Source organism: Saimiri boliviensis, chromosome 2, assembly GCF_048565385.1.
Source record: "Saimiri boliviensis isolate mSaiBol1 chromosome 2, mSaiBol1.pri, whole genome shotgun sequence".
NCBI lineage: Eukaryota > Metazoa > Chordata > Mammalia > Primates > Cebidae > Saimiri > Saimiri boliviensis.
In genome coordinates, this window is record NC_133450.1 from 59,159,682 (window position 1) to 59,231,770 (window position 72,089).

The window sequence follows — 72,089 nt, forward strand, 5'->3', positions numbered from 1 at the left end:
CAAAAGTATTCTTTTTTTCTTTTCCCATTTCTGGTAGCAATGTCTTTTCAGAACTTTACAAATGCTGTTTGTTTGGACTCTGGGTTTTCTTCTTGCTAAAAAAAAAAAAAAAGCCTCACATCTAAAACTAATCAATTCAGCCTGCACTCCCACTTGGAAGTCCCTATACAGATGGAGTCTCATTAACTGTTTGAATATCTGTATCAGTAACTGTTCAAGAGAAACAATTCCAGCCCACATGGATAATTAATGGAACCATTCATAGGAAAAGACATCTTTTTTTTTTTTTTTTTTTTTTTTTTCTTTTGAGATGGAGTCTTACTCTATTGCCCAGGCTGGAGTGCAGTGGTGCAATCTCGGCTCACTGCAACCTCTGCCTCCCTGGTTCAAGTGATTCTCCTGCCTCAGCCTCTCAAGTAGGTGGGATTACAGGCATGAACCACCATGCCTGGCTAATTTTTGTATTTTTAGTAGAGACGGGTTTTCACCATGTGGCCAGGCTGGTCTCAAACTCCTATCCTCAAAGATCCTCCCACCTTGGCCTCCCAAAGTGCTGGGATTGCAGGTGCTAGCCAGTGCACCCAGCCAAGACCATCTCTTATAGTAACTACCTGGCCTTGCTTAGCAAACCAGTCAGGTTAAACCTCCTCCTGCCTGGGCTAGCCCTTCCTAAAATCAGCCAGAAAGCTCCTCTTCATATGTAACCAGTGACTGTATGTAACTGCCTCCCTACAACTGCTGCAAGCCACCAGGTCTTGCCTAAATTTCTGGTACGTTCAACCTGAATCTTGAGTGGACACAAGACAAGAATGAAACTACCCTGTGGCTGCTACCCTCAATAATGCCTTTTTCTTCACCGCAAGGACATGCCTCTCTTTGATAATGATGTTCTTATCCATCATGTGTTGTAAGACAAGATTTAATCCTGAGTCTTTGGATCAAATTCCCATGTGCGATTATTCCATTCCAGCTTTAAAAATTGCCCCCTGCAAATTCAGGTAGAGAAAATCTTTTCATTTACTTTTTAAGCAGGTGTGCAGTGTTAGCAGCACTATGTTTTCACACAGCGGTTGCTTTTTATCCACGAAGTGGCTGCATTTCAGAGGTGGGTGCTTCCAGAATGGAGTTCTGGCTCTTCTAATTAACTTGGCATTCTATTGCACGGTTATAGAAGATGTTCGCTAACAGGTGACAAACAAATGAAGGATTTTTAATCTCTTAAAGACAGACACATTAAATGAATACAATTTTAAAATCGAGTTTTTAAAAAGTTAAAACAATAATAATTGTATCAGAGAAGCAAAAATGGATAAACAATTTCAGTGAAAGTGTGAGGACCCTAAATCAGTGTGCCGTAATTGTGCACTCCGGGAGGAAAGATGCTAAACCAGGAAATATTATCAAATACAGCCAGGACCCTAGCAAGATTCTTCACAGAAACTGATGTTTATGTCTTCTTTTTAAAATCAAGTGTTGAATTTTAAAGAATAGATGAAGGAGTAATTATAAGTAATTTAAAATATCTATTGGTACACAGAAGGTTTTAGGATTCTGTCCTCAACTAGTGTCAATCTATTTTAGATGCTAGCCCAGAGAATTAGTAAATTGAAAAGAAAGATATGCAGAATTTTCTAGATACAGAATATGTACTTTTAAATTTATATTCATTAGGTATTTGTATGTGCACACACATATAGTGTATATTCACATGAATTTGAAGTAAAGATTTGCAAAAGTTTTCCCCCAAAATAGTTTTCTATTGTAATTAAGAAAAAATATAAAAGGAAGAAAATTAATTTCGAAATATAAAGTGCTTTTGTTAAATGGCAAGTTTAATAAGAACGCATGTCAGCTTTTATTTATTTTATTTTTATTTTTTATTTTTTGCAAAGTCAGCTTTTAGATAGTGGCTCTTAGCAAACCTGATTGGATTCATGCTCATAAGTTCTGACTGTGAATTCCGCACAAGTTGAAGGATGTGCAAAAACTGCAACATCAACAGTTCATTCAAAAAGATTCCAGAAAAAAACCAACTCCAAACCAAAAAGCAACCCTGTGGTAACATTTCAGCATTAAAAGCTGGGGTTGCCATGGGCACCAGAGAGACGCTCAGTATAAGGACTGCCTCCTGAGGTTATTTGTGGGGGATGGGCATGCCTAGGATGCACAATATGTCTTCATTCTATGGGACTCCAACAGATGCCCCACACTATTGTATTATTGCTGGTCAGTGGAAGACAATGAGTCTATAGGCGTGTTATCCTGTGAAGTGAGAAATAACCAATGCCTTAGAATTTAGAGAGAGAGAAACTCAATTTCCTTGGCCAGGTGATATGAGCAGGGTTGGAGTCAGTTGGTGAGTCCACGTAGCTGCCCATGTCCTAGTCCTTTTTCTGTATGCTATACCTTAGGGAAGTTATTGGCCACACATCCTTTGAGAATACAGCTTAGCTTGGGTCAAAATTAACCACAAGATGCAAATACAACCCAAAATTTGGTAAGCTCAAAACCAGCAAAAAAGGGAAGGACTCCTTCCAGAGTTAAATCTCAAATTTGGGTTTATTCAGGTAAAGCTTTAGGGTTGCTTTCATATTCCCAAATAGGGCCGGGCGCGGTGGCTCACGCCTGTAATCCCAGCACTTTGGGAGGCCGAGGCGGGTGGATCACGAGGTCAAGAGATCGAGACCATCCTGGTCTACATGGTGAAACCCCGTCTCTACTAAAAATACAAAAAATTAGCTGGGCGTGGTGGCGCGTGCCTGTAATCCCAGCTACTCAGGAGGCTGAGGCAGGAGAATTGCCTGAACCCAGGAGGCGGAGGTTGCAGTGAGCCGAGATTGTGCCATTGCACTCCAGCCTGGGTAATAAGAGCGAAACTCTGTATAAAAAAAAAAAAAAAAAAAAAAAAAATTCCCAAATAAATCACCCCTCCTGATGGAGGTCCAACCTTCCCAGCAACATCAACAGACTTTTGGGCCAGAAATAACAGGTATCCTCAGTCTAGAAACACAACCTTGCAGTTAATAAGAACAATCCAGCTTATGACTTCTTATATTCTTTTCCATGAACATTAAAGGTTCTATTCCATAATCATTAAAGAAAAAGCTTTAATGATTAATGGTAAATTCAGAGTATAAAGTCTGCTAGTCTATTAGTGTCACAAGGAGAGTGTCTTAAAGACAATGAAAATGGTGCTTCTTAAACTGGTACAGCAGAGAAAATGAGCAAATACCCAAGTGCCGAAGAATAAGACATTCCCATCTTTCCTAAGCTTGGGACAAAAGAGACGGACCAAAGATCTGATTTTTATTTCCTTTAGCCAATAGGAGAATTTTAAAGAAAAAGAAATCCATGGAATAAACTCGAAGTGTGCCTCAAGACAGACAAAGGGAATGCAAAATTAAATGCTTGATGTGAAAGGGAAGGCACAATGAAGCCTTCGGGATGAGTTACCTTTGGAGAAAATTTCAATTTCACTGTTTCTTTTCTTTCATGCTTGGTTTATTTTTTTCACAGATATGCTCTGTGGAAATCCTGAAAGCCTTTTTATTATTTCTTATTTTCTTTTCCTTTTTACTACACGGTATACATTCATTTTTTTTTTTTTTCACTTTCTTCCCAATGTTGAAGCAGTTCCCATTTTCTAGTTTTGTTTCTGACACCTGGCTGTGACCAACAATACCTTCCATTGAATCCTTTCTTTCATCTGCTTAGTTTCTCTTATTTCCTCCATCTCTCCTTTCCTTCACCTCCTCCTTACCTCTTATTAACTCTCACAGTTCCTGGTATATTGTGATTCTCATAAAGATGTATTTCTTTCTTTTCCCAAGCTTAACCTACTTTTTTACATTAACTCAAGTTTCTATCCATGACTCCGTCTAACTAAATTCACAATCTCAGTCTTTTTGGCAAACAGGAAAGTCTTATTAATTTATTATGTAGCATATACATTTGCCTTTGTTTTGAGGGTGTTTGTAAGAAGCTATTTTCTTTAGGAGAATGGAGTGTATTTTAGTCTAAACGTAGAACAGCACCACCAAAACAGCTTTCTAATATATTAACTTGCTAAGTCACTGACTTCTCAGGGTCTCTAACACAAAAATAGGACAAGATTTAAAAATGACATGATGTTCTTTGTCATTTTTTCATATGGCTTTTCTTGTGGAAGAGTGGTGCGTAGTCCACTGAATGGCATTTATGTAAGGAAAACAGATCTTTAGGGAGTTAAAGATATGAGAAAGGAATTAAAATTTAAAGTTGCCTGATAAGTTCAGTATCTTAAGCTTCCAGGCACTTGGCAAGGACATTTGAGTGTATTCATAATTTTTCACAGTGAAAATCCCAAATTTATGAATGCGAGTTATTTATAATACCCTCCCTATTTCATCTTTTGCTCTATTTTTCCTCATGTTTATATTTTGAGATTATATTTCTCTGTATTAGGCACTGAAACACCTGGGGAAAATAGTCTTCTTGAAAATCAGGAATTGGGCCGGGCGTGGTGGCTTATGCCTGTAATTCCAGCACTTTGGGAGGCCAAGGTGGGTGGATCACCTGAGGCTGGGAGTTGGAGACCAGCCTGACCAACATGGAGAAACCCCGTCTCTACTAAAAATGCAAAATTAGCTGGGCGTGGTGGTGCATGCCTGTAATCCCAGCTACTCTGGAGGCTGAGGCAGGAGAATCACTCGAACCTGGGAGGCAGAGGTTGAGGTGAGCTGAGATCACGCCACTGTACTCTAGCCTGGGCAACAATAGTGAAACTGTCTCTCAAACAAACAACAACAACAAAAAGAACAAGAAAACCAGGAATCATATTTGCCTGTGGATGTGGAAGAGATAAGCTTTTCTTTAGGTAACAAAGTCCACTGTGCTTATTTATCAGGAAAAAAAAAGTCTTCCTTTATATCTACTGAGAAAGGAATTTTCAAAAACTCATACTTTGACTAAACATTCAGAGTTTATAATATACAGGAGTCTCCATAAGTTAAGGAACTTATCAGAAAATTAATAAATGGAGCAAAGTATTTTGTATGAATCAACAGTAGAATTTTTTACAAACATAACCAATTTGGAAATTTCTTTTTTTGGTGATCTTTTCCACTTTGGAAATAAGGCTTAGGGAAAGCACTTTTAATTTTTTTCTCTTTAAAGAAACACTTCACTTTTTTTTTTCCTGAGGCCGGGTCTTGCTCTGTCGCGCAGGCCGGAGTGCAGTACTGTCATCTCACAATTCAGTGTAGGCTCATTTACCAGGCTCAAGCAATCCTCCCATCTTTCAGCCTCCCAAGTAGCTGGGACTAGAGGTGCACGCCACCACACCTGGCTAATTTTTGTACTTTTTGTAGAGATAGGTTTTCACCATGTTGCCTGGGCTTACAATTCACTTTTAATGCAACAAAATCTTTACTGTTTTAAAAATGTACAGAAGTGATGCCATGAGTGAGTGTAAAGTTTGAAAAACTTAGAAAAAACTTATGGATGTTTGTGGCAATATAATAATTCATGCCACATAATATACTTTAGGTCATTACATGAAGCAAATTTAAAATAAATGAAATTATATTGAGGAAAAGACTATACTCAGGATTAAACTGAAATGTATTTAACAATCTTTAGAAACTATTTGATGTAATTTTTAAAAGTATTTTAAAAGTTATTATGTTTTTCAAATTCAGAACATGCATTGATTCTACAGGCCTGTGTAATGGTAAAAATCATGGAATACAGCATTGTTCTTCTTCTCATTATTCTAAAGTAGTCACAAAACTGAAAATAGAATCAAGTTTCCAAAACGTGTTTATGCAGCAAAGATGATTTTTGATACAAGTGTCATTTTCCGCGTCAAAATACATGCTCTTAAAACATTTATTGGATAGTTATAACAAATGATCTTTTTAGGAACAGTTTCCCTTTTGAGTTTTCTTTTATTTTCTTAGTTGTCATTTGCGGCATAAACTAGCATTTTCCATAAGTTGGACTTAAACAATGATGTTTTTGTTTACACTGTGCTCTAGGAGAGATTTTTTAGCATAAATGAATCACAAAGCCTGTGAATTTGGGACATGGTTTTTCTTTTATTCATGAAAGTGGAAGTATTATACCAGTAAAATATGCTCTCAGAATTGCAGAGGATATCACATTCTTTTAATAGACAACAGTAATTTTCTCCAGCTACATTATGTCTCCGTGTCAGTCTAATAATTACATGCTATCAGTTTTGTGTCATTTCCTCTGGGATTCCCTGTCTGCTATCCACCACTTTTAACTGTTTCACTTTATTCAACATACTCTCTAATTGCCGTATCAAAGATTTACTTGATCTCATTTTTGAGTATGATGCATTTATTTCACCATAAAATCATGCATTTGCCGTTGAGTATGCATTTCCATCAAACTTATAGCTTTAAATTTCACTTAGGAGAAAAGCCTCATATTTTAATGCAGGTTTTGAATGCAGATTTACTACAAAATAAGTGAATAATAATGCCAGGTTATTTTGGAAAGTGTTCTTTTATGCAATCACTGCATTCAATACAATCACAAAATGGCTGCCCAACAGGTGGTCTTTTCAGAGTGTTAAGCCACAACAATCAGAACAAAAAGGACACCAGAATCTAATGTTCTCAGAATTTAAAAAGCTGTTCACTTTCTTTTGTTAATTTTCAGATTTAGCCATGTTCATTATTGTTGAGCCCAAATGCAGGACATTCTTTTTTGACATTTTGCCCTAAATAGACACTGACCGAGGCTGACTCTCCAACTAGCTGTTTTGTCACAGGCGAGCGGAAACTGGTCATGAACAATGAGTGTGCATTCTTGGTTCTTAAATGGCTAAGGAACGAACCAGTTTAGACATGCTGCAAATCTGGCAAAGTCTGGGTTAACAAAAGTGTGTTTGACAAAAGATGAAGTTTCTCTTCCTATATTTTCCCCAAAAGTAAGTATTTAATTATGTCCTAACACATTTTCTTCTTTTTTGCCAAGAGGATTAGATGCCTTAGTGACAAGCTCATTCACTCTCTGAGGTTATCATGTGGCATTATGGACCATACCATTCAAATGCCACCTTTGGAAGAAACTATTCTTTAAGCAATAATTATTCATTTAAGGGGAAAAGGTTTAAAAAATATATAACTTTTTGTAATGTTACCATTACGTTATAGTACTAGCATTTTATAAGCTAACATTGTTTAAGGAGCTATTAGAAAATTGACAAATGTAGCAATGTATTTTTCTAAGCAAAGATCAGGCTACATTAAGTATGAGAGGAAAAACATTTCAAAGACCTTGAATTTATAAATAGATGAATAAAAGAAGAAGACAAAGAAAGGAACTTTTATGCAGTACTTAAATGTAGGACTTAAAGTATACTTTAGAGTAAGTTGTTAAATATCCTATCCATCATTGTAAAATCTGTTACCTTTTAAATTGAGGTTTTAAAAATATCAGTGTGTATAAGCATGGCATCATTTATATTTCTGTAAGTTAAATAGTTCTTTACTATGGAAAGAGTCTATTAATTGGCCTTTGTGAGAAGACTGTAAATACAGATTTTATGATAAGAATACTTTGAAGTAATATATATAAAATAAATTCCTATTCATCTGCAATAAATAAGCAGGAAAGTTAAAATAACTGAAGTGGTTTTGTCTGGGTAGCATCACAGAAAGAGAGAAACATAAAAATTTGCATTTGAGAGTTTTATTAAAAATGCAATTTAGGGAATGGCATGGGCTGTTCTAAATTCAGCTGTCACCTCTGCCTTCTGCATCAAAAGTACTGTCAAAGAACACTGATGTTCAGAATGGTGAATCTGAGGCATTTGGAATTCTGACTTGTCTTTACAATAATCAGAAGCAAAATTGCACTATATGTGGAAGTTTTTAAAAACCTTCCTATATGACTGTGTCTTAAGCCTTGTTACTCAGTTACGTGTGTTTTTTAAGTGGAACTTTCAGTTTCCAAGACATACAGTCTTTGAAAAACAGAGTTTATTGTGATGCTCATAGCCTCTATTAGACTGGCCTAGACAACTTTCATTCTTCAAGTATTCTAAAGCCTTTTTGTTTAGAGAGTTTCAGCCTAATCATCTAAAATTCTATCTGATTTTTAAAGTAGACCTAAGTTTCCCCCTGTAACTTTGGATTGGCCTCAAAGAAAATCTAGTAAGAAAGAGACCAGGAGGGTAATGGCCAGACCAGGAAATAGCATATGCCATGCTATTCACTTCCCTGCACATTCCATTCGCAGAACTCAGGTGCATGTTTCCTCTCAAAGTGCAAGGGTGTCTGGGAAGTGTAGTCTTTCCTTGTGCCCAGAGGGAAAAAAATAGTATCGGTGAGAGCCTAATAGATCCAACCACAGTGAGGTCAAATATTAAAGGTCATTTGCTTTTCCTCTCACTTAGGCATACCCATTTCCAAGCCTGGCTTACTTGGACACACATCTTAAGTGTCTTTGTGACATTTCTGGTCTATGTCATAGGCTGAGTTGATCCATAGCCGTTGGGGGAAAAAAATTAAAGTAATTTTCCAGTAAGTCCTTCCACAGCATTTCAACTGATCAAGATTTTAGGGAAACAGTTTTAATTAGTTTCTGGTGGCATAAAGAAAACAATGTATCTCTATTTGCCTATTAAGCAATGGCACTTAAATTTGTTTTGATTTATACAATTGTCAAATATAAACATAGAACAAAATATAATTTTGTGTGGTAAATTATAATCACCATATATTCATTGAAAAAAAAAACAGAATCAATGCTATCAGTGTACCATCTGAGTAGACGATGGCTCTCTCTGGGTTATCAAATGTGTATCTATTTACCGATTTTTAGAAGATGATTGTTTTTTAATGCTCTAATTCAAAAGTGTGAGGAGAGATATGTCTTCAATGTAAATGTTAACATCAAGTAGCATTGGAGATGACTGTCTTTTTATTATGCTCTTGGAGAGTTTGCATTATGTTGTAGAACTGGAAAACGGTGCCATAATTAGTTTGGGTAGCTAGTCCAGACACATGGACAGAAGCGATTCACCTGCACTTATGAAACTGATGTGTAGAGAGTATCTATTTTTGCTGTTGAGACCAAATATATTTTTCATGACATTGTTATGCTAAGTTGAACATCACACCTTTTATGTTCTCCCTATTTGGCCTTGAATAAACATCAGTACAATAACAATCTAAATGGGTTGCAAGTGTCATGAGCAGTTGCCCATCTGCTTTGGGCAGAATTATACAAATCAATTACATGGACATAAAAGCCAAACAAATGCGGGCAAATCAACCACAGAAATGAAATGGATGAACTCTTAAGTTTTGTTCATCCTATGTAACCCCTTCAGTAACCAAAGATGGGTAAATTATACCATTAACCTTGAAAAATTAGATGATTTGTACATAATACATTTGAAACAACACCTATCTATTCCTAGCTATGATGAGCATTTTGTCCATGCAGTATTTTTTAATTTAAGATGTACAAAGGGGATTGTTTTGATATGGTTTGTTTCTTACTAGAGAGATTATTCCATGAAATTAGCTTGTGTTTGTTTTCCACTCTATAACCCACCTGAAAACTCCAATTGCTGAGTTATGCTTGGGTAAAAGTGAACATTCATTGTCAGGAATAAAGTGTGTACACATTTAGTTTTAAGATGATTTCTTAGAACTAACAACCTGTGGACAGGGGCTTACCCTGAGAGAGAGCAAAGGAAACACTTTTGGTTTTCCATTGGGCGTGTTTGTCAATAAAGTCTTATCAAATTATGTATTATTGTGAAGAAAAAAATCATCAATGAAGAAAACTTGCATGTTGTGGAAAAGGTAAGCAAAATCAGAAGCATCTAGCTTTTTAGGGATGGTCTTATTCCATAAAAGCATGACTTAATGAGATTACTGTTTTAACCATGAGGCTGTTAGGGAGATCATTGCTAGGAAGCCTTGAAGGGTTTTCCATCCTGGTTCTATGTTTCTGTGAAGTGAAGATACTTTAGTATCACTATGTGTTGGTTGTCTCCTTCCTTGTTAAGGAAGCCTCTGATTTATAGGACCTAGGCTGAAAATCCCAGTGGCCATCCTCTCAGAGTTGCTTTCGAGAAAACAAAAAAGAATTGCTTTGGAGGAAACCATTTTTCTGCTACCAGTTCTTCAAACTGAGATTATGCATGGAGAAACAGGCTTGTATGACAGAGTATTATCTTGGCATATGAAGAATGATTTGAATGCTTGATTGGTTAAACTGAAGTAGGCCGTGTACATTGATAACCATGTCTAGGATACTTCATCAGATGTCACCAGCTTGGACAAAAGGTTCTTTGAGCCTCCCAACCTCCCACCCGCCCCATTTTGTGCTGTAAATCTACCTATCTTTTCATCTCTATCTTTTGTCATTGTTTTTCTTTGTTTCATACTAATTTTTATTGAGTACTTCCTCTGTGCTAGACCCTCTGCTAAGAGGTTTGCTTTTTCATAGTTTTCCTGGCCATCCTCTCACGCTTTTTTATAAAGTGAGATGTAATATAAATCAAGCATATTTCAAGTCTTAAATTTTTAGCTTGTTCTGACAGTATGTCCAGGCAATTTTTCCAATTTCCATTTTCTCTCTCTCTGTGTGTGTGTGTGTGTGTGTGTGTGTGTGTGTGTGTGTGTATTTTACCAGCACCTGCACACATGTTGATTTCTTAATCACTCAGGGTTGTTGCTTACCATTGTTATGTTTTCAAAGCTCTTCATGCATCAGGATTAATCCAGAGGACTTAAGCTTGGCACTGGGGGAGTTAAAACACTTGGAGAGTAGTGTAAGTTCTTAATTAATACAGAAAGAAGAATCACTTATAATTTATTAAAAATATCCAATGCTGATCCAAATAATATTTTGGAGTAAATGGGTATGCAGTGAACAGTCTTCCATGGTTCCTCATTCACTGATTCTTCCTGCTGGTGTGAGGGCTGTTCAAAATAGCACTTCACTTTTTGGTTTATTTATTAAGATCCTGCACTCAACTATAAAAAATTAGCCTCCTAGAGGTGAATCACTTCCTACACTGCAAAGAAGAAATCTGTTCCTATAGCAAAGAAGAAAATCCTGCATACATTCCTGAAGCAGACAATAAAGAAAAGATCAAATAGGTTTATTGCAGAGCCCATTCCAAGTGTGAAATAGGGCAGATGAATGTTTAAGTAATGTGGACTGAGTGTCTGAAAGAGTGATCTTGTTGCTACCCATTAGACAAGGGTAATGTCCGAGATGGGGTGTGATGGGTTTTTCAGTGAACTTTTAAACTCAAAGCTCTTTAGTAATTGAGAAATGGAATAGCTTGAAGAAACGTGTTTTCCCTTATGTAGGATATTATGAAAGCTAATAGCATAACTGCACTGGAAGAGACATTGAGAGAGCTTGAGTCACGCCCTGTGTCAGGTATGCTAAAATTGCCCTGCTGTGAGTCAAAGTCTCTACTTTAATTATCTGCAAAATGCTCTAGCAGAGGGAATGTTTCTCTCCCCTCCTTCTGTCTCATCCAGTGTACTGGCTGCTGGCTAGTTATTAAATCGAAATTTTCAAAGACTTCCCCCTTCCATCTCTAGGTAGCTGATGCCAGTTAGATTTTAAGTCTCTCAGCAAAAATATATTCTTCAATAAACATTGCCTCTGGGATAAAGGTATACACAACCCTCAGAGCCCAGGAAGGAGCTAAGAGTATTACTGCGTTTTGGTTTTGCCTTTCTCCCTCTCTTTCTCTTCCATCTTTTTCTTTGGTACCTTGTTAATAATAAGTAGAGAGGCACAAAAATATCCATTCATACTTGGAAGACAAAAGCTCACACACAGCTCATACCATGTCCCATGGGAAGGGGATATATAACCTTCACCACCGCATTGCTCAACTAAGCAATCATTTTGCCCGTTCAGATACAGCCAGTGAAAAATTTGTTAAATAAGCAGTAGTTTGGGGGCGGATACCTAATCCCTACTTCTCATAATACCTCAACAATTATATAAGAAACATCGATTGTACACTCTATGCACACAGCACTTTGTGGTACATGGGATATGCAGCCCCTGTCCTCTTTATTTAAATAGATTCACTTGCTTCCTGCCTAGCTGGCCTTCTTGTTGAGGCTGACTACCCTGGGCCAGTGCTTTCCCTAACACACTCTCCCCATCAGAGCTCAGCACTTCAGTGTTCCATTCCCCGGAGTTTTTGGTAGCTGAGTACCCAGTGAATGAAGTGAGTGGGGTAGTGACTCAACCTCACATAGTAATCCAAGATCCTGACCAGGCGAGAGGGAGGCTGCTGTAAAGAGGGAGACAGTTCCCATGCTCTTCAGATATCAATATACAGGTGACCATTGCCTGCCCAGCTGACCCTGGATTAGCCTGTGTCTTTTAAAGAGCATGCAGTCAGGGTGACAGTATCTCCCTCCAAAGAGTTTGGGGGCATAAGCCTGAGTGCAAGTTTCTTTTGGGAATGGGATACGTTCTGTTTCCTACAGCAAGGAGTGTTATTCTGCCAGGCAGCCATATTTACTAAAGGCATCTGGCTTTTAGAGGATTTGGTGCTGATTAAGCCTCACCTGCAAATGTCAACTGCCAGGGCATGTGAGAGGGGTTGTGTAAAGTAAGTTAATAAGTAGGCCCCTTTTCTGTAGCAGTTCATCTTTAATATTAGTACCTCAACAAGAAGACTATCTCTTGAATTCTGGAGTTCAATGGAAATTCTGTCATGGTTGTACTTGTGACTTGCTGAAAAATTCAAAGCTGATAATCTCTACGTCTCTTCATTCAAGAAGCCAGTTGCCTTTATGCTCTTTTCAAGAGGGCAATTTCTCATATTTTTATTTTGCCAATTAATTTTCCCTTTTGTCTGGCTTATGCTTTTTCTCCTTTATTCTGTTTTTACTCAAGGTTATCTCAGTCTTTCTCCTACTCATCTGCTGCATACCTTAGCCGATCTGTAAATATATCTGCCATTTGTTACAGAGACAAGAACATGGACTTTGGAGAGGGTGAAGGCAGGCTACCCAGCCCTGTCTTTTACAGAGGACTTCTCACCTTTCTGAGTCTCAAATTCCTTGTCTGCAAATAGGGATAATAGTACAGTAACCCCTTTGCTTATTGTAAGGATTAAATGAGATAATGCATGAGAAGTCCTCATACACTACTCATAATTGGTAGTTTCTGCCAGTTCTTTCTTCCTTTTTCTCCATTTTTGCCTCTTATCCATTCGTAAAAATTCACAGAATTGAATAAAATTACAGATGTTTGCTATACAGATAATTACCTTAAAAACTACACTTAAACAGACCATAATAAGGTATTTAAAAACAGGTCTGTGGGTTCTTCAAAGGTTCCCTTTTCTGAAATTTTTGCCTTGAGGCCTAGTGGTTAAGACCCTGTTTATAATAATAACTTATTAACCAAATGTAACGTACCCGAGCATAGTAATCCATTCTGCACACTGTAGCCAGAAGCCAGAGTGATTTTTTTTTTTTTTTTTTGAGACGGAGTTTCGCTCTTGTCACCCAGGCTGGAGTGCAATGGCGTGATCTCGGCTCACGACAACCTCCGCCTCCTGGGTTCAGGCAATTCTCCTGCCTCAGCCTCCTGAGTAGCTGGGATTACAGGCACGCACCACCATGCCCAGCTAAGTTTTTGTATTTTTAGTAGAGTGATTTTTCTAATGTGCACCTCTGATCGTGCCATCCACCTGTTCCTCCCACCGGCTCCTTAAGCCAGTGATTTGCAAGGCTTTTCAGATCTGGACCCTTCTTTCCTCTCAAGGGTCCCTCTCACACTCTTCCTGCCCCATCGTATGACAGTGCTCCATGCATGACAGCTCAACAATGACAATAAGTTAATGAATAAACGAAGAACAAGGTGGTTACATTTTCAACAGCTTTTACTGAATGACAAGAGTTCAATGGATGGCCTTTCTGCTGCAGAAAAAAAGTTTATTAATTTTAAATATAATTGTCTGTATTTGGCTGCTATCAAAGAAAGGACATTACTGGGCAATTCAATAAAAATGTTTTGGATTCTTTTAAGGCAACTGTTTCCTCCCTGCCCCACCGTTGGAATTCTCTCTTTTGTCAACCATGTGTATGGTATGTTTTTTGGAAGACATATTTCTTTACTACAGTTCACATAACACATGGTTAGCTTTGAATGGAAATCAATTATATTAACCTATGTGCCTATGCATTAGATGTGTACCAATATTAAGAGTGGAGAGATAGAAACACCTATGTTTTCTCAAGGGTTTTCTTAAAAAAACTTCCAACTCCAACACAGTGGGGAAAAAAATATGCTGAAAAATAAAATTCTTTAACCACAAATTAGATCTTGCTTTTCTGCTGAAACTGGTTACATGGAGATGATTTTCCAGAAGAGGGAGACAGACAATACACATGATATGTAAGTAAATTATGCAATTTGTCGGAAGAAGCTGAGTGTCACGAGGAAAAAAAATAAGAGCAGGTGAGAGGAGTCTGGAGTTGGGGTGGAGGGGAGGCAGGATGTGCCTGGATCAGGGTAGAAACCATCGTAAGGCTGCCACATGGGAAAAAAAACAAGTCAAAAACAACAGGACACCCAGTTAAATGTGAATTTCAGATACACAGCCAATACTTTTTCTGTATATCTGTGTCCCATGCTATATTTGGGGATTTGAAGCATGTGTTAAGATGCTGTTCAATGTTTATCTGAAATTCACATTTAATGAGTGCCCAGTATTTTATCTGGCAATCCTATCCCATTGAAAATAAGATTTGGGCTAAGATATGAGGGGATATGGAACAGTAACCCAGGAGAGCGGCCGGATGGTGAGAAGATGAGTGTGGTGGGGCTCGGGAGTCAAAGGGAGCCTGTCAGATGAGGAAGGGGGACGGAGGGTGGGGCAGGCAGATCATGTAGGGCCCTACAGGCCTTTGGAAAGACTTTGTTTTTCACTCTTGAGTGAACTGAGAATCCATTGTAGAGTTTTCAGCAAAGAAGTGACGTGAACTGACTTCTGATTATGAAGGATCACTCTGGCTGTTGTGTTAAAAATAGCCGAATGGCAAGGTCAGAGCAGGGGGACCACAGGGGGCTTTTGCAGTGATCCAAGGGATTAGTATGATGGTGGCTCAAACTGGCATGGGAGCAGCAAAGCCATAAGAGAAAGGGTTAGATTTTGAATATATATTGAATATACAGACCATGGCATTTTCTGACAAAATGAAAGACAGGAGTTAAAGACGGCCTCAAGGTTTTTTGACCCAGAGGCCTGCAAAGAAGGGAGTTGCCACGTACTGAGATGGGAAAGATGTGACTGGAGCAGGTCAGAGGAAAAGATCAGAAGTTTGGTCTTCAAAGTGCAGAGCTGACATGACTCCAGACACCCAAGGGGAGGTTTTGAGTGAGCCACTGGATACTGGAGTCTGGTTCAAGCAGGAGATATACATTTTATGTTCTCTATAATCTCCACTGAAATCAGCGTTCCCAAATGGAAGAGACATGTCACCATTCTCTTAAGGAAATGTTTGCTCCTTCCTTCTAATTTTACTTTAAAAATATCTTTCTTTGAACCTGTTTCTTTGTTTAGCTTCCTATCAACCATCCATCACTTTTGAAAGACAGGGGCTGTTTGATGCTTTATGACATTTACTTGCTTTTCTGCTCCTTGAAATCCAGGAAAGTGGGAGAGTTGTTTTTCCTACACTAGACTCCTCCTTCTAGTGAGATTTTCCTCAAATTTGCCTTTCCAGTCCAATTTTAGGCACTGTTGTACTTTCTGACTTTGACTTTTGGCTCTTTCCAAATATTTTCAGAACTTTTAAAGTAGGATTTAATTAAAGTCGTACAAGTGTCCAGGCTGAGACTTGCTGAATTCTGAGTTAATATGGAATATGTATCTAATAGGGAAAAGGGATAGGAGCATTTGGAAAAAGAACATTTGAATCTAAAAAATCTAAGGTCCCTAAATTTCAAGGACCTAATAGCTGGGGCTAGATTGGAGAAGGTAAAATCTGAAAGAAGATATTATATCTGAATTTATTCAGAAGTGAGATTCTGATTATTTTTAGTTTTTAAAATAGCCTTACATAGTGTCAAATAGTTTTAAATTACACAAGATCTTGCTAAATTCCTCCAAAAACATTGGATTAGGAATAAAGTAATTTAGTTTTAATCCTGATCCTTTAACTACTTAGCCATGAAGCTTGGGTAATCTTTTAACTCTTGACATGTCCCAGTTCTCCCATCTAAAAGATGAGAAATCAGTGCTGTTATATTACTCCTTCCCTGAGTAAGAATGAGATGTAACTAAGATTATTGTACGAGAAACCACTTTGAAAACATAAAATATGCTACAAATTCCATGGATTATTGCTGTATTATCAGCAGTATCATTTAATCCTAGAAGAATTTCTTCTTTAATAATTAACATAAAACACGAAATTTGACTCATTGGCAAGTATAAAACTTATTGCCAAATAAAAGTCAGGAACATACTTTTATTTCTTGAGGGAGAAGAGTGTTCCTTTGGTAATGGTGTTTTCTTGATGAAATGAATAAGAGTTTAACTACTGAGTGATGCTAATTTCTATTATATTTCCCGTTTGAAATTTCAGATTTGTAATTATTGCTGAGAGCAAGAACACATCAAAAAAATTTGTGGTTTATGGAGGAATAGGCACCTACCAACACTAATCTTGTCTCCCTATTGCAGGTAACTAGTATATGCAGCTGGAAATGGCAAATACAAATCTGTTAATTGATTAGTTTAACACAGAGATTTTAATTTCCCATTCATATCGATGTCTGTATACTCCTGAGTTTTACACAATGCTTGTTCTCCATTGGTTGGTTTGTACAGCATTGTTTTTTCCAGTTATAAAAAGAGAGCATTGGGCATGTGGGTTACTGTTTTTAATTGAGCTAAATTAAGCTAATCATAAAAAATTATTCTTCTTGCCAGTGATTGGTTTTGAAACAAACATGTGATACAATTCTGGCCAATGAGACATAAGAGGTCTGTTTCTTCTGTTGTCCTATATTGTTTTATCTGGATGTGATACTTGGGAGTGTGGCAGCCATCTTGCCACCATGAAGTGGCCTAGAGGCTTCAGAGCAGAAACGTGAGAACTTAGGTCCTCAGTGACAATGTTACAGAGCTTGTGAATTAACCAACTTGGACTTCTCTTTACATGTAATAATAAGCCCTCCCCTAGTTTAAGCCAGTTGAATAGAAGTTTTCTGTAACTTGCATATAAAAGCTGCATAATGGATACAGGTTAAATATCACAAATCCCAAAATCAGAAATCTAAAATGTTCCAAAATCTGAAACTTGAGTGCCAACATGACACCTCAAATAGAAAATTCCACATCTGACCTCACGTGAGGAATCTTCAGTCAAAATGCAAAACTTCATTTTGTGTACAAAATCATTAAAAATATTGTACAAAATTACCTCCAGGCTATGTGTATAAGGGGCATATGAAATGGAAATGAATTTTGTGTTTAGACTTGGGTCACATCCCCAAGCTATCTTTTTAGGTATATGCAAATATTCCAAAATCTGAAAAATTCTGAAGTAGTAAAGTCTTCTGGTTCCAAGCATTTTAGATAGGGGATACTTCAATTGTACATAAACCCTAATAATATTTAACTCTCCTGCTTATTTTCATTCATGCCTTCTCTTGGTCATGTAAATTATGCCTCTTGGGTGTTTCCAGAACCCCCTAACTTTCTTAAAAAGAAGCAACTGGGGCTGTTGTTAGTGCTATGGGGGTGGACACATACTAGTTAAAGCTTAGGAGGGCAGAAATTCCATCGGTGTATTCCCAGCCCCAGTACAGTGCTTGTTATTCCATATGTTGAATGAATAAATGGACTTTCTATAATTCCTTTTTCTAATCACAATAATACATTGGTTTGGTAGTCTCAGCCAAGAGATGAAGGTTAACAGAATGCTCTTTTAATTTCCTTGTTTTGGATTTTACCTTATAAAGGTAAATAAAGGTTAGAGGCCATGACCTTTCAGGCATCAGTCATATATTTATTCTCTAGATTTGTTAATTGGCATGAGAGTTCATCTACCCCTTGTCTTTTTATTGAGACAGAAAAATGAGATCAGGATTCTGAGAGCAGGGGAAAAAAGGCCATGAATAGCTGCTATTTAATAGGCAGCCACAAGAAGGCTGGCGTTCTTTAGCAATGCAGTGAATTTCAAGGCATAATTCCCAGGCTATTAAAGCCTAGATATTTAAATTAACTGAGATGATATAGGAAATAAACAGAATTGTCATAGTTAAGCATTTTATGATTGTTTATGTTTTCCTGTCTACTGCTAGATATACGTATGGTCTTATCAGTAATACATAAAGAACTTGTTAATTTTCATTCCTCTTTTCAAATGACATTCTAGTAAATCTTTTAGTTAGCTTGTTTTCCATCGTTGGAAGCTATATGCTGGGATAGCTACTCACTCCAGAGCTACCACGTACAGGTCAGGATCCTGTACAAGAAATACAAGGAGTAGAAACAACTTGGGTAACTTAAGAGGAAATGGATAAATGAACAAACTCTGGTTTATTCATAATTTGAGATATTTAGCAATTAAAATTGGTAAAGTAGAGCTACATCAATCGATCTGGTTAAGACTCAAAACCAAAATGTTTAGTGAAATGTAGCAAGTTAAAATATGATATAATTAATAGAATGCGTTAAAAACAAAAAAATACTAAAAATGCCTGAGAATGATGCTTATAAACTTCAGGATTGTGATACTCACTGGAGTGAGAGAAAGAGAAAGAGAGAGAGAGTTTAATTAATAGAATGTATTAAAAACAAAACAATACTAAAAATTCCTGAGAATGATGCATATAAACTTCAGGATTGTGATTCTCACTAGGGGGCAGGTGGGGGGAGAGAGAGAGAGAAAGGATAGATTTTATCTATGTCTGTACTTGGCCTAGTTCTTTAAAAATAAAAATTTGAAGCAAATATTAACATCTATTAAGTCTAGGTGGCAGGACACAGTTGCTTAATAAATGATTTTCTGTACTTTTTTGCATGTTTGAAAGTTTATAGTTTTTTAATGGACTCCTAATTTCACAATTCTAGAATGGCAAAAAAAAATTATATTAACTTGATAATAATATAAAATTATATAAATATTCAAACTTTTAATTTTAAGATAACTTGGAAGAAAATTCTATTTCTTAGTAATTTAAAGCAGTGTAGACAAAGACCATCCTACAAAAGTCATTTAAAGACAAGAAAGTAATACTTGTAATAAATTGGATTTCTCAGACAGTGCTGTGGTTACCACAAACTACAAGTCATAAGAATAAGAGCATTTGAAGCATTTTGTCATACGAGGATGGGTTATTTTTTGAAAGTGTTCCTATTTTTTTTTTTTAAAAGAGACTTTTTTTTAGAACAGTTTTAGGTTCACAGAAAAATTGAGAAGGTACAGAGACTTCTCATATACTCCCTGCCCCCACACAGGCATGGGCTCCCCCATTATCAACATCTCTCATCGGAGTGGTACATACGTTATAATTGATGGACTTATACTGACATGTCATTTTCACACAAAGTCTGTACTTCACATTGATTAACTCTTGGTGGTGTACATTCTATGGGTCTTAACAAATGTATAATGGCATGCATCTATTATTATAGTTACAGTGAGTATTTTCACTGCCCCTAAAAACTTCTGTGCTCTGCCTATTCATCGCCACTCCTCACCTTTCCCCACCCAACCCTTAGCAACCATTGATCTTTTGATAGTCTTTGTAGTTTTGCCTTTTTCAGAATGTGGTATAGTTGGAATCATATAGTATGTAGCCCTTTCAGTTTGGCTTCTGTCACTTAGTAATATGCATTTAAATTTCTTCCATGTCTCTTCATGGTTTGATATATTATATATATATATATAATATATATATTATTTTATATGTATATTTATATACCTTATATATATTTTATATATAGTAATAGATTTTATATAATATATAATAGATTATATTCTATTATCTATATTATATTCTATAATCTATCATATATATAATATATATTATATATAATATATATCTCTCTACATATAAAATATATATATTTATATATTTATTTTGAGATAGAATCTCACTCTGTTGCCCAGGCTGAAGTACAGTGGTGTGATCTTGGCTCACTGCAGCCTTCAACTCCTGGGCTTAAGCAATCCTCCCATCTCGGCCTCCCAAATAGCTGGGACTACAGGCTTGAGCCACCATGCTTGGTTCAAAGTTTTAAGAGGTGTTGCACTTTGGCAATACAAGTACAAGAAGAAATGGAAGTAATGAGGAATTGGAACCTAAAAGGAATATATCTGAGACATGGATTTATTATTTACAAGGTGGGTATCCTCCAGGTTCATTCAAGGCAGACATTGAGCAATTACTTTTACATTCAACCAATATTGCCCATTTTTACCTTCAACACTAAGAAAATATGAAATAAAAATTGTGTTTACTGTGGTTAAATTCTTACTAAAATTTCTAGTAAAGTAGATTTTTTTTTTTTTTTTTTTACTTTTTATTTTTTTTTAGACAGAGTCTCATTCTGTTGCCCAGGCTGTAGTGAAGTGACATGATTTTGGCTTACTGCAACTTCTGCCTTCCAGGTTCAAGCTATTTTCCTGCCTCAGCCTCCTGAGCAGTTGGGATTACAGGCATGGGCCACCATGTCCAGCTAATTTTTGTATTTTTAGTAGAGAGGGGGTTTCACCATGTTAGCCAGGCTGGTCTTGAACTCCTGACCTCAGGCGATCTACCCACCTCAGCCTCCCAAAGTGCTGAGATTATAAGCTTGAGCCACCATGCCCAGCCATAAAGTTGATTTTTTAAACTATCTCTTTATAATTCAGTAAATTATTCATGAAATGACTTAAAATATATTTTTTGAAAGTTTTAAGATACATTGGAACTAGATGGTAAATGCCAATGACTATTTTTCCTGGCATATGGAGAATTAAGATACATTTTTTTAGATCTAAAGATCTTTGCAAAGTCCAAATGTCTAACATCAAATTTTTTAAGTAGTACCAAAGTTTTAAAAAAATATATATTTAGGCAACATAAAATCACTTTCAAAGGGATTATTTTAAAAAAGTAGCTCCAAAGAATTTGAATATATGTGACATTGCTTTCTACCACCCCCAACCCCAGACACTTCATCCAGGAAACCTTGGCCACGAGGAATGTAAAAAAGTGTTAGAAAATTTGGAAATTGTGAAATTTTCACGCTTCTGCTTTTTAAAAAAGTAAATATGCAAGTCTGGCAAACTGCTTTCCCTGTGTAAAAGGTAGGGACGTTGATTCAGTGCTGAGAAGAAACGAGCTATCAGGCCGGGTACAATGATTCATGCCTGTAATCCCAGCAGTTTGAGAGGCTGAGGCAGGTGGATCACCTGAGGTTGGGAGTTCGAGACCAGCCTGGCCAACATGGTGAAAGTTTGTCTCTACTAAAAATACAAAAATTAGCCTGGATGACAGAGTGAGACCCCATCTCTTAAAAAAAAAAAATCAAAAACAAAGTCTAAAGCTTTAATGACATAGTTGTGTTGAAGGATGGCAATTATTGTAAAACATCTTCAGTTTTAGATTTATAAGTACCAATTAGAATTTTTTTTCATTTCTACAGCTTTTGATTTTTTAAATCACCTTTGTGCACATAGCTATCTTTAGCATTTTCCAACTTAGGAACTATATCAAGTAAATACTAGTGGATAAACATCATAAAATATTAAATTGTCACAAAATATTGATTAAGCTCTTCCCATTGAGTACCTGGCTGGAAATACTACTTCCTTGTTGTCCTTGGAAATATATGGTTCACTCATTTATTCTTGAGTATGAGAAAACTCATCTAGAACATACATCTTTAGACTCATGGTCTGGGATTTTGCTTACATGATCAATTTCACCAATGTCATCTAGGGTCTAGAGTACTACCCTCTGTCTCTCTGTATTCACTTTCTGATTCCTTTCATAACTGGAAATTCTTCTGTTTTCCTATACTTGCTATTATGGGCAAAAAATGAAAAATTCTGAACTCTTAACTGTATTCATTGAAAGCTTAAACAAAAAGGACTCTAAAGATGGTGTTTCTCCAAACTTTCATACCTTCTTGAAAGATGATGCAATACGTTTGGCAATGCTATATGAAAACTGAAGAATGATGTAATAATGATCATTTATTTTCCTATCACATTATCCTTTTAGGTAATTCCATCATTGCTCCATTTCCTTTTTATTTTAGTCTTTATTTTTATAGCATAGTTGGGAATAATTGATTAGTAATGATTAAATAATTCCTAGGATAATGAATAGTAAGTTTTGAAAGATACAGAAAAAATAACATCTCTAAATCACGTCTTAAGATTTATGAGTGCAAAAAACCCATATGAGATTTACAAGATAGGAGCTTTATTCTATTTTTAAAAAGTAAATTTTCTCTTTGCATTTGGAGAATACCTAAGAGTAAAAGTTATGAAATATTAATTTTTGCAGTTAGAACTGCTCAAAAAAGAGACCCTAAACTAAAAATTTTCACAATGAACCTGGATGCTATCTCCAGGATCATAAAATATTTCCCATTAATGTCACTGAAAAAGAGTATTTCTTATGGAACTGAAAGTTTTATAAAGGCCAACTATATTTTCATCAGTCTAGATAACAGAGTCAGAGGTCTCGGTTAATGCTTTCTTTGTTGGAAGTGCCCTTCATTCCCCAAAGGTCTGGGTAAATGTGGCTATTTTGTTCTTGGAGATTCTACCACTCAAGCCACAGGTCATTGTTCTGGGGTGGACAGTTGACCCAAGTTGAGAATATGAACTCCTCTTCCAGATTTTGATTCATAAGGAACAAACAGGGTAAACTGAAAGCAAAGAGCTAGGTCAGAAATAGCTCCACAGAGCCCAAAGCCCTGAGCAACCCTAAATTGCAAGGAAGCAGGAAGAAGTCTTCAGAGAAGCCAAGGTACAAAGGGAAAGAAGCAGGTGTGCAGAATCCAGACAATCTGGCCCAGGGAGGGATAAAGGGTAACAAAACCTGCCTAAACTTCCTGCAGTTTGGATTCTTCACATTCTTTAAACCGTTACCCCTTTATTTTAGAATTGGGCTCCTGTTTCTTGAAAACAGCAAATCTCTAAAACAGAAACTAGTGCCAGGAATACGATTGCTCAATTAACAGATCCTCAGTGAAAATGTAAAACTAACCATGGAGTTAAGGCAAAGAGGAGAGATATGGCTTGGACAGAGAGGATTCCCTAGTCTATGGAAAATTGGTGCTTTGTAAGTGATGACAAAATAGCTGAACAATGACCTATTATCTCTTGGGACCCAAATCACATGTGCAGGTTGTCTGGCTAAAAGCAGATAAGGCAAGGCAGGGAAAATTACCTATGTTTCAAAGGGAAATCTTTTCTGCTGAGATTGCTAGAGACCAGGTCCAGATATTATTCATAAGTTTGAAACCGCTCAAGAGGCCAGCAATTGAAAGGAGAATATCTAGCATTACCCAGACTAGTGTGGGAATCCTAAGCCTTTCCAACAGGGTAACATGTTGATGCCCAACCCCAGCCCCCACCAACCCCTTGTAAAACACTTTTATAGACTGGAATGTAACCTGTGGAAGGGAGAGGTCTATAGGGCAGCCTAGGGAAGAGATGATTTCCAGTCCCTGCAAGCAAGCCTCTTTCCAATCACTTGTGCTCCTTTATTCTCTTGAGGACAAGGCCATTAGAAACAATGGGGATAGAGAGCTGAATAACAAAAATCCTGGAGGAAAGGTCATTAGGCAGCCTTGTGATGAAGGGAGCAAATTTACCCCACAGAAATTCCTGGCATCAGCCGGGCGCGGTGGCTCAAGCCTGTAATCCCAGCACTTTGGGAGGCCGAGGCGGTTGGACCACGAGGTCAAGAGATCGAGACCATCCTGGTCAACATGGTGAAACCTTGTCTCTACTAAAAATACAAAAAAATTAGCTGGGCATGGTGGCACGTGCCTGTAATCCCAGCTACTCAGGAGGCTGAGGCAGGAGAATTGCCTGAACCCAGGAGGCGGAGGTTGCGGTGAGCCGAGATCGTGCCATTGCACTCCAGCCTGGTTAACAAGAGCGAAACTCCATCTCAAAAAAAAAAACAAAAAACAAAAAAACCAGAAATTCCTGGCATCACGTTTCAGTCAAAGATGTACTCAATGACAATGATTGACAGCCCACTAATGTTCTGGGGTAGTTATCACCAGAAGAACCTTAGTCTTGAACTAGTACCTATGCCAACTCCTATCAAGATGGTGTTGAATCTTGAGTCGCCTTCTGCAGGCTCCAGACTCAAGTAAAAAAGGCTGCTAGCACCAGACAATAATTACTCAAGTGGAGAGAGAACTCCTCTCTTAGGTCCCCCAGAAGGGTAGGCCTGAGGACAATGGAAAGAGGGAATCCTAGTGGGCAGATCCTAGGACCCCCAAGCATGACTTAGGAAGTTATTTTATTTTATTTTTATTTATTTATTTATTTTTTTTGAGACGGAGTTTCACCCTTGTTACCCAGGCTGGAGTGCAATGGTGCGATCTCGGCTCACCGCAACCTCCGCCTCCTGGGTTCAAGCAATTCTCCTGCCTCAGCCTCCTGAGTAGCTGGGATTACAGGCATGTGCCACCATGCCCAGCTAATTTTTTGTATTTTTAGTAGAGACGGGGTTTCACCATGTTGACCAGGATGGTCTTGATCTGTTGACCTTGTGATCCACCCGCCTCAGCCTTCCAAAGTGCTGGGATTACAGGCTTGAGCCACCGCGCCCGGCCGGAAGTTATTTTATTACCCAGGCAAGAAACAGACTCATGACATTTATTGGTCTGGACCAGTGATCAGTATATGATCCTGTTTTCTAAGTTCCTTCCCTACCACCAACTCAACCTCCTTTTCTGATTGATCATTTTTAATTTTAATTTTCCCTACAGAATGGCTGGTGTGCTGACAGTAAAATGTGTCACTTAATCTGGAGGATGTCATTCTGACAGGATGCTGATCACATGGACCAGATGGAGAGTGGGGAATAGGTATTTGTAGCTGTACTTAAGGAATCATGTTAGAAAAGATTACCTTGAGGGATAAGTCTGCTCTGCAGAAATAAATTATAGTGGTAAGTCACTGGTGGACTCCACCTAGCCCGCATCTTCTTGGGAATGATTCCAAAGCCTACAGTTTCTATGAGGTGACCACGATTTCGAGGCTGCCACAAATGGTTGTACAAGATTCTATGTACATTGCAAACTCTTCCAAAGAGGTTCGGCCCCATCATCCTGGCCACAGCTGACTGAGATGCCTGGTCACACTGAGTCTGATTTAATCTCTGGAGAATATGAACAAAGAAACACAAAACATGAGGTAAGCAGCAGTCACTGAAGTTGTGAAGTTGTACAGCTGAGTTCAGAGTTTGCACCATAGCAGCTCAAATGCATTAACAAGCTGAGGCTATGAAGACAGGACTAACATGTCACTCCATGTCTTCAGAGAAACCAGTCCACAGAAAGATAATATAGTAGGTACATACATGATTATGTATAAGATTAAAAAAACAAGAAAGGCAGAGTGACAGAGACAAAGGGAGAGGGAGAGCAGAAAGCAAGGTGAGTAGAGGATGGAGACAGAGTGAGGGGCGGTCAGAGACGCAGAAGAGATTAATTGCTGGTGACTTTCTAGATCCTATCATGTTTCACTGTACTTCCTGCAATGAAGTTCCAGGTATCTGCTCCTTTTTAACAACTCCTCTTTTCCAAGCTATTTGGTAGATTTCTGATTCTTGTAACCAAATCTTTTTTTTTTTTTAAGACAGGGTCTCACTCTGTCACCCAGGCTGGAATGCAGTGGGTCACTGCAGCCTCATCCTCCTGGGCTCAAGCAATCCTGTCTCAGCCTTCCAAAGTGCTGAGATTATAGGTGTCAGCCACTAAACAATTCTTGACCTGAACAACTCCTCCATGAAAGAATTTTTACCTAACTGCAGCTCATCTTTCAAATGTTTAATTTGTAACTGTGGCAATATGTGTACTGCCTAATATACCAGGGTATTGTAAAGGTGAGGCTCTCAAAGGAGAAGTACTATAATTTCTTCGTAACATCCTAACAGCTATCCAAAGACAGACCTGGTTTTATAATAATAGCTAACATTTACTGAGCAATTCCCTTGGGACAGACAGTTTCAAACATGCATGAAGTTATCTCTTCTTCATAACAATCAATAAGGTAGTTTCTATTATTGTCATTCTCAATTCACAGACTGGGAAATAAGGACAAAGACAGATTAAGTAAATTGTTCAGTCACACAATCAATAAAGAGATAAATATGGATCTATTATTTATTTACATTAATACTGACATCCGAAAAATTAAGAAAAACCAGTTTATCCATGCATTTAAAATTCATTTCAGTGAAAAAATTTTGGTTGAATGCCAATTATATGCAAAGTACTAATTTAAACTAATAAATTGGTTAACACCAATGTTACAAATATAAAGTCCTTTTAAAATATCAGTATCAAAATAAATCTTCCTTTCTGGGGTCCACAAAAGAAAAAAGAAGTACCAGAACTTTTAAATTAAGTTTTTCAATTTCCAAAATACCTCCTTTAAAACAGAAGGGAATAAATTCCAACAATGCTGTTTTCAATGCATTCATTATTCCAAAACTTACCGGAATATTTGAAGATTACTTGCTGCAAACTGGACTCATGTGAAAATAAACCTTGACTTCACAGAGAAGCCTACATTGATAAATACATATCCATTGAATTAATAACAGTGTAAGTTACACATATCTATATAAAAAAGTAAAATGACAAGGATGAGAGGAGTTTTTCATGGAAGGTGGTGGGTTGCCATGGATTCTGCTTCTCTTGATTTTCTGAGGAGGGCTTGTTTGAGGGCACTAATTTTCTCATCAAGTTCAGCCAGTGAATAGTTCTGCTGTAAACAATAAGGACACAAATTGCTGAGTAAGATTCTGAAGTATCTTAATGCAGATAAAGTGCCAAATGAACTATAAATATTTAAAATATTCAGAAGCATGATCAAATGGTTTTTTTTCTCTCATGAGAATAATCTTAGAACTGGGGAACTATATATGTTGACTATATCATAAATTTAAAGGCATAAAATAACAAGGCTTAAATCTTTTTCTTTTTTCTAATGACTAAGCACTCCTGAACCTCTTATACTTTGAAAGAATAATAAGTTAAAAAAAAAAAAACAACCCTGATTAATATTAGACAGTGGGGCCTATTTGAGAATGGGAGGAGGGGGAGAACTGAAAAAGAGACTATCAGGTATTATGCTGATTACCTGGGTGACAAAATTATCTGTACACCAAACCCATGACATGCAATTTACTCATGTAACAAACCTGAAAACTCCTTGAGCCTAAAATAAAAGTTGGAAAGAAGAAAAATGCTAATTATAGTACTACCAGGAGAAAAAAATCATTTGAGACATCAGCTATCCCTTTTAATGGAAAACTTTATATGTCGATTACTGAAGTTATCCTAAAGTGGAAAACAATGAAGAAAACACTTCTATCTTTCAATAAAAACTGTATTTGTTCAAGTCTATGTGAACATATTCTCACTTATATTAATATTTCTAATTTAGACACAAGTATTATGTAGTGGCTATTGGGGGTAAAGAGGGGGAAATTCGGACTGAGCACTAACAGGTACAGGGTTTTTGGGGGTGGTGACGAAAATGTTCTAGACTTAGTGGTGATGGTTGCACAACACAGTGAATATACTAGTAGCTACTTTAAAATGACAAATTTTATGTTACGTGAATTGCATTTTTAAAGCAGCAACAAAGTGTTACAGTTTACTACATAAAAGAATAACTTTTAAAAACCTGCTTATCCTCATATCAATAGTAAAAACAGTTAACTTTAAGATTCGCTTAGCTGCTTAAAATACCTAGAAATTCTCTTCTGGGGGATCATCTACAATAACTTCTGAAAAAAAAGTTGCTATCAAAAACCTTACTCAGAATTTCACAAGAAAAAAATATGCTACTCTTAAAAATCAGAAAGTTTTCTCCAACTTTCTTAAATTCACATTTCCACTTTGAAGTCTAGCAAAGCCTATAAGATTCAACTAATTAGTAAAGTAGCACTTTAGACAGGGCCGGCTGAAGTCAAACTCTGCTAAATACCCTTTTTGATCTAGGTGCTGCTAATTTTAAGTGTTTGCAAAAGGCGGGAATGGGAGGAGACTGAAATTACTTGAGCACTTACTATTTTTAAGCGCTATGAATGACACATCCTTGTACTACTAAAAGCAGGACGAAGGTTTTATTTATTTAACCTATTTGAGTCATTCCATGCCCCTAAAATAATTTTTCTATTCAAGTATATTAGTTTATACTGCCCTTTTCTTCAGTCCTAAATTTTACCAGGGTATGACCTAAAAGTAACAATAGTTGAAACTTTTATTAATAAGCAAGGTATAAAACTAATCAAACTATTTCAGAAGCCAAAATGAAAATGCAGTAACTTACTTGAGGTGGTTGAACTTTTCTTCTTTTTCCAGAAAAGCTCTAGATTGAAAAAAAAAAAAAAGTAATTGATGTCTAGAGAAATCTGAGCATCATTTTTTTCTTTATAAAATACTGTACAAATTATGTATAGCCCTGGGAACTCTGATGGAAAAAAAGCCAACCAATTTATCAAGTATTATCTGTAACCAACATCTACCTTCTTATATTCTGCTAGTTACCCTCTGAAGAGGATGACATCAAGAATACATAATAGTAATATTGTAGCAACACGCTCATCCTTGGCAATACATATTTTCCCGTCAATTACCAGCTTCTAATGAGCCTGAGTGATTGCAGAAAGAGGTGCTCTGGGAATCTTCTGCTTAGTTTTTTTTTTTTTTTTTTAAATAATCTTTCCATCCCAGAATATTGAACAAGTGAAGTGACAATAGACAAAGGAAAAATAGAATTTGGTATATGAGGCCAAAGGGTGAACACACACACACACACACACCCGACTGACTATAATGGATTGTTTCTGCAAGCAATCCACTGCTTCTCGTGTGGCCCAAGCCAATGGCTCCCTGGTTTTGTCAGTGACTGAAATGAGCATGGGTCCAATTCCGGCCAATGAGTAAAGGAGAGGTCTGCTGGAGATTAAGAGGAGAGCTTCTGTAAAAAGCTTCCCCACATCTTTTGAGAGAAAGCACTCAAAGGCAGTTCCTCTGGATACTGCTGTATCTGGGTAAGACATCTGAAAGTGATGTAACCATCTTGCCATCTGTCTGGGAAAGAAGTTAACACCAAGCAAAGTTAAAAGGGGAAAGAAACCTATTTTCTTACAATTATGATTTAGCCACTAAATCAACCAAATCTGAAGCCTGTGCTACCATGGACTTCCTGTTTTATAATTTCCATAATGTGTAAGCCAGTTTGAGTACAAATTTCTTACAGTTGAAGCTGACAACATTCTCACTAATGAGTCTATTATAAACCTTGACTTAATGAATTCTTTCTAGACTTTTTCTTAGTTTCACACCACCACTAGCTTTTGAATGGCAAATTAGTAAATGACTATATTTGACAAAGAAACTGAATGTAGGAGGCAAAATGTTCTCATGAGCATTTCTGACTATTGAGATTTTGAAGACAGCATTAAAACTAACATTTTCCTTTGTGTCAAAAGTTGACTCAAAGAACATCTAGGAATGCTTATCAACAGTTACAATAAATGAAAAATCGTTAAGTATTAGAATTAGTAATTATGAAATAACAGAGCTCAGATAATTATGCTCCTTCCTTTGCCAAACCAAGATGGTTACCTGTGGTAGGGCCTATGGGCAAATAAGGAATCAATATTTAATTTGGCAATGGATCAGTCCTAATTTCTTAAGAGGTGGCTTGTTACACACTTGATGCAAATTTAATTCTCCCTGTTCTCCTAAGAGTTTAACATGTAGTATATTGATAGTTTCTATGCTATTAAGCAATTGGATTATTACTGTAACATGGAACCAAAACAAGAAATATCAAAATGAGGAAAATATGGTCATCAGTGGCTCAGTGACTTAAAAACAGTAAAATGTGGCCTTTTGGGGGTTATTTTAGGCCTAAGCAGAATGTAGAACACTTAGAAATACTACATCTATTGTGGATACACTACATTAACTTTACTATTTGTTTTAGGTACAAGGAAATCTCAATACAGATGCTGGGCAGTGGCAGTGAGCACAGCTCCCAGTCAGCCATGTGGTTATGAGGGTCAACACCCGATACTCCACAGTGTACTGTGCTGCAAAGTGACTTTCTTCAACTGTAACATTCTGAACGTGTTTAGGGTAGGGTAGGCTAAGCTATGATGTTTGGTAGGTTAGAGGTACTGAAAGCATTTTAGACTTAATGATATTTTCAATTTTCAATGCATTTATTGGGTTATAACCCCATCTGTATAGAGGTATAAAAGGTGGATGTTTTAACAGGCTTTGGTACTTGAGAGAAAATATTTGAGAGCACAGCACACTAAGCAAAGAGCTGGAGAAAGGAAATGCAAAATTGTCTCTCCTTACCCATTATTTTATCTCAGCAGGTTCCTAGTCATGCATCACTTAATGATGGGGATATATTCTGAGAAATGCATTAGATGATTTTGTCATTGTGTGAACATCATAGAATATACTTACAGAAACCTAGGTGGTACACACCTAGGCTATATGTATAGTCTATTACTCCTAGTGTACAAACATGTTACTGTACAGAATACTGTAGGCAACTGTAACACAATGGTATTTGTGTATCTAAACACATCTCAACATAGAAAAGATACAGGAAAAATACCATATTATAATTTTATGGGGCAACTGTAATATTTGCAGTTGAATGAAACACCTTTATGCAGAGCATGACTATCATACACACATGCACAAACACACATATCCTCACACATAGACAAATCCAGGAAACCAGTGCTCTAAGGAAACTCAAGGGTAAGGAGGCCTCTTCCATGACTAGCTACTTTCTTTTGGTTGTAAAAGGCAATTGATTCTACATGTACAGTATCTAAAATGTTTTTCTTCCCTTCCAGTCCCAGAGCCCTGATTCTTACCTTCATTTCTCTCTGGCTTGGATAATGACATGTTTCCTAAACTGGTTTCCTTGACTCCAATTTCTCTCCAACTCAAACTTTATAATGCTACCAGACAGGGACCTACATTACAGGTTTCTCTCTTTCTCAAAAACTTAATTGTGCTCCAATGACACTGGAAGTGCAAACTGGTTAGTGTGACCTTAAAGGCCCTCTGAAATGTGTTTACCATCTGATTTTTCAGCTGAATCCAACTGTTCACTCACGCTCATACACGTTCACATGTGGCCTGTATACATGATTTTGACCTGGCTTTCAGCATTCCCCTCCCCTGATACTTCCCTTAAGAACCAGGAGTTACTGTTATAGACTAAAAATTACACCCAGTCAGTGCTTTGAACAAAGTTAATACACCTTCAAAAGTCCAATAATTAGCTATCAGCCAAGCCCTATCCATCCATTTGTACATCTACTCAATAGCTACTACATTCTGGGTCTCAAAGATGAACAAGACACAGTTCTTGCCCTTGAGAGGTTCAAAATTTAAAGTGAAACACAGATGTATAAACATATAAGTGATAAATGCTATAAAATGAACAATATACTTTTAAAAGCATGTTCGTACTTACTGTTTTCAAGTATCATAATTTAAAATCAGTAAGTCTTTGGAAATACTTAAAGATCTTATCTTTTAAATAGATTGTTAAGGCCATGCCCTTAAACTTTTGAAAACATTACATTTAAAGCTTTCCATAGTTAATGTGAAAGATAAAGATCTTTAGAAGTCTTACATCAAACGGTCCGACAAGTATTATTAATGTTTGTCATAAATCCTGCTTTATAAACATAACTTATTTTGGAGTTTTATGTCTGGCTCATAAAATGAAAAGAATTTTAATCTGATTACATTTTATAAAACAAATACAAATGACATCTTTTTCACCATGTTTGTTTTTCTATGCTATGCTTCAATGTTACCCATGATAATCAATCTCTATCCAACTGTAAGAAGCTCTGCCCATTTAGAATACATCTACATGTGAATCTGAATAAACACCTTTATGAAAATCTTTTCAGAGTCTAGAAGTTCCAATAAAAGTTCACTCCTTAATAAAGTTAATGGGCTCAACTTTCCTCTTCTATCTTTAGAAGGTATTAAGACTGTACTACATATATAGTTTCTTCTGTATACTTTTGAGGAATAATATGTAAAATTATGCAATTACCATGCATGTACTCCCAGCATGAGGATGGTAAGGGTGATGAATAATGTACTATGTCCTCTGTAGGGTATGTGCTCAACTCCTCCTATTTGCAAGGACAATCTTAGAGCTGGTTTTATTCCAAGCGAGGTTCCTAAAGATGGCTAATTCATCCTATTATAGAAGGATGATGAGTATGAAATCTTCTTTCCCATAGGGCTTGTGCCATATATGTTCACAGGCCTGAAGGGCAGAATGAGTCTGTATGTTTAAACCTTTCCAGTGTTTTGTTCTCCCTTGTAGCTCACTACTAATTTGATATGTCACTTCCAATACTAATCCAGAAGCAGTTTCTCTAAAAGATACATAATTTTTAAATAAATTTGGGAATACTTTTAAAAAAGCACATGTTTCATCACAGGTTGCCACCATCCATCCTTTTATGAATGCTTAATACATATATGCCAATCCTCTGTTTATATTTACAAATGCTTCCTGCCCCTGAAATTAGGCAGTAACCAAGCTGCAGACTTCAGGCCTCAATCTCAGTGCTCCTATCCACAGATGAACTCTCAACACTACAGAGACTCTCCCTATTGTCCCTAGTATAAGTGCTACATTTCAAAAAGCTTACCTGATATTTTATCTTCATATCCTCCTGACTTCAAATTCACATTTCCCACAAAAGTATCTCTAGATTTTCTGATTTCTATCAATGATGGTATCATTTTTCCAACCAGAAACTGTACTCTATCCTCTGTACTCTATCCTTGCTCTATGTCTCTTTCCACATCCAATCATCAGTATGTGTCCATTTTTCTTTCCTACTTGCATTAATCTTTTCCATTCTCACTCACATCCCTATTTCAGGATCTAGCTTCACATCTAAGCTAGCATAATATTGTCTCCTTGTCCTTAGTTTCTCTCTTTTCATTTGTCTCCCACAACTGTATTAGATAAATCTTTCTAAATATCATGTTCACGAATCAATTCTCTGCTCAAATGCTTTCAATAGATTCCCCCTGCTCCCTGCCCGGAAAATAGACTTAAAACTTCTGGGCATGGCACTTAAGGTCCTATATAATCTGGCTACTTCTACCTCCTTACCCACTCTATCCGATGTGTAACAGATCAAAACAAAACAAAAAGATTATGCTATGAAGGGCTTGTTCTTCTGTTAAACAAATCTGTATGTTAAGTTTTTATAAATCAGAATCAGAGAGAAGAGATAAATGATGCTACAGCAAGGTCTCATTGGAGGCATCTGATACTACCTTACTCTACTGTAAGATCAGTTCTATTGTTAATAAGAATTATATTAACATGGTATTAAATTGAACTAGAAAAATAACCTTCCTAGGTCATTGCCTTCTTTAATGAAGGCAGTTTGAATGAGAAAAACTTATGGTAGACTACTGTAAGAAGTCATAAAAATCTTTATTAAGTTTCCTAGGAAGACATTCAAAGAATAATCCTAAAAATGAAAAGATCTTTGTAATTATGTAGTACAACTGACATTTTCTTAAATTAGACATCTGAAGGCCAGAGGAATAGAGTGACTTTTCAACATTTATACAACTACTTCATAGTTCTTTATGCTAAGTGTTTGATGGCATTCTCTCATTTGATCTTTGCTCCAGCCCTTAGTATTTTTATACACCTTGTTTTACATTTGAGAGCAGTCAATCACTAAAGCTCTTCCTCTGAAATGCTGTCATTTAGGACTTGCTGCTCCCTTTTTTTATGTGACCTGCCTTCTTCCTCTGGAAATATTTCTTTTCTACAACTCAGTCTAATACCCAATCTAGAACTTTTGAAGATTGCTGTCATACCTAAAATAAATGTTAAATATATTTTCGCCAGTAACTTACATGATCCATGCTAAAATGGGTTATTTTACATAATTTTTCAGAAATAGTTGTGGTATAATCTCACTTTGATATTATTTTAGTTCTAATATGGCACTGCTTTAAAAAAAAAAAAACAAAACGTAGAGAGGGCAGGTATTATATATAATCACCTCAGAAGACCGAGGAAAACACATGGCTCAGGATAATTTTTCTGAAAAATGCTGATGTGCCAAAGATACTTACCGGCACAACACTGCTTCTTAATGTTCTCAGAAAAAGGGGTAAGAATTAATAAATGCTAGAATTAGAGAATTACAAAAACATAGATAGTCTGGTGGTTAAGGTAAAGAACAAGAGTGGCAGTCTGAGGTGTGTGTTTGTTTAGTATTAACTGTGTATGAGCTGAGGGAAGGAGCCTGTGGAGGAAGAGATATTAAAGAGACAGAGGGATCACTGACAGAGGAAGGTTCCAGAGGAAGTCTCTGTTTTTTACAAGGTAGCAAGTTCAGAGTGACAGGCCCAACCACCATCCAGGCTGACTTATTATGCCATGAAAATGACCTAAGTTGATGAGTGTTAAACCACAAAGAATCTGGATAAAACAACATTTTTATTTATTTTTAAAAGACACTTATACTCACTACAGACTGAAAATATTCAGGAGAGATGCCTTCCAATTCAAGGATTTTGTCTTCAAGTTTTTTAATTCTCTGATAAATGTCTCTTGGCACTGGACCACCTAAATACATTAAAAAAAATTCTGAGATACTATTGAATAATTCTTTCTTACAATTTCTATTCTTAAAATACCATGCAAAGACACTTATGCAAATGAATGGAAAATACTTAGGAAAATAAAAAACAAAAGTAAAACAGAATGAAGTCCTTAGGTCATATTTTCATACAGTATTATCAGACATATTATACTACACATCCTCTCTCTAAACCCCATTGATGTTTCCTATATTGCTAGGAGTTTTATGTTAAATTTTACAATATATTGAATAGTTTTCATATAGAACAATTTGTATTTCTGATATGCTTTGATAGCTACATGATAGGCTAAAAATGCATAGTGACAAACGATGATAATCCAATGCAGTGGTTGCAGTATGTCATATCATTATTTTCTTCAAATTATATTTCTCTCTACATGCTGTATTTTTTCCTTTGACTTAAAAGAATGTCAAAAAGGGGCTTTATGACAGTTCTAAACTAACAAATCTTCTGGGGAGGGGAAAAGTAAATTATGGCCACTCGCATTTTATTTTATTTTATTTTATTTATTTTTTGAGATGGAGTTTCGCTCTGTTACCCAGGCTGGAGTACAACGGCGCAATCTCAGCTCACTGCAACCTCTGCCTCCTGGTTTCAGGCAATTCTCCTGCCTCAGCCTCCCAAGCAGCTGGGACTACAGGTGTGCACCACCATGCCCAACTAATTTTTGTATTTTTAGTAGAGATGAGGTTTGACCATGTTGACCAGAATGGTCTCGATCTCTTGACCTTGTGATCCACCCGTCTCAGCCATATTTTGGTTCTCCTGAACCATATTTTCTGTTTCTGTCCTTTTTTGCAAATGCTATTCCCTCTTTTTGGAATGCTTTGCTCTGGGAAAATTCCTACTAATCTTTCAAGGCCTCAAATGTCACTTCATTAGGATGCTATCATCCCTTGACCTACCCTGTGAGAGTCAAACACTAACTTTCTGTCCTTCTGTACATATATCTGCAAAGGTGAAATGAGCTACTGTTCATTCAATCAACACTTGAGCATTTGCTTTGTGCCAGGCATTGTAACAGATACAAAGTAATGAATATGACAGACACAGTTGCACTCTCACAGACCTTACTATCTAGCAGGAGACAAACATTAAACAAACAGAACCATGATAACTGCTTTAAAAGAGAATGGGGAATACCAGGTACTATGAGATTATACAAAAGGTGAACCGGCACTGGTCTAGGATTAGAAGAAAAAGCATGGACAGAAGGGAATGAAAAGCAGCAAAACAAGTGGGAGATGGAAAGCCCAGAGGTGTAGCTGGAACTACAGACGTGGACCATACTATTTAAAATAACAACCCCATCGAATCCCAAACTCCAAATTTTTAGCTGGGAAGAGACAAGATCAAATTTGAGCTTTAGAAAAAGCAATCTGGGCTGGGTGCGGTGGCTCACGCCTATAATCCCAGCACTTTGGGAGGCCGAGGCAGGTGGATCATGAGGTCAAGAGATCGAGATCATTCTGGTCAACATGGTGAAACCCCTCCTCTACTAAAAATACAAAAATTAGCTGGGCATGATGGCACACGCCTGTAGTCCCAGCTACTTGGGAGGCCGAGGCAGGAGAATTGCTTGAACCCAGGAGGCAGAGGTTGCGGTGAGCCGAGATCGCACCATTGCACTCCAGCCTGAGTTACAAGAGCAAAACTCTGTCTCAAAAAAAAAAAAAAGAAAAAAAAAAAAAGAAAAAGCAATTTGGCCACAGAGCAGAGAATGATCTAGAGGAAGAAGTCTAGTGGCAAAGAAACCAGGAAATACCCTTCCATCAGTCTAGGATAGAGATCATAGTAGTTTCAACTCTAGTAGTAGCAGTAGAAATAAGACAGAAGTGGGCAGATTTGAGAGATAATTATTTACAAGGCAGAATCAACAGACATGGTAACTAAATGGGGAGGAAGACTCAGGCTCTGCACTCAGGGTTTGAACAGGATGCAGTGTCACATGATTGTAGTATCGCTGACAGGGGAGGCTGAGGCAGGAGCATTGTTTGGCCTTTAAGTTCAAGTCCAGCCTGGGCAAGACAGTGAGACTGTCTCTTTTACTTTTCTTTCTTTCTTTTTTTTTTTTTTTAAAGAGTTGTCACTTACTAACTTAGGCATGTTGCTTGGGCTCTTTAAATTTCAGTTTATTTATCTGTGCAATGATAACAGCACCAACGCCTCAAAAGGGTACTATGAACTTTTAAGTGATCTGACATATACTTAACACTTTCTAAGTGACAGGCACTTACTATTTAAGAAATGTTAGGAGTGCAACGAAAATTTGGTGACTACATGAATTAAAATTTTTTAACTATTTGCAAAGGTATGTTATGAGGCACCACTTAGCACTTTGCTTACCTGTCTGTAACCGCAAGTGGGCCTCAATATTTTGTAGTCGTTCTTCTACAGCCTGATTACCACAATCTCGAAGCATGCTGTTAGGTTTATGACCTGACCCTGGAATTCCTTCAGGTCTAGTCTGTGGTCCATATGTATTCACAACTCTAGAAACTAAATTAAGAAATTTTTGAGCCTACGTTCATTTATGTTTCAAAAATCAGAAATTCTTATTCCCTAACAGCACTTTATATTTTTTTTTGTAAAGACCACCTAACCACAAGTATGAAGGACGGCAAGATGTTTTTGTTCTAAAATAAAACTTAGAAGAGAGAGTTACTTTTATTCCATTTTGCTAATAATCTAGACTTCTGTCAGTGACTGTGATGTCATGTGGTGGTTACTTACCTTTTACGTGACTTTTAAATCCAGGGTAAGGGGTAAAAATCGCATCAGTTCTTGCACAACTATTTTCTAAGGAGAATTTAGATAATATAAGTTTAAATATATATTCTTCCCTTCAAATGTATGAGATTTTAATAAACTTCCAATAATTCATATCAACATTTTACTCATAGTAATTTTAATAAATAACAATAAATTGCCATCACACACAGGATAGAATTTAGTGATCTTTTTTACCTATAAAAATTTATCATATCTAATATTCTTATCTAATGTTCATATTTATATACAGAAAAGCCATCAACATTAAGCAGCACAAATTAATACCATTTTTAATGAAAACTAATGTCACCATTTGGGCCACTGGAGAAAATAATCTACTATAGAGTACTGAAATTCTACTTCATTGTAGAAATAAAAGTCATCATTTTTGCTACAGTTTTTTTAATGCAGCATTTTTTATTTTACTGATCAAATTAGTGAACACCCAATAAAAATAATTATATATCTAACATATTTTTATTTCAAAACTCCACACAAAGACAACCTCGAAGCCTCAAGTACACATACGTTTCCACTCTACTAGACTTCCAGGGCTCATTTTAAAAACCCCTCATCACAAAAGTCATCTACTTCTTATCCTACCACTTGCTGAAAAGTATAGTTTCTTTCAAATTAGATATCAATGCATAAATTACAAAAGGGGAAAATTGGAATGTTAACATAGAATACGACTAATATTATGTTAACATAATTGTTATATATTAATATAGTATATATAATATATGATACTATATAGTAATAATATATACTTGTGTTTGAAATAATGTTTTAAAACCACACATTGGCAGTAAATATCCTGTAAAATTCCCTTGAATATTTTGTAAGAAACGGCTGGTGAGATTATTTTAAAAAATTCTTTTTTCTCCCCCATGGAATTTCAATTTTTAAAATTCCACTGCTTATATTTAGGCCAAATTCATAGGTTATTAAGAGGAATGCACTAATATATTAAAATATATTTTTTTCAGTTGAACTTTCCTTAGTAATTCTGCTGATAAATCAAATAGTATGAATAAAATTCTAAATCCACTTAGCTTTTATACCTAGAGACTAGTCATCTTTTCTTCTTCTTTTTTTTTTTAATGGATGTACCTCGAAATATGCTTAAAGGGTCATCCTTTTTCCATTCTCTTCCTACCATTTCATGGGGCTAAGGGTTAAAAAAAGACGCTATCAACTATTCCAGAACTATATTCCAAACATATAGATTAACTGACCCATCAGTGAGAAATTCAGTATGGTGTGAATGTATGAGTGCCAGTCACTCTCCATAGCAATTCTTGCTAGCACTGTTTTGAGCCAGCAAGGAATTGAATGGGCCAAGGAATCCTGCTGAGCATTTCAATTCTTGTCAATTTCTATCCCCTGGTGGTTTATAATAATAGAGTTAGCAGGGAGAACAGAGGAATAACATTAGTGACACATGTGCTTGCTCTCTCAACAAATCCTTTCTCATAGTTGCTTGTAGTTGGTTGTAGTACCTGAGATTTTGCCATTGTTGCACCTATTCTGAAAAGCAACTAGGAAAATATACCAAATTTAGATATGCAGATGTATAATGTTAGTAGCACACAGCTAAATTCAGGACCAGTTTACATTATTTCATTATTAAGAGAATCAGTGTAACAATGTGATATGAGTCATTTCTAGGTTCATGTGACAATTATATGTTCATAATAATTTTAGCCATGAGATATTAGAGGCAACAAGAAAAATGTTCATTCCAATTATGAACTCTTCTCCATAATTTTTCCTAAGAACTACTTGTTCTGATTATTACTATGATGCCTGGGTATGATCTATGGCACTGCCTTACAGTATTTTGTATTCCGCAGCATACCTGCAGATTTGAAAATGTACTGTAGCATCAAGTGAAGAGGTAAAGGAGAATCTGATGAAAAGCAGCAAATGTATGCACTATGACAGAAAGGAAAAAGCAAGACATCATGGTCTTCATGATAAATTGGTTGTATCGTGACATAGGACATTTCAAACAGCTCTGGGGTAGTGGGAAAACTGCTCCCTCTGGAGGAATATTAACTCAGTATACTAAGTTCACTTACATATTAACATCATGATTTCATAGTACATTTAGAGGTTTGAAATTCATACAGCTTAGTTCCTTTTACTATTGAGATAGATCAACCCTGTCTTTCATACCTCACCTCCATTTCCTAAAAGAACTTTAAAATAATCTTCACCTGTGGTAAACACTTTTAATGTTTGTATTTATTTGATTTTTGTGTAACCAAAATGAAAACTAATTTGCAATATAGTCTATTATTAAGCAGAAGAAAACTCTACTGCCTTAGTAACTAAACCCGTGAAATAAACGGAATTGTGTTCTTAAAACCATTCATTTTAAAAATAAATAAAAGATTAGAGCAACTATAAAAATTGTTCTTAAAACCCTAAGAAAATTAATTTCTAGGTAGTTACCTTGATTACAATCAATAACATTGCAAAATTCTCTGACGTTGTTTTCATTGATTTCAGCTTGCTTTCTTTCAATAAATGCAGATATTCGTCTGTCAATCTACAAACAAGTTTTAACAGTGTAAACATAAGATTTTTTAAAGTAATACCCTCTCATCCCCACCAAAAAAACTTCTTACTTCTGCTTTTCCAGCCTTTATCTGAACTACTTCTGGATCAAAATGGATCTGTGTCTTTTTCACATCTCCTAAATCATATTCTTTGTGCTTTTCTTCCTCTTGTAGGTCGCCAAAGGAAAATTTGTCATTTACTTCATTTTTGTTCCCCATTTCTGTTTTTCCTGTCTCTTCAACAGTGGTTGTATTCTCCTCTTTAACTGGAGACTGAAGTTTTGCTAAAAAAGGCTGAGAACAACACAATTCCATCTGCTGAGATTCAAACTGACCAAAATTAATTACGCATTTAATATATTTACATAAATTTCTGCTAAATGAAATATTTAATATCAATTACTAAATATAAAAAGTTAGTACACCAGGACACACAGATCTGACTGCATATAAGTGTTTACTATGCTTTGCTATTGTAACCATTATCATTTGCTATAAATTTTAAAAGGAGGAAAAGAAAAAAAAGATTAGAAAACCTAAGGAAATTTAAAATTTTCTTTGAGAGAATCATTCTGTCACTTATCTTTTATTTTGTGCCAAATCAAAGCCTTCAGCCTCTGGCACCAATGCCACTTAATTAACATGTCATTCAAATGCCTCCTCAGAACACTAAGGCTTAGTATTTTTCCTCCTTAACAGGAGAGCCAGTGCTCTCACTCAGCAAAGCCCTGCATTATCACTGTATCACTGGAGATTCTCCACTTGAAACTGCAGTTGGCCAATGTGAATGAGGAAGCACAGACATGAAATATATAGGTGTTAGGCTGAGTGAACACTCAGACTTTTCCTGACATGGCAAATATCTTCTTGGGCCATAAAATTAAATTTTAAAAAAGAAAACTAACAAGAAAAAGAAAATCTATAGCTGAAAACAGGCAGAGGCCCATCACTATACCACAGGGGGAAAAATCCCCTATTGTAAAATATAAACAATATTACCCATTTACTGTTCCCCTCCCCAACTCCACACAATTAGGCCTCATTTGAGTTCTATAGCTCCCTGCTCTGCCCTTTAAAAACAGGGTTAACTATTATTATTACTTTTAACACGAAACAGTTAAAATTTCCCACAAAGTCAATAAATGGAGAGCTGAAAATTAATGCCTATTCCATTAGTCAAAACACACTAACGCTAATAACATTCCAATTATTTTTTTCATACCCACAATTTTGCTTCCCTTGTTTGCTATACCAAATACTCTCCTGAAACCGTATAACACCTTAATCACAGTAAACTGACCAATCCAAACAGTTCTTCCACTTATCTTTTTGACACTTTGCATTTTATACTTTGATTAGAGATAAACTGCAAACTTACATCAATTATAATTGGAAAGATGTTCAATTACAAACCAGCAAGGTCATAATACTGTTCGGTTAACATTAAATATTTAAAAATATAACAATGCTATTATAAATACCAGTTCAATATTAACTTCTAATATAAAGAATAAATTATTTAAAACTGTTAAGAAAAAGAAAACAGTGACTGGCTACTTACTAAGATGAGACATTAATGTCACAGAAATTACTTTCTTTTTAAAAACTATGCTGAAACTGTTTAATTGCAATAGACACTCCAGGATGTGTCATGCTGGGATAATGCCCCTTCTTGAACCACTGAAAGCACTCCATGAGCCTCCAAACTTACCCAAGGCATGGAATCATTATCATAGCATGACACACACCTGCCGTGTGTTATTGCTTAATTATAACCCACCATAGATGGAACTGTATTGAATTTTCAGTGCAGGTCTAGAATTGAATAGAATTGCATTCATTCACTCTCATACCCACATTGGTCTTTTGGGCTATATTCCCTTAACTGTCCTGATCACTACTGAAATTAACAGATTTAGATCCAAGCTGGATGTAAGTAACCTTTTATTAGCAACACTATTAATAGAGTATTTAGAACTGTCAAATACTCCAACTAATTTAACCACAATTAATTTCTGTTTTCAATATCGGGTTATCATTTCTAACAAGAAATTTACCTGTAAATCTAAAATGTGTTGTTCAAGTGCACTAAAGAGCAATGCAGGCTGGAATGCCGAAAGGCTCTGGAGCTTGTTCCAATCGATTGTAATTTTCACCACATCATCTCTGAGGTTAAGCTTCAAAAAGGCAAACCAGCAACATCACAAAAATTACAAGATTAAGCTGTACATATGGAATTGTCACAAAAACAAGATTTCTAGAGTAATGTGTCTATTTTGCTCAAAGTTATCAAGTTTTACACTGAAATGCTCTACCCAGTTACCATTTTAAAAGGCCAAGAAAGCTGCAGATTTTCATAAAAAACAAAACCAAAATGACATATCATTCAAATTCTATTCTTGGGTCTGTGTAATGGGATCATTTTAGAGGTGAAACCATTCACGAAAGATGAAAAGATGAAGGCTCTTTTGATTCTTCAATATCTACAAACCTTTGGATGGAGTCCAAAATAGGCTTACCCTATTCAGAATCCTACTACTTCTAGCTCAGAGCCACAAACAGAGGAAGCACAACTGTTTTGTGAATGTTTTAACATGCATTTTTCTCTTTAAGTACATACACAAATACATACCAGAAATATATCATTATTCTGGTGTCCTCCAAATCACATTGTTATTGTTTTCACTTTTAACCAATTTTTAAACTAATTTAAAAGTCAAGATTATTCATACATACTAAAAGCAGGGATAAATGGCAACATGTTTATTTCAAATAAAAAACTGTTAGTTAGCTATGGAAGTCTGAAGCTGAAAAACAAAGACTTCTACACAATAGTGAAATAAGTTGCCCAACTGGATGAAATGGCCAGATCTTTTGCTAAATGCTAAGATGTGAGGGCTCATTATATGGAAATTTGTATCAGTTGGTGATCTAACAGAATAAAATCATACCCAGAAAACTACAAAGAACCTGAATATAAGATTATTATCAAAATGAGTGAAAATTTTACAGTGAGAGCACCCATCTGCAGTCTTTTGAGTGAATAAAAGTGAACTACCATAAACTTTCCTAAAGACATGTGTTTACAGTATAGCATAAGAATATATTCCATAAAAGAATCAAGTTAACATAATTTATTCCAAATTCATCATCTTTTCTACAAAATAAAGGTGTTACGTGAGTTCAAATACAGATTTTAGGAGTTATAATAAAAAGATGAATCACTGTACAAAGATCAAAAAGATGTAAGGTTATCAATAAAAAGATAATATACTGAATAAATACTATGTGACAGAAATTTACTGCCCTTTGAAGATAAGAACAGAATTTAAAAGTCCATATTAAACAAGTGTAAAGATGTGTGAAATTTCATGTAGGCTGCACTGGCAAAGATTAGAATATATTAAGACTTTACATTAAAGTTAATGCATTAATTTATATTACTTTAATGCCTATAAAGATTTTGCTGGACAACAACCCATATTATCTATGGAAGTAACCCACTAATATACTTTTGTAGTATTCAAAGAGATCTATACTGGATTGTAGAAAACTTATGAATACAGCTTGGGGATAAAACAAGCAAATCCTGAACCAAAGCAAAGTATCATATTTTCTAGAGAAAATAACTTATAGAAAAATAAGTCTTAAAGATTATTTGCTTCATATTCTCATTTAAATTCAACAGAATTACATACATCTTCAAGTGCAATTAATAACTGGTCTTTTAAGAAAACCACATAATGTCACAAATTAATTATAAAACTATCCTAATTCATCTAACTATTCATTCAACACATTCATTATTAGTCACATGAATTCTACGCATTTTGCCCTACAGAACTTGGAAGAGTAAACCATTCACTTGAAAATCTCTATTAGTCTGCTATTAATATAGACTATTTAAATACATAGTTTCATTAATAACTTTACTAAATTAATACAAAAATCTAAACTAAAAATAAGTAATTGTTCAGTTTGGTAAGATGGGCCATCCAAAGGCAAGCAAAAAGGTTAAAATTAGTAAATTTTGTGATCTGAAGTAAAAAATTCTTTTTAACATTCAGTTTTGTGTTTCTTACTCAGGAGATCTAATAATACAATGATACTGAGGGATGACACAGGATGAAGTTAGGCATGTTACAACATACATTTTAAAAATCCTTTAAAGTGGTCGCCAAAGAAAATACTGATTTCTCTGGGGGGCAATTTTATAAGTATGAAACTCTGGCTTTCACTCTTAAAAAACACTTCTCAAAATACAGAGTATTTTGAAAATGGTTTACATTTAATTGATGAAACAATCATATTTTTGACACTTGAATAGGAGGTCCCTTCACTGTGTCACAGTAAAGTCACCAAATATTTACTGTCAACATTTTTGACAGGTGACATAAGTAAACTGTAATCTTTAATTGTACTTTAGAGTACTTGAATGCTTAAAATTTTCTAATGAGTTTGAAAAATTCAGTATGCAAAATATTTCAAAAGAAACGTTTAAATCATTGCTCAATAATTTTTTTAAAAAAATGAAAAACTATTTTCTGTTAATAGGTGAGCATAAACTTTTTTTATCTTGACATTAGGAAATAAACTTAAGTTCCGATGTCGCCATAAAAAGTTCTCTGACTTTTAAACCATTTAAAGGTTTTGGTTCTTAAGATTAGAATGTTATAACAAAAGACCCCAAGTGTTAAAAAAATGTTTTTGGTAAGTACCTGGCAAACAATTGAGTTTAAAAATTGTATCTTTTAGCAGATTTCATTAACAATTGCGTCATTACATAAAACCGCTTAACTTACAGTAATGTTCTTTGTAAGACACAACATGCTACGATTTTTAAAACTAGTAACTTTTTAAAAGACTGATTCTCCATCTACTCAAGGCTTTAAAAATAATTTTCACAAATCAGACAAATGTTCTATTTTTATAGGAATTCACCATTATCTTTGACACAAATGCCTGCTGTGTCCACATGCTCTAGTACCAGCCCCAAAACTTTTAAGGCTAGAAAATGGTCTATGTAAGATAGAAAATATTTCCTTTTAAAAGGCAGGCGAAGAAGCATACTTTTAAATTGTTTCACATTTAAAATTTGCTTTGAATTTTACACCATGAAACGAAACAGTGACTTGATTGCAGAGAGTAAGAAGTCCATTTAAATTTAAAACAAATTTTACCACATTTCTGCAAAAGCGATTTATCAGCCAGTTAAACTAGTTAATAGTTAAATAACGACAGTTCTATCGCAAACAGCATTGAAGAGAGATAACTCATCCAACTTTACGCTAAAAGTATTTTACATGAATTCCTTTTACTTTCCTCTCCATTTGAAAGGGTAATAGATGCACTAAACAGCCCGAAGGAAAGAAGAAATAAACAAAACCAAGTAACTCATAAGAACAAATTACTCCCTCCCGCCCCTAAAAAAGCTAGTAAGAGCGCGCTTTTCTATAAATCTCAGGCCTCCTGACCAACCAATTCCCATAATTGAGGTAAGTTGGAAGAAAAAGGAGCCTGAACGCGAGGCGCCTCCTAAATCCGCAGTTAAGCTTTTCCACATTCATTCTCTCCAAGCCTGCTGCTCTCGGAGTGGGGTTTTCACTTGAACCATCCTCACCCACTCCTGGGGAGGACGGCTGCAAGGTAAACTACTCAGCAACCGGTACCGCCATCCTCCTCACTCCGACCGAGACGGCTCGGCCCGGGCTCCTCCCAGACGTCGGCTTCAGGGGCCGCACCTCACACCTCGGCAGGCCTCGCTGCCTCCGGCCTCCGCTAGAGGAAGAGAATGAGGGGGAGGGGCCGGATAGTTTCCATACCCTCAATCCCTGAGGTCACTTCTCACCTGTCCAACCAGGGTGTGCAGGGAGCGAAAGATTTCGCAGAGCACCTCTCGGGAGAGGCTGGGGCTGCATCTTCGCTCCAGACTCCTGTCACCACTGCTCGGGCGACTAAGCTCCGTGGCAGCAGCCATGACACCTTCTCAGGCCGCCCCACCACCAAGGTTTGCTCACAGCCCCTCCCTCTCCCTGTCCAGCTTTAGTCGCTCGGCGATGACGTACAATAAGGCGTCTCGTTTAGATCCGGGCTTTGAGGCTCCACCCTCTCTATGTGTCTGACAAGCACGTACACCAATCGGTTGCAGCTGTGGCATTGCGCCGACGCTCTGAAGTGAATTGCAGACCAAAGCTAGGCCAGAATGCTGTCTTTGGGGTGGTCATTAGAGTCGTGGTCTCTTAAGGGTTAGCGTCGTGAAGCTTACCTTGACTCCTGGTTGTTCTTGTGAATGTTCGTAGGAGGAGACTGTGTGAAACACTGTCAGTATCATTCCAACAGGAATTTAACCTGGATAAATAATACCATGCAACCACAATCTTTGAAATTAGAAGGACATAAAACGAATTGAAATTTTACAAAGTATTATATAACTTTATTATAAAGACACTTGTGGGGTTTTGCAATCTTTTAGTCAGACTCCAATATTTTAAAAAGTGTTATTCAATAAAAAAACAAGTATTACAAGAATTTTTAGTGTTAAGCTTTATTCAAAACACTTTAAGAAATAAACATCAACTTAGAGATAAGGGAGATGGGATGCATTGACAGTAGAGGAAGCAAAGGTGGAAACTTGCACAATGTGCGTTCTTTAGTCTTAGGGAAGATTAAATTAGAGGGAAGGACTAAGGCATCAAGGAAATAGGATAAGGACTGTGAGAATAAAAGAACTCCTTTGACCTATCCCTAGGGAGTCTCTTAATTAGGCTTTCATTTCCAAAAACAAATAAGATCACTAGGCTTGACAGAATTTTGGGAAATCTTTTCTGTTCCCTTGTTGGCAGCAAGATACCCAGCCTATGTCTAGAGGCAGAAAAAGACTTCATGATGTCCAATCTCAAATTGAGCAACCTTCTTATTCAAGCCGCTCATCTATATATCCAGCCTAAATTAATGATTTTTTGCAATGTTAGCATATTTTCTTTGCCTCTGAGTGTGTGTGTGTGTGTGTGTGTGTGTGTGTGTGTGTGTGTGTGTGTGTTTTCAGACAGAGTCTCCGTCTTCCAGGCTGGAGTGCAGTGATGCGATCTCCACTCATTGCCACCTCTGCCTCCTGGGTTCAATCGATTCTCCTGTCGCAGCCTCCCAAGTAGCTGGGATTACAGGAGCCCGCCACCATGCCCAGCTAATTTTTGTATTTTTAGTAGAGATGGGGTTTCACCATTATTGGTCAGGCTGGTCTCAAACTCTCAATCTCAGGTGGCCCTCCTGCCTCAGCCTCCCAAAGTGCTGGGATTGCAGGCATAAGCCACCCACCCAGCCGCCTCTGTTTCTCTTGTAGGAGAATAATTGTAATGGGATAACTGTAGCTTTTTTTTCTCTACCAAATTGGCAATCAGTTTCAGAGCACTTGTTTTCATTGAGGTGTTTCAGATTTGTTTCAAATATAGAGAAGACTGATAGGCAACACATTTAGGGATATGCTTTGTACATTAAAAGAATACTGTCTTTAACAAGGTGCTGCTCATTCCTTTCTTTGCCATCATTGATTCTGATTTTTCAAGTTTTACTTGTTCTTTTGAGATTCTAATAGGGAATTAACTGATGGTCATTTGACTTGTGTATTGCTTCTCCGCGTAGTTCTGTGATTTGATATCCAGACTGGCACCTCCATCTTGGTATTCTTTACTTAGGTACAGGTTGAGCATTCCTAATCTGAAAATTCAAAATCCAAAATGATCCAAAATTTGAAACTTTTTGAGTACCAATACCACAAGTGGAAAATTTCACACCTGATTCAACATAACAGATCACAGTCAAAAGGCAGGCAAAACTTCGTTTCATGAACAAATTTATTTAAAACATTATATAAAATTACCATCAAGCTATGTTTATAAAGCATATATGAAACATAAATGAATTTTGTGTTTAGATTTGGACCCCATACCCAAGATAGTTTATTATATGTATGCAAATATTCGAAAATCTAAAAAAATTGTAAGTCTGAGACATTTCTGGTCCCAAGTATTTCAGATAAGGGGCACTCAACCATTAGTACTTAGAATTTGTTAATTCTTGTGCATTTTTTTCTTCTTTCTAAGGACCGTTCTTACTCCTTCTTGATGTCTATTACCTTCATTTTGGAAAATTTTCTCATTTTCTTGTTTTATAATAGAAAATTCTATTTTAAATAGAAGAGTTTGTAGCCTGAAAAGATTTTGATTCCTTTGGGCCAACTCAAAATAGAAATTTGTAGATATTGTATGTGTGTATGTATGTATAACAAAAGTATAATACAAGCTATGAAATTTAGAAAGGGAATAAAGGGAATAATTTGCTCTTTATGGAAAACTAATTACAGTTTATAAAGTGGGTTGCTGAAAAATCTGCTGCCTGGCAGAAATGATTCAAAGTGTTGGTGTTGGCGTTAGCAACAGAGTTAGAAATACTGTCCTGCAAGCCTATGCCAAGAATCAATTGAGAGGATAGAGACTATAAATGAAATCTAGGCTATTTACCTTATCAACAAAGATATATTTTATGATTATCTTTAATGGCACAACTCTATTAAGTAATCCAGTGCCCAGCAAAATACCTGAGGTATTATAAGGGCTCAACTGATGTTTGTTGCATGTATGATAATACAGTTTTCTTTTCAATGCAGAAAAGGAAAAATAAATGGTATTTATCATCTCTGACTCCCCATAACCTGCTGCACAAGTCCAAGTTCTTTAGGATGACATTGGTACTCTTATGATCTAGACTTTGCCTAAATTTCCATCCTTGTTTTCTGCCACAAGCCATCTGGTGCTTAACACTTCTGAAACTGCTTTTACATCTTCAACACTGTAATTTCTTGTCTCCATGCTTTGATTTTTAACCTGTGTCTCTTGTCTGCTTGAGAAACTCCTTTTCCATTTTCAAACTCCAGTTAGAAAATCTTCTCTGGGAAATCTCTCCTCATATGCCTCCTCATAAACAGCTTAATTTCTCCTCTGCTAAACTCCTTTTATAACTTGTATATACTTCCATTATGGTAGTTACCACAGTGATACTTGAATTTATTATACTATATCTGTCTCTATATGTTGGTGTACATAAAGCTTAGCATAGTTTCTGGCACAGACTCATTGCTCAGTACATGCCTGTTGAGCTGAATTTATTTGCCTTTTTAAGTGAACAGATTTATAAAATGGAAAAGAGGAAACAAGTGCCTATTGTTGAAGGAAAATTGTAACATATAGACTGCTATAAACAATTTATTTTAAATAATGAAGCATGCTTGTTTATTCTCTTTTGTGGCAGCAAATTCAAAGTGCTCTAAGTTTTCTTAAGGGAGTAAATATAGCTAGCCTTCATAACCATTCTCATGAATTTTACCCGTACAAATTAATTGTAGCCATGCAAAGATGAGTCAGACAAGGACCATTCCTTAAAGAGCTCCAGTTCTAGTGGGATAGATAGATACATGAACGTAAACAAACAGCTATTCATATAATGTGACAATGACTATATTAGAGACATGTATAAAGTAATACAGCCAATTAGTTCCTTTGGGTAGGGGGTTGGGTTCAGAATTAGGAAAAGCTTAAGCACTTAAAATATGAATTGATATTGACAAAAATACGAATTCAATATCAAAATATGAATTGATAAATAAGAATTCTCAATTTAGAGAAAACACGAACAGCAACTCAAACATGCTTAATACGTTTAGGGAGGATATATTAAATAGAGAAATATGGCTAAGCAAGCATTTCCTAAAGTGTATTCTATGGAATGCTGGTCTATAAGGTGCTAATTTTAACTAAATAGTTATGATCAACTAAATTGGGATAATGATTGACAAATTGTATTGCTATTTTATGCAATAAATCACAACATTCTACTTCCTCTTAGCAAGGAGTTAAGCAGTGCAGTCAAGCCCAAGGACATAACTAAAACAGTCTTAAGCTCCCATTTTTGAGGATTTACTTACTGGGATAAATATATCTCATACCAACTTCTGTATCAGTTGAGGTTTAATCAGGAAACAGAAACCATACACATTATTTGAACAGAGAAAGTTTACTATAAACATTAATTATGGTAAGTGGTTAATTAACTCAAAAGGCAATGAGAAAACAAAATATCACAGAGGTAGTACATTCAGGAAGCAGCTAATCTCTAGGGATGGGGGAACAAAAGAAAGAGGAATTATTAAAATCGAGGAATTTAGAAGAGCACCCCTCTGGAGTCCCTCAGAGTAGAGAGTGTTGCTCTGCTAGAGGTGGTTGGGCATCTGATTGGTTGTAAGGGTGAGCTGGGAAGTATTGTAAGGCTGATTTGGGAAGTATTGGACGCTGCAAATAGAGCATCTAATCACAGTAGGATATTATTCAGTCTGAGGTACATGTAGTTGATGTCCTAAAAGGAGACTAGAGATAGAATAGGGCAAAGAAATATTTAAAGAGATGATAACAGGAGTTTCCAAAAATAATGAAGGACATCAAACCACAGATCCAAGAAGTTTGGAGAAACTCAATATTGGTTATGTACTACTGTACAATAAATCACTTCAAAATTTAGTGGCTTAAAACAACATTCTTATTTTGTAGTTTCTCTGGGTCAGAAATTCAGGAGTGGCTTTGCTTGGTGTTTTATAACCCACTCTGAAAAAAAACCCAGCAAGAAATAAGCCATAATATCTTTTAGGACTTAGTCTCTCAAGTCACACATTGTTGGATTCTATTTGTTGGAAGCAAATAACTGTGTCTGGCTGACACTCAAGGGAAGGGAAATTGGACTTCACATCTCCATTTCAAAAATGAAAGAGAGGGCAGGGCACGGTGGCTCACGCCTGTAATCCCAGCACTTTGGGAGGCCGAGGCGGGTGGATCACGAGGTCAAGAGATTGAGACCATCCTGGTCAACATGGTGAAACCCCGTCTCTACTAAAAATACAAAAAATTAGCTGGGCATGGTGGCACGTGCCTATAATCCCAGCTACTCAGGAGGCTGAGGCAGGAGAATTGCCTGAACCCAGGAGGCGGAGGTTGCGGTGAGCCGAGATCGCGCCATTGCACTCCAGCCTGGGTAACAAGAGCGAAACTCCAGCTCAAAAAAACAAAACAAAACAAAAACAAAAACAAAAATGAAAGAGAAATAAAGATTTTTAAAAGAAAATTAAACTAATACAATGTATTACCAGTATAACCGCCCTATAAGAAATGTTAAGGGAAGTTATTCAAGCAAAAGGGGTATGATACAAGGAAAAAATCTGTGTCTATATAATGAAACAAAAATCTTAAGAAATGGTTATGATAAAGGGACACACAAGATATCTATTTTTATTTTTATTTGCCAGTCAAGATAATTGATTGTCTAAAGCAAATATAGTGGCAAATTATTGTGGATTTATAGCTTATATAAAGAAATGTGTTACAGCATAGCACACAAATTGGGAGGGAGGAATTGTAAGCACACAGTTGTAAGGTTTCTACAATATAGCAATATAATATTAATTGAAGGTAGTTTAATAAACTAAAGATATATATTGTAAGACCTAGAGTAACTAAAAATATTTTTAAAGAGGTACAAATTATAAATTAATAGTGGAGATAAGAAGGAATCACAAAAATAGTTTATTTAAAAAATAAAAACAAAAAGAGAAACAGAAAAGAAATGAAAACAGAAAAAGACATAGAAAAGGAAAGAGATGGAACAAATAGAAAAGAAAGTAGATTTTAATCCAGCCATATCAGTAGTTATATTAAATGTAAATGATCTCAGCAGAGATTGCCATGTTATGTTAAAATTAAGATCTAACTCTATAATGACTGAAGGAAACCCACTTTAAATATAAAGGCAGAGGTAAGTTAAAAATATTATAAAAAGGTGGAAAAGATGTACTATGCAAACACCAATAAAAATAAAACTGTAAACATTTTAATATTAGACAATGTAGTTTTCAGAAGAGTATAACATAATGTTAGAGAGTTAATTCACCAATTCACCAAAGGAGACTTAATATTAAATGTGCATCAACAACAAATCCTCAAAATACTTGAAACAAAAATTGATAGAACTGAAAGAGGAGAAATATACAACTCCACCTATATATTTGGAGACTTTAACATTCTTCTCTCAGTAATGCCTCCTTGGCATTTTGTCATGAAATCTTTGCCCGTTCCTATGTCCAGAATGGTATTGCCTAGGTTTCCTTCCAGGGTCTCACATTTAAGTCTTTAATCCATCTTGAGTTGATTCTTGTACCATATGGAGCTTTTAAAATTAAATTTGCTCGGCATGAGATAAATTTTTAAAATATAAAGATGAAGTCATTTTTTTAACTTCTGGGAAATTGTTAGCTGTTCTTGCTTAAGATATGCCTTCTGATCATTCTCTCTATTCTTTCTTTCTAAAAAGATTTATCCTGAATGTCTTATAATATTTCTTTTATATTTCATGACTCTATATGTTGGTGCTGGGAGTTTTCCTCTGTTCCATCTTCTGGCTCACTAATGTGCTTTTCATCTCTATTTGGTTTTCTATTAGCCCATCTTTTGGGTTTTTAAAAATTTCAAATAGTGTTTTACTTGTAGAATGTCTAATTGCTTTTTTACCTTAGCTATCATCTGTTTCATTATATTCTAATTTTTGCCTTCTTGTCGATTTCCTCCTTTATCTCTTTCTGAAGATATTAAAAGTATTCATTTAAAAATTCTTTTCACTCTGTTACCTTTCGCCTGGAGAAAATTCTTCAGTTTACTAAATGTATTTGTTTTTTGTGATATTGGTCTTCTGTTTTTTTTTTTTAAACTGGACTTTTTGTGTGTGTGATTGCTGATGTACTTTGATTTTGCAGGGTTATTTATTTATTTTTAGAGACAGGATCTTGCTGTACAACCCAGGCTGGATTTCAGTAACACAATCATAGCTCATTGTAACCTCAAACTCCTGAGTTTAAGTGATCCTCCTACCTTAGACTTTAAGCACCTAGGACTAGAGGCATGTACCACCGTGTCAGGCTAATTTTTTTAAGAGACTGTGTCTTCCTATGTTGCTCAGGCTGCTCTTGAACTCTAGGCCAAGGCCTCTGAAAGTACTGGGATCACAGGAGTGATCCTAGGTCTTCTATTTTTGATTGTGAAATAATCTCTGATTGTGAAGACATCTGCTTTAAGAGCTTTTTTCCCAAAAGAATTGTGAAAACTCAGCCGTCTCTCAGGAGATTTAGCCCCATCTTGCATGGGAAAAAGGCGGAGGTATATTATCAGAGTGGATATCTTCCAGTATTGGAGATTTCATTTCAGCTTCTCTTACAGTTAGGTGTGGGTATATGACTGAGTTTTGATCAGTGAAATGTGGGCAGAAGTGATGTGCACCTTTTCCAGGCCTGGCTCCTCAAACCTGCTGCATGGTGTGTTTTCCTCTTCCCTCTCTGCTGACGAGATGTAGAGAACCCAGGGCAGGACTTTGAGGTGTACGGAATGCCACAGCCACCAGTTTAGGAGCTTCTGTTCTAGGATCCACAGGCCCCCACCAAACAGTTTACAGATAGAAATCATGGAGTCCATAAACTTGATTATGGAAGAAAAATCACATGTTTATTTTCAATACCTTTTATCTGAAATTTAGCATTATCTTGAATCATGATTGAAGGCAAAAACCTACCAGATTAGTACCAATGACTGATATCAACAGAATTCACAGATTCTTTTAATCACAAGATAGTTGTAGATCATTTTTGTTCGTTACTTCTTTGAAATTATCATAATTACTAGATTCAATTATATTTCAATATCCTTATTTCAATCCATTTCTATTTCAATTACTTTATTTCAATACCTTAATAAAGAAGCATATATTGCTATTTTGTTACTTTGATAATTGTATTTCAATATAATTGTTTTCATTTGTAATCCTAAGTGTTTTCTTCATTATAATCTTATGTATCTCATTTGTAATCTTATGTATTATCTGTATTTTACTTATACTTTAAAAAAATTATTCTGAGAACAAGTCCAAAGGATTCACCAGACTGCCCAGGGGCCCATAGCACCCTTGTTGACTCGTGATGTGAACAAAAAATAAATCTTCGTTAGTTGAGCATCTGAGATATTATGGTTGTTTGTTACAGCAGTAAATGGTGAAAAAATACAGTCTAACTGTAGTGGATGGAATTATGACCCCTAAAAGAGATGTGTAACCAGAACCTCAGAATGTGATTCTATTTGAAATAAGGGTCTTTGTACCTCTAACTCAGGTAAAGATCTTGAGATGAGATTATTTTAGATTAGGGCAAGTGTGAAATCCAACGACAAGTATCTTTATAAGGAACAGAAAAGGAGAAAACAGCGATAGAGACATTCATGTAAACATGGAAGCAGAGACTGAAGATACACAGCGACAAACCCAAGCATGCCAAGTATTGACAAAAGGCATAGAACAGTTTCTCTTTCATAATTTCCAGAAGGAACCAACCCTGCTGACAACTTGACTTTGGACTTCTGGCTTCCAGAACTGTGAGATAATAAATTTATATTGTTTTAAGCTACCAGTTTGTGGTAATTTGTTACAACAGACCTGGGAAACTAACACTTTGCATGAAAATCACCAATAAAATCTATGACTTTTTGTTTCTTTCTTGGAGAACTTAAGATACATGTGACTAATCATAGTTAAGGTAGGGGAAAAAATTTTCTGATAGAAGAGTAAAATGTGTTGGTAATGAGACCAGCAATCACAAGTTCATCTGGCAGGGAGTAGCAATTGAAGTCATATCTAATTAGGGTTGCTTTGTGGGATTAGTAATCTTTCTAGGTAGATAAAGAAAGGAATTGTACAGGTTAAGCATGGTATGTATTTTCAGAGCAAAAGATATCTGGAACCAAGCAAAATAGCAGTGGAAACTAATCATGAATTTATCACAGAGTTCACTAGGTAGAATGTGTTGAATGATGTTCAGTCTTCAAGGCAATGGCCATCCTGGGAAAATCTTGCCTAGAATATTAAGGATGGTGGAGCATATGCAAAGGGGGTGTGCTCATTATGGGATGTGGTTAGTGTGACAGTGGTAAGGATGGGACGAGGCTAGGCTTGCTATATCAGCAAAAGAACATAGGGCAATGTCACTCCCCTAAATCTTGGAGCCATAGCTTGTTTCTGTGGGCACGCTAGTCCTAGTGATGAAAAGAAGTCACCTGACAGGTCCTTCAAATGCATTGGTCCAAATCACTGTGGAAATCCTGGGGAATAATAACAATAAAATAACATTTATTAAGCACTAACAATCTGCCTAGTCTATTCAGCCCTAACCTTGTCTGTGCATCATCTAATACATGTAAATGACCATGTGGAGGAGAGGTCCTGCTTTCAGGTAGTAAAAGTGGTATTATCTCTGCTCTGCAATTCTCTCTCCGGAAGCCATTGTCTGAGGATCTAGACATGACAGAGAATATACAGAAGGCATTTGAGTGCCCACGAATGGTTTGATATGAGAACTCTATGTTGACAACACGGTACTTTATCCTTGTCTAGATGTGACTATAAAAGTTGCCCCTTTTACCTACATTCAGAAGACAGGCTCAGTTTCAGACCTGGTTGTTCTCTTCCTATTGATTTTTCCTCAGATCTCTAGCCAGCTCCTTTTGGGTATAGGTAAATGTCGCCTTACCACAGTCCCCATTTGCCATTAATCTTACTATAAAACAACACAGTACATAATGGGTATCTTTATTCCTACTAGGTACATTTTCATGTCTTTTTTTCCCCCTAAATATACCCTCGATACTCAACATACTTTATCTTTCGCCCACCAGACCCCTGATTGGCTCTCATTCCTGCAACTCATAATGGTGCAAATCAGTAAGGGCAGAGCAGTGGCACTAAGGATCTGACTAGCAGTTCAATTAAGAGGATAGACTCATTTTCCTCGAAATGTGTAGCTTATCCTTGATTTACCTTTGCATATTTGAATCTGCAGCTTACTTAAGTATGTACATTTTAATCTTCACATTTTTTATGCATATCCTTTTCATGGCATGAAAATAAATTCATATTTTAAAAGAATTTAAGAAAATCTTATGTGGTTATGACATTCAGTTTTGTTTTTTTTTTTTGAGACGGAGTTTCGCTCTTGTTACCCAGGCTGGAGTGCAATGGCGCGATCTCGGCTCACCGCAACCTCCACCTCCTGGGTTCAGGCAATTCTCCTGCCTCAGCCTCCTGAGTAGCTCGGATTACAGGCATGTGCCACCATGCCCAGCTACTTTTTTTTGTATTTTTAGTAGAGATGGGGTTTCACCATATTGAACACAATGGTCTCGATCTCTTGACCTCGTGATCCACCCGCCTCGGCCTCCCAAAGTGCTGGGATTACAGGCTTGAGCCACTGCGCCCGGCCGACATTCAATTTTTAAAAACACTTATTTTCAAATCCACTGGCTTAACCATTCTAAGATTTTTTTTTTTTTTTGTCTCAGGCCATCTTTTGTTGGTAAAATACATTAGCTTCTATAGACTGGTAATGCCATTAATAAACCATGGATGTCATACATTTAGTTTCTCAGCTTTGCCCAAACAAGCATAGCCTGTGGCATTTTTGACATACTGCTAGTGCCATTCCAATCCAATCTTCAAGCACCCTCCTGTACACATATTATCTCAAAATATATTTGTAAGCGTAGCTTGACTGAACTGCTTGTGCCTGCCTGCTCTCTCCTCTCCTCCCCTCCTCTCCCCTCCCCTCCCCTCTTTTCTTTTCCTTTTCTTTTATTTTCCTCTTTGGGGCTTTCTTTCTACTGTGCCCTGAAGTCTTGAATGTTCCACTTTTCTCCAATCCAAGACTTGCAATCCTTTTAAAGGTTATCTCAAGGTCCATATATAAGAAGAAACTAATTCTTACAGGCCTTTGCAATGTACCAAAATAACTTATTATTTATATTGTTTGTTTTGTCTTATCAGATTGCATGAGGACCAAGAGAGAATATAAATGAATATAATGCATTTCATGTTCTACTTTGTGTTTGTTTCCTTTCTAAATATTTCACATTTGAAATTCTTCTAGAAGACAGTTAGCGGTGTTTGAGGGCTTTAGAATTAGAGTCCTGGCTCTTGCATTAACTTCCTATGTGACTTTAGGAAGTTTAGCTAGTCTCTTTAAGGGACGGGTTCCCCATTATTTGGATTGGAGCAATAAGACCTGCCTCAGAGAGATGTTTTAAGGATTCAGTGAGATGTGTGTATAATAGTGGACAATTAAGTAAGTAAATAATTGTTTTTATTATTTCTCTAAAAGATTGTAGACTTATAACATCAGGGATCATGTCATTTTTTCAGTTGTTCTTTTTCCATGGTGACTATCAGAGTTAAAGAAAAAAAAAAGTACTTTTACAATAAACAGGTATTAAGTAAGGTCAAACAATTTTCCTGGCTTTCTATATTTTATTCAGTTTTTAAAGACAGATTTATTTCTGTTTGCTTATCTTTTTAGTGCTCCCCTTAATTGCTTATTTTTAATAAAAATTTCATATATCCATTTATCTCACTTTTACCCAGCCATCTTTTCCCCTTCCCAACCCAGACTTCTACACTCCATAACGCATTTACTGGTCGGTTTCTTCCCTGGTTTATGTGGGAATAATTGTGCTGACTTCATAGCATTGTGAATATGAAAATTAGATACATAAAAAACTTCTCAGCATAGTGATTGCACATATAATAAGCCTACTATTTTTAATCACTTTTTTCAAGACATTTTATTGTTTTCCTTTCTTTGATCCTTATTTATCCTTATTTTTTTTTTTTAATTTGTTTGTTTTTGAGACAGTCTTGCTCTGTTACCCAGGCTGGAGTGCAGTGGCATAATCTCAGCTCGCTGCAGCCTCTGCCTCCCAGGTTCAAGCGATTCTCCTGCCTCAGCCTCTGGAGTAGCTGAGATTACAGGCACCTGCCACCATGGCCAACTAATTTTTGTATTTTTAGTAGTGAGGGGGTTTCACCATGTTGGCCAGGCTAGTCTCAAAGTCCTGACCTCAAGTGATCTACCACCTCAGCCTCCCAAAGTGCTGGGATTACAGGTGTGAGCCACCACATCCAGCTCTTTTTTTATTTTTATTTTTGAGAAAGAGTCTTGCTGTGTCACTCTGGCTAGAGTGCAGTGGCATGATCTCAGCTTCCTACAATCTCTGCCTCTCAGCTTCAAGCGTTTCTGGAGCCTGAACCTCCTGAGTGGCTGGGATTACAGGTGTACAACCCCACATCAGCTAATTTTTATAATTTTAGTAGAGATGGAGTTTCACCATATTGGCCAGGCTGATTTTGAACTCCCGAGCTTGTGATCTGCTTGCCTCAACCTCCCAAAGTGCTGGGGTTACAGGTGTGAGCCACTGTGCCTGGCCATCATCCTCATTTATATTCCTATTGTTACTCTTTTATTTTCAGTCATCTATTATTTTAAAAGGAAAGGAAAAGTGTACTTAGTAGTCATGTTCCTTCTGACAATTGTTTTCCTCTCCATTTTAAATAGACTCTAAGTATAGATTGTACAGCAACCCTCAAGATCAGAAAGTATCTTCTTGTATATTCCTTTGTTGACTAGCAGAAATTCTTCTTAATATTCTATATAAATGTATTTAAGGGAAGGCTAAACATACTTTCCGTGTTGGTAAGTTGGCTCACTCCTAGTTGTTGAGGTGATTATCTTCTTTTTTCTCAATCATGTCATTATCTCTACTGAGTTAATGTATGTAAAATGCTAGCATACTCTGCCAGGTAAATAAGGAGTTCTTAGTTAAGTTGGCTGCTATCATTATTATTATCATATGTATCTATAGTTTTAATGTTCAGATTTTTTCTATTTCTTGAAATTCTTCAATGTTTAAATTTACTATTTATAAATCTATTTTAAAATAATAAAATCATAGTACTTATCATAGTTTAAGCATTGCATTTTGTTATGTAATAAATCATGTAGAAGAGTTCATGCACAGGAAACCCACAAAAACAATGGGAAAACAACATATGGAGAAAGATTTAAGAAAAAAACATTATTTTGAAAAGAGAACGATATAAATATTGATGATATTCTTTCAATATGTGTGTGTGTGTGTATATATATGTGTGTGTGTGTGTGTGTGTGTGTGTGTGTGTGTGTATTTGTTTTTGAGACGGAGTCTCATTCTGTTGCCCAGGTAGGAGTGCAGTGGCATAGTCTCGGTTCACTGCAACCTCCACCTCCTGGGTTCAAGTAATTCTCCTGTCTCAGCCTCCTGAGTAGCTGGGATTACAGGTGTGTACCACCATGCTCAGCTAATTTTTGTATTTTTAGTAGAGATGGGGCTTCAGCATGTTGGTCAGGCTGGTCTCGAACTCCTGACCTCATGATCTGCTTGCCTCAGCCTCCCTCAGCTTCCCAAGGTGCCAGGATTACAAGTGTGAGCCACTGTACCTGGCCTGAATATATTTTTATACCAAGATAGCACTAGACGTTTTCTTTCTTTACTGGAGAACATAATGAGAAGAGATAATGCAAACTGTGATTTGAGGGCTCCTGTCTTTAATGAGATGGAAGGAAAAATTTCTATAGATTTTTAAGGAAGGCAAAAATAAAATTATTCTCAATGGCATTAAGATTGGCTACATAAAATCAAAACTTTTCTGATTCTGCGGTTGATTCTACTCTTTGCTAAATGTAATCTTATAATTTATTTAAGAAAATATTCTGAAATACAAAAACTTTTTAGCATAAAGATACTCACAATATCTTCCTATTTATGCATATTTAAAACTAGAAATATGCAGTTATTCAAATGATATTTGAACACTCAAAGTGGGAAAATGCTGGTTATACTGTCAAAAGAAAAAGATGAATAATAAACTGTACATAGACTGTTAACTAAAATGCAGTACGAGTGCATTTAAAAAGACTGAAGAAATTCACCAAAGTATCATGATTGGTTTAGAATGAACTATTTCTGTATGTTTCTTCATATTTTAACTTTCTGTAATGACTATGAATTTCTTGAATAATCAAGGAAATGGAAAAAATTAATGGGCAAATATTAGCTGCATGACAACTTATTAGTTATTCAAATCCATTGAGATAGAGTATGTGAAAGCATGTTGTAAACTATAAACTGAAATAGTAAGGTAAACTCTTGTTATCAATAACTGAAGGGTAATATAATTCATATTTTGAACTTTCATAATGAGAGCTCTCTTTTCAGTCAATTTCATCTAATTTATTTTGTCAATACAAATAGGTTTCCAAAACACTTGGGAAATCTCCCTGAAGAAAATAAACGATATCGTCTGCTTTGTTATTGTTTTAAAACCCTTTCAGCTGGCTTTACCTCCTATTCTTATACCCAAACAGCAGCATCATCTCTCTTACAAAGAAAAAAGGAAATACTATTGAGATTTAAAGTACAGTTTTACAGCAACTTTCTTGAGAAGGTAAGTTAGTTAAATCATGGGCAAAGAAAATACTAAAATTTATACAAACAAATGTGTGCCTATTAAGCAACACATTAACTGCAAGCAATTTCATATGTAAATTACCTATAATTTGAATGCAATTTTATAAAATTTCTTAATGTGAGTAGTTCCAAAAGTTCTTTGGTGTTTAATAACATGTGCTATTATTAAGACAGTTGTTAAAGTGCAGATGTTTTGTTCAATGCCTGACCCTTTCAGTATACTGTCTATGAGAATGTTGTAACTTAGAACTGAAGCTAACTATCTTGGGTCTTCAGGCTTCCTTTCTCCTCAACATTAATTTTGTATGTCTGATGCTTTGGTAGGCAATGGATATTCAACTGTGAATAAGTCAGATACAGCCCTACTCTAGGGTTGTACAGAGTCTAGTCACACAAATATTCAAGTGTCTGCTGTGAGTCCGGCCCTGTCCTGAGAATTTTAAAGGAAAGGATACTCCAGATGCTTGAAGAGCTTCTGGGTTCTTATCCTCTTGAGTGGTATTTTCCTGAGAACTTCACAGCAACTTACATGGACTTATCTACCTGGTTTTCTGAGAGGGGAATTGAGAACAGTCAGAGTCAGTCAGCTTCTTTTCATTTAAAACTAGGAATCAATTTAAGCTGAGGAAAATCCCAGTGTCAGAAGATTGGTTAAAATAAAAGATACTAATTCTCCTATAAAGAGTTTTAAAATTGTGTTATATTCAATCACCTCATTTTTGAATAAGCTAATGCCAATATTGCCATATGTTCTTACAGTAACTTCAAACATGGAGACATATGAAATATGTAAAATCTAAGTAGATAACAAACAGCATAAATAAAAACCATAGTAGCTAAATCAGTGGAGGCTGTTCTTTAATTTTTATAGATTTAATATTCTCTGAAAGGGTCTCATTTATTCAAAAAGGGAATTTATAGGGTTTGTTGTACTGAATTTCCACAATCTTACAGTGAAAGAAGTAAATATTATTTATTACTTTAATATTAATTTTTGTAAGATCCTGCATTTAACATTTCTATACTTTTACAAAAGTTCAGGGTAGGATTTTATCATGAAAACACACTTTTGTGGACATCCTGATAAAAATAAAGAATTCTACGACAGGTTTAGTGATGGTACAGCTATTTCACAGGTCATGTTGAAATGCAATTTAGAATAGAACAGTTTAGAAGACAGTAATTCATTTTTTATGGGTTAAGAATATGGGGGAAATATCATGTAATATCAAGCTATTTGGGGGAGAGAGGACTTGCCTTTAGCAAATGCAAAACTGCACTTTGCATTTATTAAATCCCTATCTTTTCTCCAGGCCAATTCTCACTTTCCACTACCACTACCTATGTGTTTCCCCGATCCTTTTTCTATATGATAGAGAATTTTGTTAAAATAGTATTCTTGGAGAAAGTCATACCACCATGTGTACCCTGCCCTACTACAAAAATCAATCTCTCCTATTCCAACTGGGTTCTTGTTGCTGCTGGGCTATCTTGATATTGATCTCCCATTTATTCCCCAGCACACTTCCCTTACCAGATGCTTCAAATCTCTTGTTGCTCACACATCTAATTCACTACTTACCCTTTCCATTCTCACAAGATAATAACCATCCTACTTTACTGAGAAATTCACAGATAACTAGTGTGTGCATTCTAATTTCTGTTATCTTTACCTTAAAGCAGCAAACATTTATTGAATATCAACCATATGCGAGGCAATGGTATGCCAATGGTGAACTAGCTGATTGATCTTTGTACCCATCACACCCAGAACAGTTTCTGTACATAGTAGGTGTGTTCAATAAATGTTAAAATGAAAGTACCTGTGAATGAAAAAATAGATTTAGTGGCTAAGATGTTTTCTTTAGAGGAGAGGGAAAGTAAGGAAACACACAATAAGTGTTGTGACCTCCTCAGATGTTCTTTCTTGGTAAAGTAGGATTGTTGCTGTCTCAAAGGAAGAAGTGTTTTTTATTTCCAAGACTAAACTCATACCATCCCTTTATGCTTCCTCTGTGAACTTGATTCGTCTCTCCCAAAGGAGGACATCTTCACTATACCTGAATACATATGCTCACACACTATCCACCACCAGCTTCAACAACTAAAACTCTACCATGCCCTGTTGACTGGAAACATCCTATTTTCACACTTCTACTTTGTGTAAGTGGTTTGCAGTTTCTACAGTAGACTCATTTCCTTGCCATTCGTATTGTCCCCCTGCATTTTTACTTCTGCTTCATTATTCCTATTTATAATAGGTAAAATCTCACCTATTTTTTTCTGAGACTTAGCTTGAGGCTCTGCCTTTCCACCAGGCTTTCTCTGACCCCCTCACAATTGGAAGCTTCCTTAAGAGAGCCAGTATGGTCTGTGCTATTCCTATGACATATATCGTTACCTACTGTCTTAGTTGTTTTGTATTGTAACAGAATACCGCAAACTGGATAATTTATAAAGAAAAATTTATCTGGCTTATGGTTCTGGAGGCTGGCACTGGCATCTGCTCAGCACCTGGTGAGGGCCTTGCTGTGTTATTCCATGATGGAAGGTAGAAGGGCACAGAGTGTGAGAGCAAAAGCAAGCAGGAAAGGGGCCAAACTCATCCCTTCTATTAATATAGGGAACCCACTCCTGTGATAATGTGTCATCACTTCTTAAAGGTCCCACATCTTAATACCATCACAATGGCAATTAAAATTTAACATGAGTTTTGGAGAGGACATTCAAACATAGCATCTGTTTTCTATTTCCATGCAATGTCATGTGTTTCCTTTCCCTAACATAATCAGGGTTCAATAAATATTGGTTGTATGAGCACTAATAAACTGAATGTCTTAAAAGGGGATGGCAAAATAAAAAATTATTAAAGTTTTACAATATAAATATTTTTGTATAACTACAACAAACAATTTTTAATGCCATTTCTATTCATGTGGTGCCACTTGAATGAACGAAGTTTCAGAAATTTGGCTAGTTTCAGTCCTAGCTAGCAAGACTTTGTTAGAAATGATGAGGTGATATCATCTTTGTTCCTCCCTTCTATTGTGAGAGGAAACTAATGTCATAATGTAAAATGTGGTACAGAAGACTCAATTTAGCCAACAAAACCCCAAGACAATTTCAAAGGACCTTTAAAAGACTGGTTTCCAATTCCAAGAGACTGAACCAATTCCAAGACATATTACTTAAGACTGTGAATGAGGATTTCAGGTTTGCTTTCAAATGGTTCTGATGGTCCTCATTTTGTTATGTTTTTCAGTTGGTGCTGGTATCACTGTACCTCTCAAATAGCTTCCCCATTTCGACTAGAAATAAAGAGGTTCTTGGATAAAGAACTTATAAAAATCAGGTACAATAATAAAGTCATGAATGGTTCTTAGAATTTGCTAAAATAAAATGTTGCATCTAAGTGCAATGTAAGTGCAACGTCTTAGCCATGTAAGATCATTATCATAAAGTAATCATCGTGATTTAAAAAACTCTAATTGAATCATTATTCTTTCCAAAAGATCAGAATTCTAAGAATACTTCTCAGAAGCTCTCAAGTTAAATACGGAGTAGGAAATATTGCAATGAGCCCTCAAGAGTGAGAAATTAAAAAAAAAAAACAGTTGTGCCATTCTTTCATTATGCTTTTTAATCATTTCATTATTCATAACTATACAGTACTTATGTACGGTGAAGAATGTAGTCATAGGGGAATGTATCTGTCAGCATATTGTTATATAAAAGAGAATAAAAGTAAAAACAAAATAAGCATACTCAGTAGGTTCTCATATTTCATATTTGAAACTTTAGATATGTTTCTTTTTTGAAACACATGAAAGCATTTACATATTTATGCCATAAATAGGTAAAAACAACTCTTGAATAGATCAGTAGAGCCAGATCAGTGATTTCTTATGTTGACTACCTGGACATACCAACAGCAAAATAAAGCCAGAAATAGGCATATGATTTTACGGCTGCATTTATGAGGACACAAATGATATTTTCATATGAAATCAGAAATACTACATATAAAAGTTATAGAAATATACCATTAAATTTTTTGGTAGTTAAGATTTTAGTGTGAAGTCTGTGATTACTATAAAATTTCAAAATTTCAAAATAATGTTTCAAGTGTGAAGGGACAATGGATACCAAAGGGGAGAAAGAAATGTAATTGTGAACAACTCAGTAAGAAGACATTTGAAGGATGTACTGAACTTAATTCTTTACCCACCAGTTTCAGAAGTAAAATACCTAATCTAATATACTTCTGGATCATATCTGAAGATGCTTTAATTTAGCCAGTCATTCTGTTTTTCAGTCTCCACCCATTTTGGCATACTATGGCCCACCTCAACATTAAGAAGTTATTAGTCAGCATAGGAGAGGCTGTGCTGCATTAATGAATCTTGGTGGCTTAAAACAGGGCAACTTTGTGGAATGAATCAATGTACATCTTACACATGTTGATCAATGTCAAAAAAAAAAAACACACACACACACAGGGCAACTTTGTTTCTTACTCCTTTTACATAGTGGCCATAAGTTGGCCGAGGACACTGCTCTACATTTTCCTTATTTAAGGACCCTGGCTGAGGAGGGGACTCCATCTTCGTTCTTCCACAATTACTGCAGCAAAGGAAAAGTAAAAGGGAAAATGGCACACAGATTATTAAAGCTTCTCCCTAGAATGACTATTTGTCATTTCTGATCACACTAATTGATTAAAGCAAATCACCAAGTTAATTTCAAATGGGGTCAAGAAGAGCAATTCCCTCATGTGCCTAGAAGGAGAAAAGCCAGTGCCTTAATGACTTCCACAGGAAATTTCCACAGGAAAGATTAGAGTTGGCAACTCTTTTAACTAATTCTTAGTTCAAGCCAGATTTCAGTGTGGGACTTCTTCCTTTTCTAGTTGTAGAACTCTGGGAGTATATCAATGGATGATAACACTCTTCAAGGATTTATGACACAATAGTATATGAAGCATTAGGGTCAACTGTTTTACTATTCATTCATTCATTCACTTATTTATAGATTCATGGTCTTTCTTTTGCCCCCAAGGAGGATATAATTTGGTAGAAAATATAGATCCAGGCTCCGTTAATCAATTAGAGGGTGAAGCTAGCCATCATGTCAATCAAGTGAAAGGTGATAGGCCACATAAATGAAAAAATAAGGACAGCTCATGCCTGTAATCCCAGCCCTTTGGGAGGCCGAGGCAGATGGATCACCTGAGGTAAGAAGTTTGAGACCAGCCTGGCCAACATGGTGAAACCTTGTCTCTACTAAAAATACAAAAAAAAAAAATTAGCTGGACATGGTGGTGGGTGCCGGTAAGCCCAGGTACACAGGAGGCTGAGGCAGGAAAATTTCCTGATCCTGGAAGGCTAAGGTTGCGATGAGCTGAGGTTGTTCCACTGCACTCCAACCTAAGCAAAAAAACCAAAACTCCATCTCAAAAAATAAAAAAAAAAGGATAGATGAAATTACATGAAAGATTAATGGTAAGTGGAGTGAGTTAAGAACATTTTATTGAGAAAGTGCACCATTAGATAGACATGACATACTAGATTTAGATTGATAGAAAGAAGGAAAGAGGGTATTTCTAGTCAGAAACACAGTACTTAGAGTCCAGAAATGGGAATGAAGAAGGAAGAAGCAGAAATGAAATTTGCTCAGTTGGAGAAAGGATGAGATTAGAACTGAAGTGGCATATCAATTCAGATCAAGATTTCTATGAATTGAAACATGAGGCTAAAAAGTTTCGATGTTTAGAAAAGATTTGATTTGGTAGGCAACGCTGACAAACTCTGGATTCATCCGAAGCCAGAATAAAAGTGTTTTAAGCTATAGGAGTTTTATGGGCTACATCTAAAGAAGAGATCCCTACGAGGGTGTGTTTTATCATAAATCTTGAGAAAGCTAAAAACAGGGCTCCTTTTCAATCTTAAAGAACTTCAGTCTGGTTGGGGAGATAGTGTTTAGTCTTTGAGTAAAAATTTTCAAGTGTAAATGGTCATGGAGAGATGCTCTTTCACTTTGAATAGTTAAGAAAAACAAAATCCTAATTCGACTATCCAAAAAACATTTTGATTATTTTACCTGGAGATAAGACGTTTGTCCAACTTATGTAATAATGTTAAAAATACACACATATATCATAAAATAAAAAATTCACACATGCTGCCTAATAAAAGAGCATGTTGCATTTTCAAATCATAAATAAAAAATTATTTTGTTCTCCTTATTAAAACATAAATCATGGTTTCATTGGACAAGTATGGCCTTTAGAAGGAGATAGATCTGAGTCCCAATACAAACTCTGAAACTTTAGTAGAAAAGTAGAGAAGTTTAACTCATTTTATATTTCAAAGCCTCAGTTTCCTACCTGTAAAATAGGGAAAATAGTTGTACCTGATTCAGATGGCTGTTGTAAGGATTAAATAATAAAATACACATAACGTACCTGTCACATAGTAGGCATACTGGTAGTAATGACAATGATTATATATTGATAGTTTTAAAATATTATTCAATTGAATTAAATTTAAGGAAAGTTTCTTAATGTCTTTATGTTTGTAAGGATAATAAACTTTATAAATCCTAATTTGCTATTTAATAACTAAAATTGACCTCATAATTTTATTTATATTTTATTAAATAAATATGTTAGAAGAAATAAAGAAAAAAATAAAGTTTAAGTTAGAGAATATAGTGTTATATTTCTAAGGTATTCGTGATTCCTTATTAGTTTCATTCCATTTGTTGAGCATTGTATTTAACAAATAGTAATGTTAAGCATTGCACTCCTATTTTGCAGATGAGGAAGCTATATAAGATAAGTATTGCTTATTTACAAAGTTAGGTAAAAAAGCAGTAGTTTCAACTTTTGGCACTGGTTTGGATTAATTATTGTCTTGATTTTTTTTTTTTTCTCCAGTAGTTTTGTAGTACTTGCCTTTTAGGTTATAAGTTGTGGTTTTGAGTGTGCCAGTTTTCAAATTGTATCCTAACAACTACATTTTGGTCAATCTGAGATCCCTAAGAACTTCATCACCTCACAAAATTGCATTCCTGGATCTTTCCTCACGTGTGTACCACACTTTAAATATAGGAGAATTGGCAGTATGATAATCAGTAAAATAAAAATGAAGAAAGAAAATAGAAATTCTTACTTAACAACTTAAAGGTAGTAATCATTAAATTTTAATTTGAAAATGTCTTAAGAACAGCCATATGCCAGTACGAACATTTTGGTGTCATATATGGTCATGGGGCCATTAGCTTAATGGAGTGTTGAGTTCTGCTATTTCCTCTGGATAGATGTGCACAATGTGGAAATAATGTTGTTAGTCTGAGCACTTACAAAGAAATAAACAATGCTAACCATTTTATTTTGGTGGTTCCTCAAGAAATGGTCCAGAATTTCTGCTTACCTGGAGAATCACCCACCCCATTACCCTTTGGCGTTACTGACCCCAAATCTTGAAACGAAGAGGGAGAGAATGTGTGAGTGTTTAGGAAAAATGGCTTCAGGTGACAAAGTAAACCCTTTTGTGACTCAGTTGGACCAGGTAAGTATTTATTTTGGCCTTAGCATTTCACACGAAGTCTGGGCAAATGCATTTGATAAGCCACCAAGGAAAAGATGGCCTTTGTTGTTAGATTTGAGTGCTGCTATGCCATATAAACAAACAGAAAATCCGCACAACACTCCCCTCCCCCCAGCAAAAGTAAAGATAGAGGAAAGGAAAGGGAAAAACCTCCACGGCTTAATTTAAAGGTTTTGTAAGTGTTTGGCTGTTTTATGATTTCTCAGTTGAAACTACAGGGTTTTTTTTTTTTTTTTTCCCTCTTTCTACTTTTACACACAGCCCAGAAGATGGACATTTGGCAAACCATAATAGACTGCTCCTTTCCCAGGTATCTCCTGTTTGTTTCCTTTATCTGTGAATAGGAAATGGCTTAAAGGCACCTGTGTGATGAAGGTCCCAGGGGCAGCTGCCTGACTAGTGAATGCCTGATTATGTGTTAACATGCTTTGTCAGATATTGGCAGAATCTGTTCTCTTCTTTTGCCTTTTCAGCAAGGGTACCATTGACAGCCTGGCTACCCATTTATAGAAATGTTGTCCATCAAACTGTGAGGAAGGACAATAGTGTTTTTCTGTGGCCAGTGACTGTGGGAAACTTTTCTTTGGCTATTCAGGCAATTTTTGTAGCTTGCTCTGAAGAGGAGAGACTGATGAGTGCAAAAAGTACAATTAAGCAAAGCCAGACTTCAATTGAAGGCTGTAGTGTAGTCTGCTGTTCTCATTTTTTTTTTAGAAGGGGAAAAAAACCCTATGGGTTTTCACGTTGCTGTGTGGCATTCAGCAGGGGGCTATTACAATCCTAAATTTTTTTTCTAGACCACCTAATTCTAAGTTAAAATTAAATGTAATGAGAGCCACTTGGAGTTCTGAATATTTTAAAGCATAATTCCCACAGAAGGGATTCGACCTAAACTGCAGTGAGCATCAGTTGGCTAATTATAGCTGCATTTTATATTACAGCAGGTGTCAGATGCAGTCATCTCAATAAAGTCCACATAATACTCTGGGAAATAACAAAGACTTTTCTTTGAATGTGGGTACTAATTTCTTCTAGGTGTCATATGAGCCTTGATACTTCTTATTGGCATTAACAAGAGCACTGGAGCACTCAGAAATGCTTTTTGCTTGGGATGAATTGATACTGTAAAGCACTTACCAGTCAGAGTTGGCAGATGTCAGTAGTTAATACTAGTGTTGCAGAGGTTGGAATATAATGCAAAGAGTCTTATGTAAATACTCTTAGATGATGGGCTGGTTTTGAGAAGGCGCCTGAGCACTGCACCAACTCACTTAATGAAAGTTAAATAGATAGCAGTGGGGTATCTGCATTTACTTTGGCTCCTGCTTTATTGAAAGTCCTCCAGAAGTAAAGGGCAGATGGTAAGGCAGTAAACTAGGTGAACAAAATACCATGGACTTGGATAAGGACTTGTTATGTTCACAGTGCTTTCCTTGAACCTGTGTAGGTGATTCAAATTACTGAAGTGATAGCAAGTACAAAAGCATACCTGGAGATAAGGACTCCTTATAGTATTAAAAGATAAATTTAATTTAGAAAATACATCTTCACTTGAAATACAACTGGACAATGGGTTAGGCAAAAAGAATGTTACTTTAAAATAATGACATTTGTACTACACTGCTCCATTCTTGTAGGAGAGTGACCATTTATCTGACCTATTGCAGTCACATTAGTTCATAGCAGATGAGATCAAAATGAAGGACCTGTTAAAAATCGAATTGTGGAATACCAACTAAGATACAACAAATGTGATACAACTCTTTACACATATTCTGTTCTGGAATCAACTCTGGGTTTTTTGTTTCTTGTTTGTTTTTCCTTTTAAATCAAATTCACAGCTAGCAAAGCGAAGGTGTGTTGTCCTTAATTTTGATCCCCAGAGGCAGCTTTGGGTTCTCATTTTGGCAGGTGTAATTTATGTACCTCTCATAGCAAACCCTGTAGGGTGTTATCAGCAATTAGCTCTGACATCAAGGAGTTTAACAGTCATTCAGCATTGATCCAATGATTGAGCACTGGAAGGCACAAAGCACTGTTAAGCCCAGCAGTGAAATTAAGATGAAAAAGATAACACAGTGACTGTCCCCAGAGTGCTATCTATTCACAAAAGTAATGTCCCTAATAGCTCTTTTGTAGATTTCTGTTAATTTTTGTTTTGATCAGATGTCCATAGATTTTGATAAAGCCTTGATCAGAATTCTGAAATACTGTGAAAAGTCACAGAGAAATCACTTCGAAGAAGCATAGGTAATCTGCTAATGACAAATTGTTTCCGCATAGTACCCATTCTTAGTAATGTTCAAGTATTTTTAACACCAAAAGTCTCAATTCTGGATAACAATTTTTATTTCTTATTTTTCTTACATAAATATAGGATTTTTAAATAGAAAATTTATAAAACATATAAAATACAAAAAGGAAAGTCTGTATTTCTACTACCTAGGTTCAAATCACTTTATTAATATTTTGGTATGTATTGTGGTTTTTTTCTCCATTTATATACATATAAAATTCCATTTAAAAAGATTATGAAATCCAATTTAAACAATGGGATTTTACTATTTTATAATCTTTTAAAACAAATCTTATGATATATTTATAATATCTTTTTAGAACATATTCTTCCTCAACAGCAATTTCAGTGATTACATAACATTCTAGTGGATGGATATGCCATACTTCGTTTTTGCCATATTTTAGACTTTCCTATTATTGCATGTTTATCTTTCAATTTTTTGCTACTATAAATGACACTGTAATGAATATCCATGTAGCTAGAGTTTTTTTTCTCAAGTCTATGATTATTTATGTGCTTGTTAGTGCTAGTGGACATGCTGGATCATATGATCCGTGCAATTTTAACTGAAGCTACAGATTCTAAGAAAATTTTCATAAAGAAGGAAAATATCAAAAAAAAAAAGAAGAAGAAGAAGAAGAAGACCTTTAGCATGAAACTTTTCATTCTTTTCATCTAGGTCTGAGATTTTGTTGATAGACTTTTAAGTAAAAGTCAAGAGTTTCATGTAAAATACTAAATTGTGAGTAAAACAATATCTTTCAGTCTAACTAGGAAGTCAATCAGTTTTAATCTAATTAAAAAACAGATGGCTTCTGTAGCCATAAGATTTTTTGTATAAATAGGATCTATACACTGCACTTAAAATATTGAATGCCTGGGCTGGGTGTGGTGGCTCACCCCTGTAATCCCAGCACTTTGGGAGGCTGAGGCAGATGGATCACCTGAGGTCAGGTGTTTGAGACCAGCCTCAACAACATGGTAAAACCCCACCTCTACTAAAAATACAAAAAATTAGCAGGGCATGGTGGCGGATGCCTATAATCCCAGCTACTTGGGAGGCTGAGACAAGAGAATCACTTGAACCCGGGAGGCGGAGGTTGGAGTGAACTGAGATGGTGCCACTGCACTCCAGCCTGGGTGATAGAGCAAGACTCCATCTCAGAAAAAAAAAATGCAGTGCCTGGCAGCACAGTGTAAATATCCAAGGTTACTGGGGCCATTTTTTAGACCCTTATGTGGAAAGCATTCTGGTATATATTTAAATGGTATACATTTCAAGAGTTCTGATGTACATTTAAGTATTATGTATATATTTTAAAACTAGTATTATGCCTTTAATATGGTACATTCATTTAAAGACTGAAAAGGCCATTAGACTTGAACTATTTCCAATTTAAGCCATTCAGTTTCAATTGGCCT

At 36.0% G+C, this 72,089-nt stretch overlaps 1 protein-coding gene across 3 annotated transcripts; it reads right to left on the reverse strand.

The window, feature by feature from the left end:
- Window positions 1-26,342: 26,342 nt before the first annotated feature.
- Window positions 26,343-46,341, reverse strand: MBIP (MAP3K12 binding inhibitory protein 1). 3 transcript variants are annotated; one of them, XM_010334942.3, is made up of 9 exons: window positions 46,148-46,341; window positions 42,357-42,476; window positions 40,369-40,593; window positions 40,193-40,289; window positions 37,694-37,759; window positions 37,307-37,459; window positions 34,825-34,922; window positions 28,572-28,610; window positions 26,343-26,996 (listed from the first exon to the last, which is right to left on the reverse strand). In XM_010334942.3, the coding sequence occupies exons 1-9, from the start codon at window positions 46,274-46,276 to the stop codon at window positions 26,892-26,894; spliced, it is 1,032 nt and encodes a 343-aa protein (XP_010333244.1). In that variant the 5' UTR covers window positions 46,277-46,341; the 3' UTR covers window positions 26,343-26,891. The 3 variants fall into 3 exon arrangements, with proteins under 3 accessions (XP_010333244.1, XP_003924246.1, XP_074249477.1); XM_003924197.3 differs by having other exon boundaries at window positions 26,343-26,999; XM_074393376.1 differs by lacking the exon at window positions 42,357-42,476 and having other exon boundaries at window positions 26,343-26,999.
- Between the last annotated feature and the right edge of the window lie 25,748 nt (window positions 46,342-72,089).

Excerpts from the sequence above, each read along its gene's own strand:
- MBIP (XM_003924197.3), bottom strand. The coding sequence starts at position 46,276 with ATGGCTGCTGCCACGGAGCTTAGTCGCCCGAGCAGTGGTGACAGGAGT. Across the intron at positions 37,760-40,192 it reads TGTTATTGATTGTAATCAAG|AAAATAGTTGTGCAAGAACT; the intron begins GTAACTACCTAG and ends AATTCTCCTTAG. Across the intron at positions 37,460-37,693 it reads ATTTAAAAGTCACGTAAAAG|TTTCTAGAGTTGTGAATACA; the intron begins GTAAGTAACCAC and ends TTCTTAATTTAG.